Genomic DNA, 72,089 nt, shown 5'->3' with positions numbered 1-72,089 from the left:
CAAGAACCCCCATTCTAGGGTGTCAAACGCCTTCTCCAGATCCAAAACCAGGCATCCAGCATGGGCCCAGTTGTCCCTGGAGTAATGCGCCACCCGGAAGAAGCGTCGCAAATTTAATGACGTGCTATGGGGAGGCACAAATCCATTTTGGTCCTCATGCACCAGCTGCGGCACCAGTGGGGCCAATCTATTCGCCAGTATTTTAGCTAGCACCATATAATCTGGACAGCTGCAACGTCTCCGCCTGCACTACAGTGACTGATGCGGACGGAGGACGGAGGTTGCAGGCACAGGAGGTGCTACCTTGTTTCACCACCCCCAAACACTGCCGCGATCTGAGAGGAGCAGCATAGAGTCCTCACAGGACAGCAGGACAGCAGAAATCAGCAGAAATAACGTCAAGTGATCAGAGGAGATGAGAGGGGCGCAGTGAGAGGTGTAAGCTGTTAGAGTGCTTCTCTAAGTCACATCGACTCCCTCTCAACCCCCCTCCTCGTGGTCCGAGCCAAAAACCCTGAAACTTGAACCAGCAAGCCGACGCCGCAAAAAGAAAAGAAAAGAAACAGAACGACAGGACCACTGATTCATCGGCGGACTGAACCCGGCCAACAGCGGTGCCGAGTGAGCGAGTGAGCTAAGGCGAGGTGAGGCGCGCACACGCACGGGAGGACACGGGTCAGAGGACTGGCAAACCGGCACTGCTGACGCAGCAGGAGACAGTGGGACACAACGGGATGTGGTAAGGAGTAATCTCCTGACGCTGCCTTGCTGTTTGCTGCTTGTCGTGTCCAGTGTTGTCCAGCGTTGTGCCTAGTGTTTAGCGTCCCGCCTTGACCCCCCCTGAGGGGACTGCCAGCGCCTGTCCTCAAGTTACCTCTCCCTCGCCACAGACGACGCCAGGCGTCTACTTGCCTCCCGGAAACAGCAAACAACCCGGACACGGACCTGGGGGTCAGGGGTTTGAGGGTCTGATCGTTTGCACCCCTTCTGCGCATTATCTAACTATCTACACACCCACCCAGCTTTATCCATCTCATTCCAATCTCATTCCAATCTAACTTAACTACTCTAAACTAGGCCTCTGAGATAACAGGCCCTCAAGACAACAAAGATGAGATCTGGTAGAGTCAGGGAACTGCTACCCAACCCCCACCTGAATCCCCCCTCAAAGTCCAAGAAGATAAAGAGAGCACTTGATCTGCACATCAAACCGCTTCAAGAACCACTTCAAGAAGGTCTTCAAGGGTTTGAAGAGGTCACCCAAAACACCTCAGCCAAGACAGATAGGAGCGTTCCAACGGCCTCACCAACCCCAGCCTCATCCACAAATGGAGACGGCAAAAGGACAGAACAGGACAACATATCATCAAAGGCCAGCTTCACCAACCTGAGTTCTGTCACGGCCTACCAACAACAATCGGACCCGGAACTACCAACAGCCGCCGCACTAGGCCCATCACTCTCAACATCGCAACCCCCAATCATCAGGACTAAGTCATTTTTAAAAACTCTTAGCGAATCAAAGGAGCTCATTTCTATAGAGAGACCACTAGAAACACCAGTAACAAAAAGGAAATGTACTAAACAACCCAAGATATACACAAAATTTTCCTTCTTGAAAGATCCAGGTTTAGCAATCTACTCTAAGACCGGATGCATAGAGGGTCTGCAAACTCCTCTCCTACCCGAGGCAGTCACTTATACCTGTTCTGACAGTCACACAAATGACGCCCTACTGCCTACAGAGGGGAGCAGTGGCACCATACTAGACGATCCACCAGTCTCAAAAACATCGCCAGTTCTGAGGAGTCCGGCAACGTCACCGCCAAAGGTAGACCAAGGTGCTATCAGAAGAAACTACCAACGCTTGGCTAACACACGTGACAAGGACACGGACGATCGCACAAGAGAGACCACACCAGAAACGGGCGGACCCGCCGTGACAGCCAACTCCCCAAACACCATCTCAAGGGAGGTACTCCACTCAACTGAAACCAACAAACCGCATCAGGAAAGTTGGGACAGCCAGGAGAACCAGGACAAGAAACTGCAAAGCCCATCTACGACAGTAGACAGCAAGGACGGAAACAGTTGGAACATCCAAGACGCGTTACCCCGACAAACAAACAGAAATTCCTCAACGGAGCAACAAACCAACTTTACAAACCGGGACAGCTTGAGCACCAAGCAAGAAACATTACTAAAAGAACAATACCAACAATTCCAACAGATTAACATAACCACTACACAAACAGAGCCCCCAATAAGAACAAAAATAGACCATGGGGGGCATACAAGCGCCCAGAGCGGGACAATCGAGTCCAATTCAAAAACGCGTCGCTCTCTATCTCATTACAGCGACCTCAACTCCACGACCTGCTCCGCGGAAAATGATATGACATTCATGGCCACGCAGGAATGGGAAGATCTTATCGCCTCTTACAACCTGAGGCCAGAGTACAATACTTTATTCGACGAACCAAACACCTTATTAACCCAGGGGAACAGCAACAGCACGTTAAATCCACTAGCTGAAAGCCCATGGCCTATAATCATAAATACTTTGCAAACAACAGCTAAAGCACTAGAGTTCCAATCGCTAAAAATGGACACCCAGCTAACTGTCTTACAATCAATAGCTACTTCTATACTAGGCATTGAGGGGAAGATAACTGAACTAAACGGTGTCATAAAAAGGGGCCAAGAAGCGACCTACACGATCAAGTCACCCTCCCAACCATGCTCCTGTGAATTGATATTAGACAAACTAGCCACAATGCCATCAATGCTAGGGGACCTGATGCGAGAAATAAAATCATCAATTCCTCTAACGCAAGATTGTAGTGCAGCATCAATTCCAAAACAAAAACCATCAATTCCTCTAACGCAAGATTGTAGTGCAGCATCAATTCCAAAACAAAAACCGCAGGACCCCAAGCCAACACTGGTCCCGGGAGCAGCCACCAATCTAACTGCAGAGAGCAGGGAATCGATTTCTACTACAGCTAAAGGTCCCAGGCGTCGAACCAGTAACCCAAATAGCTACCCCCACTAATCTGACACCAAAGAACAACAAAGCACAGAACAAAATTCGAAGGAAAAAAAGGAAAGGGAGGAAAAAGCTCATATCAAATGTCAACCTTTTCACCAAAAAACAGTCCAACCCACAGCAAGAAGACAGCAAAAGCTCCTCTGAAGCAACGGACACGGAGTCATGCCTACATACACCACAACAAGAGGATCAAGATAAAATACAAGAGCAGTTAATTAACTCTCCTCACGCCACAGCCCAAAAGACAACCAGAAGCCCAGCCAAGAAACTTCATTTGGAAACAAACAACCAATTACTTGACCAAAAAAATTGTGAACCAAGAAAGATCGACGACCCCACAGTCAAGTTTAATTCAACACAAAAAACCACGTCTATAACTAAGCTCATTAATAACACAGAATTCACTCAACCATCAAACAGTACAACTAATAGCAACATAACCGAAACAAGAGTTGAGTACACATTAAGAACCCAAATAAACAGCCCAACTGTGAGCAGCCTAAGCCGGCAACCCCACTCCAGTCACAACAGCTACGCGAGTCTCCAACCAAACTGTAAAAACATCATCGACCAAGCAAATTCCACTGTCATTCTCTTCGCGCCAGAATACACGTCCCTCGGCAGGGACGACATATTAAACAGGGGTAACATTCTTAAACTCCTTCACTCAATAACAACCCTAGAGAACATTTACTCTTCAGACCTGCTCCAAATTGAATTCATCCCCAGTAACGACATCACCCACCAAGAAATGACAAAAACAACGTGGAATACTCCCGAGACAGCGAAAAAGATAATGGAAGAAAAAATAATCTTTAAAAATTGGGGGATCGACTTACGACTTGTAGAACAACCTCGATACCCGGCACCTTTTTTACTTCCGCCCAGATCACCGGCGCGAAAAAAGACCAATTCAGTGCTAAAAGGAGCAAGGAGTTTTTCGCCGACAGCACATTCCAAACCCGGGGCAACAACGGTTAATGGTCAGGAACTCACACAAAATGACCAAAACCTACCAATCTTCACCCAAAAGCTGCCATTGATCCAGCGAACTATTAATACAGCTATTCCAAACTGACAAAGGGGTCTGAACACTGAGAGCACCACAGAAAAAGTCAAACAAATAAAAATTTGTATTTGGAATATCAACGGCCTGGCAAGTAAAAGACACGACCCTGAATTCCTGCAGTACCTAAACCGATTCGACCTCCTGCTCCTCCAAGAAACTTGGGAGGAAGAACCATTCGAAATTCAAGGGTTTACATCATGCTTTCTCCCTGCCAGCAAAAATTCTATCTTTGGACGCAGATCAGGAGGTCTTGCCATCTTGGCATCCATAGCCACAATAGGAACAATAAGACCCACAGAGTTTTATATATCCCCCCCAAGCGGAATCTTGACGGTAAAAACCCAGCTAACACTGCAACAACATACTCAAGAGGTTATAATAATAAATACTTATATTCATCCAACACAAAAACGAAAAGCAGCAAATGAACTGATAAAAGTACTGCAAAAAATCTCCGAAGGAGACCAGTCCGACCAGATCATAGTCGGTGGTGACTTCAATATGTTCCTCATCAACACAGACCACGATAATAACATTCAGCAAGAACTCAGCTCCGCGTGGGGCGTACCAAGACAAAGCATGGCTAAAACAGATAAATCAACAACCAACTCAAAAAAACTATTGAGACAGTTAGAAGACCTCAACCTAAGGGCACTGAACGGGCGATTTGCTGGCGACAATCCACCGGCCTCAACATTTCATTCTAACAATCACACCTCCCATCTCGACTACACCTTTACATCCTTAAACATGTTCCCAATGATAACAACATTCAGGATAGGGGTCAACGACCTTAGTGACCACCTCCCCCAAGAAATCTGTATAAAAGCAAGAGCACTACTAAACGTAGAACCATATACCGGCCCAAAGATAGACACAACATCAAACCTAAGGCGACTCCGATGTAATTCCAACAACATCACTACAATAAGTCTCGACGTAAAATCTTTATACATCCAAATAGTAAAGTGCCTGAACACACCATCAAAAGAATGGCAAAACTTCACCCAAAAAGTTGCAGACAAATTATCTAAGGGTCCAGTAAAGAAGCCCCCAAATGGCAAGGGACACCTAAATAAAACATCACTCTCTCCAGGCATGAAGATCCAAAAACGAATAATAAACCACACGCTGAGAAAGATACGGCAAGACCCGGACAACAAAGATATGCAGGCAACCTTGAGGGAAGCTAAAAAAACACTAAAACAGAAGAAATGGGAGAAACAGAAAAATAAAAACGATCAACTGTGGGCAAAACTATTCCACGAAGCGAAACAAAAAAACAGCTCTAAATTTTGGAGAATGATTAAGGAAATAAAAAATCCTGACCATGGTGGCATAGATTTTAACATCACAGAAGAAGCATGGGTAAACCATCTAGCCAGTCACTTTAATAGCGAGGCTACAACTAAAGAGGAAGTGCTAAAGAGGTTGAGCACGGATGACGTGGAGGTAGTACCAGGATACCACCAAAGAGAAACAAACAACAAACGCAGCACTTTCATCTTGAAAGCGAACGACTCAAAGAATGACGCCGACACCTCAACAGTCTCAGATCCACAGCCACCGACGATTGGGACTGAAGACATCAGAAGACAAATAGCGAAAGGAAGACCAACAGGAGCCCCTGGACCCAATGGCTTACCATCAATGCTTTACAAAAACGACGTAGAGTTCTGGAGCGTCGCATTAACACCTCTATTCAACTACGCAAAAATTAATCAGACTCTACCAGAGTCATGGCATGGTTCAATAATCAGTCCAATCCATAAACATTCGAGCAAAAAAGACCCAAAAAATTACCGTCTGATAGCGCTAATTGACGTAGAAGCTAAATACTTCGCAGGGAACATACTAGAGGAATTAACCTCATGGGCCGCCGCAAACTCGGTAATCCCGAACACCCAAACCGGATTCCGTCAGGGCCAAGGAACAATTACAAACATCACGGCCCTGACTCTACTGATGGAATCAGCAAGAGATAACAATAAATCCTTATATCTCTCCTTCATCGACTATACTGCAGCGTTCGATCATGTAGACCGCAACATGTTATGGCAAAAACTGACCAAATGGGGCATACCTGTTCATCTCTTAAACGTACTGATAGCACTACACTCTGACACCTGGATTAAAGTGAAACTTGGTGCAGGCACACATCTTTCAAAACCAATAAAAACAACAAAGGGCCTCAAACAAGGCTGTGTCCTAGCTCCAATGCTATTCAACCTCTTCCTAGCCGACATGCCCGGCGAACTAGACAAAAAATTCTGCCACGCACCAAAGCTAGGGAAGACCACACTATCCAACCTGCTGTATGCAGACGACCTGGTGCTCATCAGCCAGACACCCATTGGTCTCCAGCACCTACTAAACACCACCTACGATTTTTCAAATAAAAATGCACTACAGATAAATTTCAATAAATCTAAGGTTATGGCAGTAAACTACAAAAAGAAAAGGGAATATAATTGGCACATAAACGGAGAACGATTGGAAAACGTAACAACTTACAAATACTTGGGCATAATACTGGACTCGAAGATTACTTTCAAACCCCAGCTGGACTCCCTGCGAGGCAAGGGAATGGCAACCTCCCTTGCCCTAAAATCCTTAAAAACTAAACTCCCAGATCTGACCTTCTATCCACTTCTCCAAGTACTTCGCGCAAAACTGCAACCAACACTCACCTATGGGAGCGAACCCCTTCAAGGAAAAGACGCTACTCTTCTGGACACAATCATATCAAACTCTTACAGGCTCATCTTTAACTTGCCAAAACAAGTCTCCTCAGCACAAATACGACTGGAATTTGGCATCGCGAAACAAACTTTAGAAAGACGGTGCGCATACGTCACTGCCTGGCACAAGATACGTAACGCCAACAATGATTCCCTAAATTCCAACATCTGGGATGAGACTCTTCAGCATCAAAAATCATCAGCGAGGAAGTATTTAATTGACTCTCTTGAAGTGCTGGGCTTATCCAACTTATGGGACATTCCAACAGACCACGTGACGTTTAAAAAAACAGCCAAAAAAGTAGTTAGACTTATCTCTACAACTGAAGACAAGGAGGCCCTGACAAAAAAAGCACACGGTTGGGTAATCCTTAATGATTATGGTCCAATGCAACCACAGGCTTACCTCAACGTGGGCATGAACTTAAGAATGAAAGAGAAATTTTAAAAAATGCGTCTGGGTGTAATCCCGGTATATCCTCACTTACCGCCCTGGATAAGGAAAAATCTTGACCCACAATGCCGTCTGTGTAAAGCAGGAAAGGAAGACCTTGTCCACGCAGTGTGCATCTGCCCCAAACTGAAAGATCTGAGATGCAAATTCCTGCGAGACTCATTCAAATCTTATGGTATACGGACATGCAGACAGGCAGTCAAACTTTGCTTCAATCCCAGCAAAACAAAACTAAACTGTCAGGCCGTAAAATTCTTTGAACTGGCCGGAGACAGATACATGAGAGCTTGAGGACTGTTGATTTTGACAATGCAACACTTTAATCTGAATCAACTTGTCAAACTCACAGGACAGAGAGAACTTTTAAATACCCTTTGGTTAATTCTCTTTGCAACTTTTAATTGTCCTTTTAATGTTTTTTATTCGACTTGTAAAGATTTTAATTAATCATGTACAAATAAATATTTACTTACTTACTTACATATAATCTGGGTTAAGTAGCGCTAGCGGACGAAATAAGCCTATCAATTCCACATTCCTGTTAGGTTTGGGCATGGACACCAACAGGGATTCACGAAGTGTATCTGGAAGTATGCCTGTTTCCTACGCACTCTGGTACATTGGGAGGAGACGCTGCGCCAAGGCCTGCTAGTAAGCTTCGTAGTATTCGGCCCGGTAACCATCTGGGCACGGTGCTTTAACCTTGGCTAACGAGCGTATAGCATCTTCTACTTCCGATGGCATGAGCGGCTCCCTCAGCTCATCTCTTTGCTCTGCTGTAACTTGGTGTAGGGTTAAGAAAGTGAGAAAGGAGTCTATTCCCCTTGGTGCTATGCGATTTGATGATTTGGTATACTCTGGTGTAATGCGTTGTGAATTCACCGTGGATATTGCGCTGCGTAGTGTGCACTGGCCCTGCTGCAGATCGCAGCCTGCGTGTATTCTTGTTGGATCATACGCGCCAGCAATCTACCTGCTCTATCCACCGCCACATGCATGCGTGCGACGTGTGACACATAATTCGAACAGCGCAGCCGTTCTAGTACTTCAGCATGTTCTTGACGCTGCGTGTCTATGTCTTGCTGTACAACATTACCCTGCGCTAACTCAGCATCAAGTCGGGTCAGATCGTCTTCAATGCGTTTTACTTTTCCGTGTAGTTGTTTCCTGATGTTCCAGCTTAACCCCATGCAACACCCTCTGACCACTGCCTTGCCTGCATCCCATAGGATGCCTGTGTCAGCAACTGACCCTGCTTTGCTTTCAAAATATGTTTCTATCGCTGTGCCTACTGCTTCTCTGAATGGGAGGTCCTCTAATGCAAGAGGCTGGAGCCTCCATAGGCGGATAGTGGGTCTCCTCTCCCTGCAGTGTCATGATATGTGGGTTATGGTCTGGGTGTGTTTTGTCAATGTAATCTGCACTGAGGCACTTCACTAATATCGGCATGCTTACAACAAAACAATCAATACGAGCATGTAGCCGGTGCAGGTGTGAGTAATGTGAGAACAGTCGTACCTGTGGGTTATTGGCCCTCCATACATCTGACAGATCCCAACGGCGCAGCCACTCCCCTAGGTTCCTAGCGTTGGATGTTGCTGCTGTTTGCGGCAGTGGTGGAAATGACCTATCAAGTGTTGTGTCCAATACTGAGTTGAAGTCACCCCCCAACAACCATGGGACTTCACACCAGCGTGAGAGAAGGTCTGTCAGTGTGTGCCAGAATGTGCCCTGGTCTGTGTTTGGGGCGTATATGGATCCCAACACTATGTGCATCTCATTGAGGCTGCCTTTTGCGAGTACGCATCTGTCGTGTGTGTCTATTTAAATCTCTTCCAACACGAATTGGGTGCCCGGTTGAACTCAAATTAGGGCCCACCTGGCGTACGCCGAGTAGCCTGTGGCCAGTATTTGACCTTCCATCTCTGTTGCAATCTGCAACTTTCTGGCTGTGAGATGTGCGTTTCTTGTAGGAGTGCAACGTGAGTTGCGTGCCTTAAGGTACGCATATATTTCATACCTGCGGTCTGGCGTGTGGATCCCCCTAACATTCCAGGTGATTACGTTTATAGGCCAGTGCGCCCCGTGGGTGGCTTGTTGTATTAGGGGTGAGGTGACGATATGTTGAATATCTTGTGGTCGCGAGATGTAACTGTGATATCCATAGTTGCATGGGTGTACTGACCCGAACAAGGATTGTGGGAGAAAACCTTATGAGGTTCAACTGGGGTAGAGCAAAGGAACAACGTGTATCTACCTAAACTATTAACAGCGCCATACGGGAACTCGCGCTTTGTTTGCAGTTTTGATCCTACTAGGAGGTGGGGTGGGTTAAAGCTTGCAGTGAACCGGAAATGTGAACTTGGGTCCGGCTTGTGCGCATAAATGTGTGCGCTGTACTATATCTTATGCCATTCGCCAGTGGTCTGCAGCTTGGGGTATGCCCATGTCAGCACTGGCCCACCCATGCATTGTACTCTAAACAGTGCATTAGAATGCTACATGTGTGGGGCGTGTGAGGAATGTATGTATCCCACATGTGAGTATTTCTACAATCACATACTTGCGTGTCCACGGGCTATATTTATCTGCTACATTAAGTCATCCACAGTCTGAGGTGTTACAACTGGGAGTGACTGTGAGTCTTTGTGGACTGGCCACACAGCCTGCGAGCTGTCCTCGCTCAGCGACTGTTCAGAGGAGGCATCTGCATCTCTGCTATTCTGCTGTATTCTCAAGTCCGCCACTGCTTGCAGTGCGTCTCTTCTCTCTTGCAATACCTCCTCTAGGTTGGGGGCAGCTTTTGAGTGCATTGGTAGTTCCGCTGTTCGCATCCTGCGCCTAGTGAGGCAACTCCTTTAAGTGCCTGCATGCGATTCCACGTTGCTGTGCCTCTAGCTCGGCGAGTTGTGATGTCCTTTGGTTTCGGGCCAGTCCCATGCGTCTTCCGCTTTGCTGAAGAAATGTGTGGAACCATCCGCGACCACCCGCAGCCGGGTCGGCAATATGAGGGAGTATTTCAGGTTCAGATCCCGCATTCGTCTTTTGACAGTGCGGAAGGCACTCCACTTTTGCTGCACACCAAGGGTGTAGTCTGGGAAGAAGAGAACCTGTGAGTTGTCCACTTTTATCGTTTCCATTTTTCTGGCCTCCCGGGACTACTGTCTCTGTCCTTAAAATTCATGAGATGGAACAGGAAAGGTCACGTACCAGCAACTGGCGGCGTGCGGTTTGATGGCACCCTATGCGCTCTCTTCACTGCGAAGGAAGCAGAGAGCGTGCCCAATGGCCTCAAGTACTGTAACCAGGCTTCGGTGTATGCCACAGCATCTCCGCCCTCTGTGCCTTCCGGCAGATCCACCACACGCACATTTTTCCTGCGAGACCGGCCTTCTGCATGGTCCATTCTGTGCTCCGGGGAGTGGGGTCTGGATGTTAGGTTGCGTACTTCCGTGGTCATTTCCTTGGCCACTGGGGCGATCTCCTTTACTTCCGTCTCTAGCTCACTGACCCTCCCTGTCAGTTTTCTGTGATCAGCATGTAGGAGAGTAAAGTCCGACGTAACCTTGTCTATTCAGTCTTCGAGAGATGTATGGGTCTGTGTCAGTACTTTGCTGGCTTGTGTCACTGTCTGGAGTACAGAGTACATTTTTGATTCCAAACTGGAAGTTCTGGAGGTGCCTGACGCTTCAGATTCTTGGTCAGACTGAGTTGGGCCCAACGTCGGTTACGTAGACACCGCGCCCTTGCCTGTGCACTGTCTGCCCATCCTGTTAGGGTGCTACGACTGTTGTATTTGGAGACGGGATAGTTCACTGTGTTCCCCAGTACTTGTCAGTGCCTCAGGGAGGCTCCACACATGTGACTCAACAGGCAGTCGTGCATCATGCCTGGAACTGCTGCTTGTGCGCTGAGTCAAACTCAACTTGCTCGCTGGGTATGGGCACCCACTGCGCTGGTCTGGTCTGACTTGGCTTCTTGTGGCTCCTTGACTACACCACAGACGCTGCTCCCTCACTTTTGCATTCCAACCCTTTCACTTGCACTGCTAGTGCGGTCTCTGTACGAGCTCGCCCATGTCCGGTCGCACTTCTCCAGATGTTTGCAAGCATGCCTCGAGTTGTTTACATTTTTGGGTCAAGGTTGTGTCCTACTTTCGTGGTTAGGTTTTGTGCGGGTCAGGCACAGGAGCTTTGACCTGCCAGACTTTTCATACTAAATGGCAGTGCCGTTGATCCCAATGCGATTTCCTGGGCGCTGTATACTCCCACCACGCTCAACTATGCAGGCATGCTTTATGTCTCTTCTGGCCTCATTCTGCTGTGTACTTGCTTCCCTTCTGCTACCCTGGGCCCCAGCACAATGCGGTCCTGCAGCTAGGTCGCGGATCTTCCCACTATCTCAACTCACGTCTTCCAAGCACCAAGGTCAGGTGAGGGGCCCCTAAGTTGCCTCTATGGGCAGCGAGCAGTCGGCCACTATATACCTCCGTGCTCAGGTAGAGACGATGTACCCTCAGCCCACACACCATCGCAGGTGCCTGCACCCCACACCTCAATCCACTGCGAGTGTTCTCTCTTGTGCGGTGTGCAGCGGGGCCCAGGCCTATTTCACCATCCGGAGCCACGCCCGCACCGCAGGTTTACCATTTCTTGGGCTATGGCTGCTCTGTGTGCTCTGTCAGTGGTGGCCTTTGTGCTCGCAGCTCACTCGGCTTCAGCTCGTCCTGTTTCTATTTGGCCACGACTTTTGATGTAGGGCAGTCTTCTGAGCAGTTTCACTGCCCTCCGCACCGCCTCAGCACCTGATCTGAGCCAGGCAGGGTGTCCCGCCATATGTCTTGCTGCCTGCCACCATGGGCGGCAATGGGCCACAATGCACCTCTAGGTCTGGGGGGGGGGGTGGGGGGGGGGAGGTGGCACCGCTCCGCTGCTTACATCGCCTGCCACAGGACTCCAGCCAGTTATTTTCCCTCAGTAGCCTCCGTGGCAGAGTGGGGTCCCACCCGGGCTCTCGCCACTGCCCGGGACGCTCCGCTCCATCTTGGTCGCATGTATCAACGCACGACTGGGCAGATGGTGTTTCTCCCCCCACAGCGTCCAGGGCCGGTCCTGGCTCACCTCACAGTGCCCTCAAGCCATTCCATGCATCGACAGGCTGCCGTACCTCTGTTTTGGGCGGCACTGTTTAGCTGCAGCCCCGGCAATCGCACGTCTCACAGCATCACTCGGCCTCCAGCCCGGCCCTATGGCGCCATCACTGCGCGGATGGCCATTTCTCAGCCGAGACGGCTCTCAGCGCCTTCAAACTTGTTACGTCCACATACACTGGTGTTCCAATTCCAGCGGGTTGGTTTTGGCGTCTCAATAGCACTGCTGTGCGCAGGATAATTTACAGATTTTCGGGCCGTGAGATGGATCCTCATTAGAGTGCGTCCACCATCTTGGCTGGCTAGCCACCCCCCCCTTAACACACCCTCCTGATAAGCTTAACTGCTTGACCACACTACGACAAGGAGAGCTGTTTGTGATTATGTAATTTCCTCTCTGCTATACCTCTGAGGATCCCCTGGGCTCTATGCACACTATACCTTACTTTGGTATAGTATATACTGAGCCAGGTTCCTACAGCAATATACCAAAGTAGTTAGTGACTGGTGTTGTGATAAATAGTACTTATTTTTACAACACTGGTGTGGTTTGTTTCGATGTGACTCTTACTGACTTACTTGTGAGGTAAATACACCCTGTTTACACCCTCCTGGATAAGCCTTAGCTGCTCTCCACAGCTACCTCTTGAGAGATTTGGGTATCAGGGACCTCTTACACTATCACTAAAAGTTGCCTGGTCTCAGTGCAGAGTATATCACCAATATGCATACATCATATACTGAACCAGCCTCCGACATCATTCTGCTAACCACCAAGGCACTGACGCAGCAGCCACCCAGGAGGAGGTCACCATGCTCCAAGAGGTCAGATCCGACTCTCCACCAAGTGAGAAGACGCCAGGACCAACCTGAGCCACCCTGCACCAATACCCGGTGTACCAGAACCCTTGCAGCAACCAAAGCTTATTTGAGTGCAATGTGGACTTCAATGCCTCAAAGACTGAGTAGCTGACGAAGGACGTCGGCATCGCCGATGCCAGCACAGAGAGCGGCCCAGCTGTCCAGTTTTTGTCTCCCTTTGCAGGTCTAACCGAGAACTGTGAGTGCCTTTGACACATTGGGCACCAGCGCACCAACACCCTCTACACCGAGTTCCTTGGCCCTGGTCCATGACAGCCAATGGTGCTCCCCTGCACCCAGGGCCCCCACGAACCTAGCCCCCCATTGGAAGCTCCTAGACTTGTCCCTTTTGCAGCCTGCTCCTAGGTTACCCCCTTTTTTTTTGCTACGTTGTGATGCACAAGGCTACCAACTCGTCCAGCACTTCTGCACCCAGACACTCCAGGGCACGTAAACTCAAACTTCTGGTGATGCTTTGGATCTTGGCCCCTAACACCTTAAGTCCTTAAAGGGGACCCCTGATATTTGTTTTCAAATACCTATATGCAGTATACGTTTCAATCTCCACAGGAAAGCATTGCCAGGTAAAAGCACATTTGGGTTACATTTTTACTTACGTGCAAAAAGTGATAAACAGCAAAGTACTTATCAATAACAAAGTTCTTAGTGTTTAAATAAATACAAAAATACCTGTTATTTTTCTAAATTGGTCTTGAGTTTTTTCTAGAGTATACCCCTCATTTATTGACTATGTGTTCAACAAATGAATGAAGTCTATCCTCTGATAAACCTAACCTGCTTACCCACACTACCACAAAACAGAGCATTTAGGATTGTTCAATTAAACCCTGTAAACCATGCTGTCTGGATTTTCTACATAGTGTACCCCGTTTTGGTATGCTACTTAAAGATCCAGCTTCCTACAGTAACTTTTTTTACTGTGCATACATCAATGCACTAAAGAGACACAGCAGTGTAATAGACAAGTATATTGGGAACATAAACCAGGCACCTCAAACTGTATGCTTTGTCAATGTGCTTGATCAGTGTATCAGCAGCTTCACCTACGCATTACACAGTATACACATTACTCAATCCAGCTTTCAAGTATATCAACCAGTGTAGTGCATGTAAACCAAGGCATGTGTGAACCAGTGCAGTGCTCAGAAAAGCACATCCAATATTTTTCATACATAAATCAATCTATTTGTCATGTGAACCATTGAAAAGGATATAAGCCATTATGTGTCACATATGAGGTCGCTGAATTTTGGGCTGTTTGACACCTCATATTTGCAGTGCTACTGAGGTCCATTTTCCCTTATTGTTCTCTGCATTGTAATGCAACACTGTGTAGCTGTGGTGCCCTGTTGTGTAATATTCAGGTTCATATAAACCATGTGTGGTGCTTTTTGTCTAAAACAGTGCTCTATGTCATCATGCAGTAGACAGTATATCAGAGCAGTGCAATATTTTTACATGTTCAACTATGCCTCAGATTCTGCTTACTGACAACAGTCACCTAAGCAGTTAAGTCTTTTCTTTCCTGTTCGGTGATGTACATAGATTGTATAATGTTCCCTTTTTTGTCAGATTTGAACCAACAGCAAACCCGTCTTCCCCCTATTTGCCAAGGTAAGAAATATGATGGCAACCTTATATGTTTTATGTCCTTTAGAAGGTAAATGAATGATGCCCTTTTACATTTAAAAATATATGTGTTTTTTTTAATTATGTTTTTTTAATGTTTCATAAAACAAGAAACATAATGCCATATTAGGGCAGCAGAAAAATGAGGTTTACAGACCGAGCTGGCATAAAAACAGGGATCTAAGATACTTAGCTGACTACGACTTAAGGCATAGTGCCGTCAAAGTCTTGCAAGCCATAGTACATTGTGTCAGTCACTAACATATATAAAAACAATACAAACCTATGTTAAACTCGTAAAAGTATTGCTTGATGTTCAAATGTAAAAAATAGAGGATTAGGAAGAGGTCATGACACATTTCTGTTAGTTGTCAGCTCTATCACAGATATAATATCTCAGGGATACCCAAATGGCCCGAGTTTAAGCCAAGGCTGACAGTAATGTAGTGTAAGTCTCAGCAACTTAATTGTACAAGACACTATCATGTCATCCGTCTTTCCCTCCAAGGTGAACTCTCCTCCACAGAATGGTTATGCATCAGATACCTTCAGTCGTAAAAGGGCAGTAGTTCTTTGAACCATTTTAGATACTTCCGCTACGTACGCTAAGAGTTCCATCAACGGGGTAATAGAGAGATTACAATCAATAATTACATGAGATCGCAATTATAGTGAACCCTTCCCTGCTTCTCTCAGTGAGACCAAACAAATATGATGATTTAAACTTTTCAAAAAAAAGATGATGGACAGAATGCTGAACATTGTCAAATATTCATTCCATCACAGATCTGGGTTAAAACCATTGCATTTTTGCTTACCATGCCCCCCAGTTTGGACCTAGCAATGCCCAAATCAGTTTTAGCCCTGCTCCCTATGGGAACAATCTAGCCCAAACTGCCAGGTCAGGTCCTCCCTGGACTGGAAACAAGCATCTTGGGGCCAGTTTCAGTGTATCCCCCATCATGAGCACGGGGTCCATGTCTGGGACTGCCCTTCCCACTTAGGGTGATTATAGCAACACAAAAAGATGATGGACGGAATGCTGAACATTGTCAAACATTTACCCCCAGTCAAGAGATCTGGGTTAAATTCATTGTTCTTTTGCTCACCATGCCATTCCAGTCTGGACCCAGCCATATGGAAATCAGTCTTGACCCAGCTCCCTATGGGCACAGTCCAGCCCAAACTGCCAGGCCAGGTCTTGGACTGGAAACAAGCATTCAGATCTGTGACTGGGGGGTGAATGTTGGACAGTGTTCAGCATTCCGTCCATAATTTGTTTGTCTTGCTAGAGTCGCCCTAAGTGGGAAGGGTATGCCCAGACGTGGGTCCCATGCTTGCTATGCCACTGGCTTCAAGCTAGCCTGGCTGATGAGGGGCGGTACCCCAAAACTGGTCCCAGGATGCTTGTTTTCCGGTCCAGGGAGGACTTGCCTTTACAGTTCAGACTGGACTGCTCCCATGGAGAACAGGGTCAAGACTGATTTAAATATGGTTAGTCCAAACTGGGATGGCATGGTGAGCAACAAATCAATAGATTTAACCCAGATCTGCGACTGGGGGTGAATTTTTAACAATGTTCAGCATTCCGTCCATCTTTTTGTATGACTTAAATTTTGCAGCCTGGGCCAGCTGCTTCTGAGACCTTCCCCCTTTTAATGAGGCCCTCACTGATACCTTGATGACCACTTGTCAAATCCCTGTTACTGTCCACCGTTATTAGGAAGGTGGCCAGGTGGCACAGGCCAGCTCCTAGTGATCATGATTTTCTTACCAAACATCCTACTCCAGAGAGCCTTGTGGTTCAGGCCTCAACCACTAAAGTAAATTTCAATTCATTCACCACAACTCCTCTTGTTAAGGAATCCAAGAAGATTCCAGCTTTTGGCAAGCATATATTTTCCTACTCCAGTCAGGCATTACTGTCATGTTAATGCTGTTTGCTTACTGGATCATTATGCAAATTGCCTGTGGGATATGGCCAACAGTGATCTTGCCAGCTGTCCTGGAAGACCTTACACCATTTTGACTCAAATGATTAATGATGGACAAGATACGGCCGAATATGGTAGCCCACTGATCTAGATACTGCTGATTGCCTGGGGAGGGCAGGTGACACCAGTGTTATACTTCGTCAACATCCGTGAATGCTCTCTGTTGGATTTTCAAGTCATCTACAGGCCTCCATCAATGATATGACCTTTGATGGGATCTGTTGACCCCTGCCCTGCAGTTTTCATTTCAATTGAAAAGGTTCAGAGACTGTTCGTATAGGCAGAGACAGCCCCCTCAACCTGTACAGCAGTCACCTCAACCCTTTCAAATCCGTGAACGTAGGTCTGGCAGGCAGCACACAGGCTAGCAGGGTGATCAGGCCTCACATTCAATAAATCCATCAAGTAACTTGCATAGTGCAAATACTCACCCGTAAGGGTCTCAAGGCACTGGGGGAGCGGGGGGAGACTGTTGATCTGTCCAAGGCACTGTTGTGCAGTCAAAGAGCCAGGTCTTGAGGTCCTCCCTGAATTGGGGCAGTGACGGTGATTGCCTGAGGTGGAGAAGCAGGGTGTTCCAAGTCTTTGCTGTGAAGTAAGAGAAGGATCTTCCTCCAGCCGTGGTCTTGCGGATACGTAGGAAGGTGGCCTGGGCCAGTTAGGCAGAATGGAGGTCTCTGGTGGGTGCGTGGAATGCGAGGCGGTGGTTGAGGTATGCAGGTCCCGAGTCATGTAGGGCTTTGTAAGTGTGTGTGAGGAGCTTGAATGTGATTCTTTTGTTGACTGGGAGTCAGTGGAGGTCTCTCAGGTGGCTGGTGATGAGGCTGCGGCAGACGATAGTGAGGTTAAGTCCAGCAGAGATGTTCTGCAGTTTCTTGAAGAGTTTCTGGGTGATGCAGGCGTAGAGTACGTGGCGTAGAGTGCGTTGCCGTAATTGAGTCACCTGCTGATGAGTGCATGGGTGACTGTCTTTCTGGACTCCATGGAGATCCACTTGAAGATCTTTTGAAGCAGGCGTAGCTTGTGGAAGCAGGATGATGGGACGACGTTGATCTGGTGGTTCATGGTGAGTGAAGAGTCCAAGATGATGCTGAGATATCGTGCGTGGTCTGTGGGTGTGGGTGGACCCAAGATCTGCGGGCCACCAGGAATTGGCCCAGGCAGAGGGGGTGGAGCCCATGATGAGGACTTCGGTCTTCTCTGAGTTTAGTTTAAGGCAGCTGTCCTTCATCCAGGTGGCAACAGCCTTCATCCCGTCATGGAAGTTGTTCTTGGTGACTGTGGGTTCGTCGGTGAGGGAGAGGATCAGCTGAGTGTCGTCGGCATAGCAGCCGATGTTGAGTCTGTGGTTCCTGATAATGGCTGCGAGTGGGCCATGTAGATGTTGAAGAGTATGGGGCTCAGGTAGGAGCCCTGAGGCCCTCCGCAGCTGACCTCTGTGGGTCCAGAGTGGAACGGTGGTAGTCTAACTCTGTATTTTGCCAGTGAGGAAGGAGTGGATCTATTCCAGGGCCTTGTTGCAGATGCTGGCATTGTGTAGTCTTGTACATAGGGTGCAGTGGGCGACTGTGCTGAAGGCGGCCGAAAGGTACAGGAGGATGAGGACTGAAGTTTCACCTCAGTTGAAGAAGGTGCGGATGTCGTCTGAGGTGGCAAGGACGGCGGTCTCGGTACTGTGGTTGCTTCAGAAGCCGGATTAGGAGAGGTCCAGCATGTGGTTCACTTCGATGAACTTGGAGCATTGGGCATTGATGGCCTCTCGATGACCTTGGGAATGGGAGCAGAGAGATGGGTCTGAAGTTCTTCAGGTCCTTTGGGTCTGCAGAGGGTTTCTTCACCAAGGTGTTGATCACTGTGTGTTTCCAGTCTTCTTGGAATGTGGAGTTGATGGAGAAGTTGATGAGACGTCAGAGTTCGGGGCAATAGAGGTGCTGGCTCTTTTGAAGATGTGGTGCGGGTAGGGGTCCGAGTGGGGGCCGAAGTGGGAGGTGATCTACCGGAGGTGTAGATAAGAGGACTCTGGTCTCCAACAGAAGCCTGGCTCCACATCAGTCTGTTGGAGTTGCAGGCCATTTGTTTGGCTCTGGTGACCTTGCTGCCATCCATCGAAGGAAGACTGGTGCAGGTTTTCACTGACAACACCACCGCCATGTGGTATTGCAGGAGGCAGGACAGAGTAGAGTCCTGTGCCAAGAGTCTCTGCACCTCTGGAGTTGGTTGGAGCACAAGGACATTCTGTCAATGTCAGGGAGGAGTTGAGCAGATAGGGTCTGGCAAATCATGAGTGGTGTCTGCATCCTTAGGTGACATAGGACATCTTCCAATAGTTGGAAGAAACCTAGCTAGATCTTTTTTCCACTGTCGAGAATGAGCAGTGTTCAAAATTTTGAACTTTGGAATTCCCACAAGAGCACTTTCTTGGGGATGCATTCTGGTTGGAATGAAACACTGGACTCATGTATGCCTTCCTGCGCCAGCTTCTCCTGTCTTGAGTTTTGAAAAGAATCGAGAACGACCAGGACCAAGTCATAATAGCAGCTCTGAATTCAGCCAGGAGAGTGTGTTACCTGGAACTTCTAGCCATGAGCATCTATCCTCTGAATCAGCTGCCTCTTTGAGGGAACCTTCTTTCACAGTAGTAGGGCAGGGTCCTTCACCTGCATCTAGACAACTTACAACCATGCTTGGAGTTTGAGCAGCAACAGTTGACAGCCTTCCATCAACGCCCAAAGTATTTAATGTCATTTTGGCATCCAGGCGCCCCTCTACTAAACCACCCATGCAGGATGCTGGGCGAAATTTGTTGTTTAGTGTTCTTCCAAACATATTTAGCCTTTACAAACCCAATTATCTAATGTGCTACTTTTATTTGCTATCTCTAGCCCAGCAGGGCCTTGCTTTGGCAACAGTCAAAGGTTATTTGCTAGCCATATTAATTTGTTTACATCTACCCGATCAGCCATCTTTCGCAGATCTCCACTGGTGGCACACTGGAAAGCGTATTCAATGTAATGCCCTTTGTTTTGCCTTTAGATCCCTTTCCAATATGGGACCACTTTTTTTGAAGCACTTAATTAAATCCAATACACCTATAAGTGTCTAAGGTCCTGCAAATTGATTTGGATACCTAGGATTGGTAAAACCAGACAGGGAGGAATTTTCTTGTGCTTTGAGACTCAGATGGTACATTAAAAAATGGTCACAGTGGGAATACATTTTGCATGATACGAAATTGAATTATTCAGACATCACCATGACAAATTCAAATGAATGTGATTTATTCTCCTAATCATCACGGGGCCGATTCACAGAACTAATCTGAGATAAAATCCTAAACTTACTACTTTTGGTATTCACAGAAGGCATTTAGTAGTGGTCAAGTTAGGACTCCTAACTTTACTACTACTAAACTGAGATAATATCCTAAACTTACTACTTTTGGTATTCACAGAAGGCATTTATTAGTAGTAAAGTTAGGACTCCTAACTTTACTACTACTAAACTGAGATAAAATCCTAAACGTACTACTTTTGGTATTCACAGAAGGAATTTAGTAATAGTAAAGTTAGAACTCCTAACTTTACTACTACTAAATGCCTTTTGTGAATACCGAAAGCTGTAAAGTAAATTGTTGTAATGGATTAGTGACTCCATGATTGGCTATTTGATTTACTTGTCATACCGTAGTACAGTGCACCATGTGTGCCCAGGGCCTGTAAATCAAATGCTGCTGGTGGGCTTGCAGCACTGGTTGTGCCACCCATAGAAGTAGCTTGTAAAGTTTGGCTCAAGCCTGCCGTTGCAGAGCCTGTGTGCAGTCTTGGACTGCAGTGTCGACTTGGCAAGTGCACACACTTGCCAGTCCCTAAAACCTTCCCTTTTCTACGTTAGTCACCCCTAAGGTAGACCCAAGGTACACCTGTGGGCAGAGTGCATTGTGAAAGGTATGACATGCCCTGGTGTGTGTGGCATGTCCTAATAGTGCATTACAGCCAATTTCTTTTTTCACTATTGCAAGGCTACCTGTTCCCATAGGCCAGAATGGGCAATTTGATTCTAACATCTTATTATCCTAACTGACCCAGGGAACAAGGTAGAAAAATGAGTTTAGTATGCCTGAACTCAAAATGTTAAAATACATATTTTAGTGTTGGTGATTTTTACATTCTGTGTTTGAAAATTCCACTTTTAGAAAGTAGGTATTTTCTTGCCTAACCATCCAGTATGCCTCTGCTAGGTTTGTGTATTGCATGTCTGGTTTGTGAGTGACAAGGGGCTGGAGAGGGCTTTGGCTCCAGCAGTCTGATGAGTCAGGGCTGGGATGAATAGGACCTGGGTTGAATCGAGAGTAGGGGGAGGAGATTTCCATTCACTTGCCTGAGACTACATTGAATAGAGAGTAAGGGGAGGAGATTTCTTTACAGCTACTTGGGCTAGGTCTGCTTTCAACAATGCTGTCTCCACCTCCTGCCAGGAAGCTGCACCAGGGAGGACAGAACTGGTTTTCACTAGGTACAGACACTCTCTGCCTTCAGAGAACAAAGGATTTAGTAGTATAAATATTGGGGCCCAGACCCCAGAACTTTAGATTACTTCTGGGAATAAAGATGAACCTTTGCCAAGGAGAGAAACCAAGGAAGCTGAAGGAGGAGACTTCCCCTGCGCTGGTTACTGTTTGGGGTTGGCGTGCAGTGGTAACTTATTGCCAAGGAAAGGAGAAAAATAACTTTGTGTGTACTTTATCATCTTGAGGAATATCTCCAAGGGCTTAAAGCTGAGCTTGCCTCCTGTTCTGAAGTCTCAGGGACACAAAGACTTCCCCACCAGCTCCCCTGAATTTCCTTGCTGAGAATTCTACCTGCCAAGAGGTGCCTGCTGTTGTTTTAGGACCTCTAGAGACTGCGTGTTGCTGGGAGCTGGAAACGCGACGCAACGAGGAAGAAGCGCGTCGCCGCTGCAGCTGTTGTAGTCGCATCAAGAGTGCCACAGCTGTTTGCCATCGCATCGCCGAGGAAGCATGTTGCATTGCCTAAGAAGCGTGTCGCTGCCGCCGAGGTTGCCGTCGCATCACTGGAGAAGCGCGTCACAGGGCCTGTTGTGCTCAAGAAACCACAGTTTTTGCCGCAGGGCCGTTGGGCGTGCACGCATTGTATCCAAGTTGTTGCATCGCATCAAAGACGCCATCTTGTCGTATCGCACCGGATTGTCTCATGGCATCGAGGCGCCATCTTTTCGCATTGTAACCAGGACGCAGTAAGAAACAGAAGCATCCCCTCCTCTCCGGTAAGGAACAGATGCATCGCGCTGCCCCGGAGCAAGGAACTGATGCATCGCCTTCCCTGCGCCCCTTTTGTTTATACTGCGTTAAGTATCAAAGGTACTTTGAGAGTAAAGTGTCGCATTTACCATCTACATTGAACTTAGCTATTTCTACCATTTGAAAGTCATATTCTTTAATACTGTATTGTGGATTTTTGTCCTTTGGTCTTGTGTTAAATCTAGATAAAGAATACTTATTTTTCTAAACTGGTGTGATGTCCATTTGTAATGTTTTCACTGTATGACTGTATGTGTTCACAAATGCTTTACACACTGCCTCTGAGATAAGCCTGCCTGCTTGTGCCAAGCTACCAAGGGGGTGAGCAGGGGTTATTTTAGGAGTGTATCCCCCTCACCCTGACTAGAAGCACGGGCCCCTACTTGGTCAAAGGTACCTACCTCTGCCAACTAGAGACCCCCATTTCTAACACTCACCCTTAAGTATTGCTGGTTGGGCAAGTGCATTATTACTAGGGCTCCCGGTTTTATGGTATTTATTTTTTCAACATTTCTGTCTGTATTTATTTATTTTGGTTTCTATATAAATGAAGCTGCAATTGGTATTTTTCCACATTTATTTGACTGATAAATGTATACTTGCATTTGAATGTCCAAAATGTTTCAGCAGTATACAGTGCAATAGCGTTATCTGAAAACACTTTCATTGTAGAATAGCTTCAATTAACTATAATCAATTAAATAGCTGCAATAACTGTAGATTTCACTTGATTGGGAAATCTATTGTCATTTTTCATCTCCCCTACCTTTCAATCTGTACGCCTACTGACCTGACTCTCATGATTGACTGTAGAAAAAAATCATCCAAAGAAGACCTACTTTCCGTTTTTTCTGTATTTAATAATAAATACAGACAGGAAAATAAATGTTTTTCTGTCTGTATTTATCTTTAAAAATCAGTAAAAACGGAAAACAGGGAGCCCTAATTATTACTCGCCGCACATACTGGAGAAAAAGGGGATAGACATTCTCTTCCATAAAGCATAAGTAGTTAAAAAACTTGACCCATTATGTGAACAAGCATTGAAACCCGCCCGCTCGGGGAGATTGGACTGCTTACCTTTGAAAATAGGTGTACTTGGATTTCCTTTCACAAGTATAATGATTAAATCTGAAAGAGGAAAGGAGAAGAATGCTATGCATTTAGAAGTCTTTCAACACCTACAAGCTTGCTCAAAAATTCTTTATAGTGTGCTCACGTACCTGCTCCCGCCATCCGACTTTGGAGAATGACAGCTGGGCCCGGTAACGTGACACGCAACGTTCGCGGGTGTATAGTCGCTAGATACTAGCACGTTGTATAACGAAGCCCCCTCCATTTAGTCAAGGATGACAGAACCCGCCTGCCTGGGCAAGAGATCGATTGCCGATGACGGCGAGAATATGTGAGTGTCAAATTGTAGCATGGATCTTTGGTCAAGGTGTCATTAGAGTAGAAATAAAATAATTTGTGAAAGGAATTTTTAAAAGGTCCTGATTGAATATTGGCATCCCGGGGGAGGATTTAGAACCACTGAACGGAGCGCAGTGGTTATGTTATGTTATAGTGGATTTTATAGCGCGCTCAATTACTCAAGAGTGTCCTGGCGCGAGCAGTTATCGGAAAACCTAAGAGAGAGGCATGCTTGGAACAGCTAATTAAAAAGAAAGGTTTTAAGTCGTTTCTTGAAGGGTCCGAGCTCCTGAATACTCCGAATTTCTAAGGGGAGAGAATACTAGGCCAGCGCAGATTTGACTGAGATGGACTGACCTCCCAGCCGGGACCTACGAAAGCGGGGGATGGTCATCAAGTGTTGGGTGGCTGATCGTAATGCTCTATTAGGGACATCAAAGCTGAACTGCTTCCTTATATATAGAGGGCCCAAACAATGCAGCGCTCTGTGAGCCACCATAAGAGCTTTAAATTGTACTCTTTGGGCCACTGGAAGCCAGTGTAGGTCACGCAAATGCTGTCCCACGTTAGATCTTCTAGAGATGTTAAATAGGAGTCTGACTGTGGCGTTTTGGATCGTTTGAAATTTACTCAGCAAATAGCCGGGAATGCCACAGTAGAGGGCGTTGGCGTAGTCCAAGCGGGAGAGAATGAGTGCCCGAGCAACCGTTTCCTTGGCATGGCTGGGAAGAAGGGGAAAAAATCTTCTAAGAGATTTAAGTGTGCCAAAGCAAACACCAGTGAGTTTCTTAACTTGCAGTGCAAAGCGGAGATCGTCGCTGAACCATATTCCTAGGTTCTTAGCAGGCGCACCCACTGACTTAGGACGAGGGAAGTCATGCGGCCACATATTTTCATGGAAGGCAGGTGGAAAAGAGCCATATAGCAGCACCTCTGACTTATCCTCATTGCACTTCAGTTGGGCACGTGCCAGCCACTGAAACACAGAGGAAAGGCAGTTCTGCGCTCGAGAAGTTGACAGGTCACCATCTTTCCAAGTAAATAGGAGCTGGGTGTCATCGGCGTAGGCAATTATTTTTGCCCCCAGCTCCTCAGCCAAGTAAATAAGAGCTGCCAGATAGATGTTAAAGAGTAATGGGCTCAAGGTGGATCCCTGAGGACCCCCCGTAGCCACTTTCCTAGCAGTTGAGGAGAAAGGAGGTGACCAGACCTGCTGGGAACGATCTTCCCAAAAAGATTTCAGCCAATCCAGGGCAGAGCCTGCGATGCCGATGTTAGCCAGGCGAGTGAGTAGAAGATGGTGGGGTACCGTATCGAAGTCAGCAGAGGGATCCAGTAAAACCAGAGCCGCACTGCCGCCCGCGTCCTGGCACTCCCTGATTGATTCAGCCATTTCCACTAGAACCGTCTCAGTGCTATACCATTTCCTGAATCCGGATTGAGCCGGATGAAGGGCACCGGAGTTTTCAACAAAAGTATCCAGCTGACGGAAGACAACTTTTTCGCAGACCTTGGACAGGGCTGGAAGAAGAGAGATGGGACGATAGCTAGCCGCTTGTAGCGGATCCAGTGAGGGCTTCTTTAGGAGTGGCAATAATTTGGCCTGCTTCCAATGCAAAGGAACCAGCGCCGTGCACAGAGACAGATTAATAATTGATGTCACTTCCGGGTAAATAACCTCAGCTACACCCGCCAGTACTCTGGCATGACATGGGTCAGAAGGGGAGCCTGAGTATTAAGAATAGCCAGTATATCTGAGCCAGTGGCAGGAGAAAAACCGGAGCATGTAGACGACACTGAGAGCGGGGGGGAGTAGGGCAGATGGTGGGAAACCTCAAATCCTTGAAGGCTCTTCATCACGCTGTCTTGGATGGCTTGTATTTTCCCTATGAAAAAGGAGGAGAGCTCCTCACACCATTGAAATGAAGTGGGGGAGGCCGATTGTTCGGCGCAAGGTGTCAGAAAGCTTCCAACAATGGAGAAGATCTCTCTGCCATTGTTTTTTGCTTTGGCGATACGATCTGCATAAAAGCTACTCTTAGCCAATTTGATGGCTGTGTAATAGATGTTTTGAGCTTTCCGCAAAGCAGATTTTGCTGATGGAGAATACTCCAAGCGCCAGAGGCGTTCCAGTTTCTTACAGCCTAATTTGAGCTCTCTTAATGCACCGGAATACCAAGGGCAAGAGGGAGAGAGGCGTGACTGCTTTTTACAATTAGGGTGAGAGACAGAGCTGACACCCTGCTTGATCCAGGTGGCAAAGTCATCGACCGCCAAATCCAAGTCACTAGAAAGCACCGGGCGAGAGAGTGAGAGAGCCGTGTAGAGGGCGGGAATTTCAATTTTCGGGGGATGATTACAAAAAGCAGAGGCACTGGGGGGGATCGATGATCCCAGTGGCCAAGAAAAATGGACCAAGAAATGATCAGACCTAGAGACCTGGATAGGACTCTCTATAGATAGTCCAGAGTTGGAACACACCAGGTCAATCGTATGGCCGCCAGAGTGAGAAGGCATGTTCAACCACTGGGTTAGTTGCGCCAAGTCAAGCAAATCATTAAGTTCGTTAGAGCCCTGAGACCCGGGACAGTCCAAATGAATGTTAAAATCACCTTACAAGAGAAAGTGTTTAAAACGTAGAGCACGAGGCACAATGATGTCGTCCAAACTCTTCAGAAAGGCGCTCGATGGGCCGGGGGGACGATACACCAATGTGTCGCCCAATGTGAAGTGCGGAGACAGGACAACGGAGAAATCAAGAGCCTCCCCGTCGACCAGCCCAGCTGTCAGCTCGCTGGTGAAAGCCCAGGTGTCTATTAGCACTACAGCAATCCCTCCCCCTCTGCCGGTCAGACGGTCAGCTCTGGCAATTTTATATCCCGTAGGAATAGCTTCCTCAATGACTGGTGCACAAGAGTCATTGAGCCAGGATTCGGTGACGAACAACAAATCCAGGATGTGATCAGAAAGGAGTTCATATATGTCTGGGGCATGCTTGACTAAGGAGCGGGCATTAATAAGCACAGCCCGCAGCTGGGGGAATCTAACAGAATGAGAGTGAGAAACGGGCTGGAAAATTATCTTGCAAGCAAAACTGGCAAAGAGGACATTTCCTCCCTATGCTATATACGCCGGCAGATTCACTGTCACCACAACAGATAGACGTCTTTAGTGCTAAAAGTTCAGAGCGAGTATATGATTGGCTTTTAATCTCATCTCCCGGCCTCAAACTCTCAGTATGGCTGGCGCTGGGCGCTCCCGAGGCGCAGATGGGCGCAGACGGGCTTGCCTTAGGCGCGCCTTCGGCAGGCCCCCTGCGCGCGTCCACTGCGCGTTCGCGCCAGCGCTCAAATTTATACAGCAGGCAACAGGAATCAGGTGAAGGAGCCTGGGGGACTAGACCGTCAAGCCTGCCTCACCCAAAATGGCGGCACGGGAACACGTAATGGCAAAAAACGAGGAACTGGCTCCCTCGCAATTCAGATAGGCAGAGGAACCTCACCAGAACAAAGTATTATGAGCAGCAACTGTTAAAAATGCGAAGTCACATTTATTAAATCATAATAAAAGAATCTAAGTGCGCAAAGTAAATAGGTTAAAAGGACACAAGGTTACATCAATGGCAGCGCGCTAGACAGGTTAGCAAATCCAAAAGCAAAAACTCCCGGCTCAAGCCTCAGGAGCCGGGAGCTGGGAGTGGTATGGAGTAATCGGACATAGTCTCATACTCGTATAGGAAGACAGGATCTAAATGATAGTAAACGTAACGGATGGTTACACCAATCTAAAGTCCATAGCTCAACTTCTCGGGCAAATAAACATTTCGTACAGTATTATCATAAAAACATTTGCAGCGATAGGCGAAAGATAGTGACTCAAGCGCACACAGATGCAATTTATTAAATTTGCTCAACACCATTTGTATGCCAGCCCACAATCAATATAGATGAAAAACATTTTATGACTGGTTGAATGTAAACAAGTCAGTGTTGCACACCGAGTCAAATGTATCTAGTATGGCAATTCTGTGCAATGTGAGCCACTGCTTCCTAACATAAAATGGGCTCATCCACTGTTTTTTTTGTAAATACACTCACAACGACAGCTGGAAAATAGTGAACATAGTATATAACAAAAAACTTTATAAAAAAGCAGTTGTCATATTGGCTCAGCACCATATTATAAGCAGGTCCAATATAAAGTAACTCTTCAGCTGCAGATTTGTTCCTGTGAAATATCCTTTCCGAAGCAATTGAAGACCTGGCTATTCTAACTGTCTAAGATCTAACTCGCTGCGGTTTGCTGTAGTGCTGGAAAACCTATTTTGCGTAGCCATGCACATTATAAATTAAATTAAATCAAATGAAATCCAAATTCTTTGCTCAAGTCACCTGTTGTTATTTGTTTTGTAAAAGAGTTGACCCATATTGCTGTGCCAAAATCATTTGTGATGCCCCAGTTGGAACTCTGGTTCTCCCATTCCTCTTGTGCATGCCATTTGAGCTGCCCTGTCGGATTGCTTACACTGAAGAAAGTGTTCCCCAAGTGGCAACATAAGCTTGTCGCAAGAGTGAGCTGTAAGGATTATCTCTCCAGCAACATGTACCACCTTCTTTCCAGACAAGCTAGTGCTAAACACCAAAACAGTGTTTCTTCCAAAAGTTGTCATCTTCTTTGCTTCTCCTCCCCTATCCAAAGAGAGAGAGAGAGACTACTTCGCCCCTCCTCAACTACCTATAGAGAAAGATACTTCATTGCCTAGACCAAAAGAGAGCTCTGACGTTTTACATAGATCAGACCAAAGACCATCGCATGGATTATTGTCTGTTTATGGGGGGTGCCGTGGGATGATAAAGGGAAAAGCTGTGCCGAAATGGACCACCTCTAGATGGGTTGCCTTGTGTTAGAATCAGGCTCAAGAAGGCCTACAAGCTCAATCCATTAGACCAAATGCTGCTATCACTGCACTGACATGCAGCATGCCAGTCTTGGTTATCGGCCAGGCTGCTACCTGGGCATAGGTTCACACGTTCACAAAGCACTATTGCCTGGATAACCATGTCTGGCGAAAGGGGCACTGGGCCTGTTTTTCCCAGGTCTGAGCCATTTCACAGACATATCACCTGGGGAAGGACTGCTTTGGTATTTATTAACATGGTTAGGAATCTGTATTTGGAAGTATCTATCAGAATAACAAGTTACTTACCTTCGGTAAAGCTCTTTCTGGTGGATACTCAACTGCGGATTCCTCACCAACTCACCAACTCACCCTCCTCACAGTTCTGTTGAATGGACTCCCCTGATTTATGTTAATAGGATTTTAACATAAAGATCTACACCATGGCACAATCAGAATGCTAAGGGTTTGGATTTGTAGTGTGAACAGATATCAGAAAGAAACTGACGTTAGCATGAAGAGACAGTGACTATGTAGTGGCCCAATGTTGCTTCTTGGGTGGGACAGACCCGATGCAGAACCATTTGTTGCTACTTACAGGCGTGCTAGGGAAATGCTGAGAAAAATCTCCGGATCCACCCTGGCACCTTTGGGTATTCACAGGCTGAGGAATCTGTGGATAGATACATTTTCCTCCAGAAAGAGCATTAATGAAGGGAAGAAACATGTTCGTTTAGCATATCTCTTTGTCTTTTAGAAACGAAAACACATTTTGAAAAGCTTAAAACTTTCCATTACGATCAAAATATATATATTTTTTAATTGTTTGCTAACTAAATAAATGATTTCATAATATGTGTATTTGTTTGATGTTTACTTGTTTCTGTAACTTTGTGTATTGTTTTGAGGTCTAAATTGTAGAAATTGCTGCGGCCAACCTTCAACTGTATGTGACGACGGCTTTGCCACCCGCAGGGCGGTTGAGAATGAATAGCATATTATGTTACATTAGAAAAAACTAGACCTGAATTCACTGAAACAAACAAAGGTTAAAGTGGGGTTATAGTTAGATATAGATGTAAGTTAAAATGTAACATTTTGAACTAAAGAAACACTTAGTTTCAACGGTTATAGTTAAATAAATTAACTAGCCATGTACTGCTTATGGCCTCACATATGGCATCACTGTTGAAATGTTTGATATCATTGATTACATCACTGGTGACATCTATAAAGACATTAATGACATCACTGTGTGTGTGTGTGTGTGTGTGTGTGTGTGTGTGTGTGTGTGTGTGTGCGTGTGCATGTTATATGTAGAGAGAGAGAGCGAGAGAGAGAGACAACTAGTGTGAAATATATCTGATAGAGACTTCTAGCTGCAGATTCCTTACCATTGAATTCCCCAGGAGTCAGTTTGGATCCCGAAACTTTTGTGTGTGCAGTATCCCTTCGCACCCTCGAGTGTCTTCATTCTGCTCTGTGTGATGTCACCAGTGTCATTGGTGTTGGTTGTGATTTTGCAGTCACCTATATAGGTGATACCCAGGCATGTGGACATCAGTTCTTTTCTTTCCATGCCAGTTAAGTGGTGATCCGGAGAAGAGCTACCCCTCTGTATCCTTTTGACAGTCTTTTTTCTATATTTTTTTGAGAGATATTTTTCTTGTGTGTCGAGCGATGACCTCTAGACATACAGGGTTTGAGCCATGTGGCGCCTGTCAAGCGCCATGTTGGTCACTGACCCCCATCTCGTCTGCTTGTCATGTCTCAAGCGTAACCACAACTCAAAGTCATGCCTGGATTGCTGGGCCATAGTGCTGAAGGCCTTGTGAGAGCAATATATGCAGCTCTTTGTAGCCCGGCAGTCGACACCGCTGAGTGAGACTCTTCTGAGATTTCAGTCCCGATTGAGGAAGGGAAGGCCACTGGACCGCTCCAGTAGCCCCAAGTCCTTTTCTTTGCACTTGAGGCCTTGGGACACTCAGGGAAGGCATAAGAAGAAGAAGTTCAAATGGACTTCGACTTCACCTCATCCGTCGACGAGACAGGCAAGGAGCATCTATGTTCTAGACACGGTTTTGTGGAGCCAGGTTAGACTCCGCCACTCCCCCCATTTCCGGGAGCTGGAGCAACCCCCGCTCAAGTCAAAGAATTCTAGGAGGCCATGCGCCACATATTTGAGTTGGCCGACCCTTCCGGTGCCCCTTGGGGCCCCACGGGTTCAGTAGAGGCCCCCACTTGGTTCCACACCAATGGCACCGGTGGCGTCTCATGGATCCGATTCTAGATCCGGGTCAGCACAAACGTGGCCTTCCCCAGCGCCAAGCCTGAAGTTGATACCTCTGTCGGCACCAGCCCCATTCTGATACCCGACAACTCGGAGTCTGATCGACATTGGTCGACGTTGACTCTGGTGCCAACGGAGCCCAGAGGTTCTACATTGTTGCCTGCCCATTTTGAAATAGTTTCAGGCATGGGTGAGGATTGGGAGTGGTCCCTAGACCCTTTGGAGCACTAGCTGGCCCCTTGTGAACAATTGGACTGGTATGAGGACATTGGAGAAGCCAGTTGACTGGACATATCTCCAAATACTGGCATGCTTTCTCCACCTAGTGTGGCTACATAGGAGGGGGCATCTTATGCCATAGAGGGCAGCAGAGGTGCTTGACTTGGAGCTACCCTCAGTGCAGATCAAGACTAATCTCTTGAATGAAGTGCTTCAGCCTGGGGATTGCTCATCAGAACCTCTTTTGCCCTTTAATGAAGCACTGACAGATATCCTTCTAGGCATGTGGTCCAAGCCTAGCAAAGGGGCTCATGTGAACAGGACAATAGCGCACAGCCATTGTCCTGCACCGAATGATCCAAGTTTCCTTAGCCAACACCTCACCCCTGAGAGCTTGGTGGTTTAGGCTTCAATGTTCCATTGCGAGTTCCCTTCCGCTCCTCGGGATAAGCAATCCACGAGGCTGGATACACTTGGGAAGAAGATAGTTTCTTCCACCAGCCTGGCATAGCAGTTGGTGAACACCACATGGTTATTGTGCTGTTTCTTGGCCACCCTTTCGGGAACAGTTGTGCAAGTTCTGCCACAGGTCCTGAAGAAGGCCCAGGCTGTGCTCTCCATGGCAGTGAAAGACGGGAGAGATGCAGCAATGCTCACTTTTGATGTGGCATAGATACAACTGACTCGCTTGGTAGAATATTTTAGTTGATAGAGGCCCTACAGTGCTATGCCTGACTGAGAACATCTGACTTCTCAGGTCATGTCCAGGCTAACCTTTTTGGACATGCGCTTTGATGGGACTCATCTTTTTGGTGAGAAACTGGACTCAACTTTGGAGCATTCCAAAGAATTTCATGCTACCGCCAGATCCTCAACTACACCTCTTAGCCAGTCTAGCTTTTGTCCCTTTCGAGGAAATAGAAGGGGTTATCAACTGCGTCACCCATATCCCTGCCACAGTCCGGCGCAGACTCCCCAAGTTGTGCATGGACGTGGTTCATTCAGACCTCGTGGGAAGGGTAGCCAGAAGTCATCTGCCACCTAGCCCCGGCAGATGCAGCCTCCAAGCATTCATAGTTTGGTTCTGCAAGACCACGATGTAGGATGCTGGCTCAGTATATGGGGCCCGATTCACAAAGGTAAACAGCAACGAAAGTCTAACTTTATGACTTTCAACATTCACAAAGGGCATTTACAGTTTGCAAAGTTAGACTTTTGTCACTGTTAAACTTAAGTTTTGTTATGAAATTTAACCGAGACCAAAAGTCCTGGTCTCAGTTAAAATTAAGACAAAAATGTAATTTTAACTGAGATAAAAATCTAACTGATGACTTATAAATGTCCTTTGTGAATACCAAAACTTGTAAAGTTAGACCTTCGACTCAGTTTACCTTTCTGAATTGGGTCCATCGTGTCCACCTATGGTGAGGCACTGTGCAACCCTTACTGATAGTGTTTAGGTCCCTGAAAACTAAAGCTCTCAAGGGGTTGGGGAATGTTCCCCTTTTTGGGGCTCATGGCCTGCGTTGCAGAGTGTAGCACTGCTCACGCAGGCGGGAGCCCTTTTGTCCGGGGTTTGAAAACGGACCCTGGAATCGCACACGCTTGTGCGTGTGCTTTTCCTTTTGGGTTCCGCTATTGGGCTTTGAGTGCGTGTTTTTTTTAAACAGAGCATGCAATAGGACAAAGGCGGGCGCATTGCTCTGCCCATGGCCTATTGGTGTCTGTTACGGGCACCAAAGCCCATGTGGTTTTAATTATCGTGCCCAGACACTTATAGATAATTGAAAACATATGGCTTGCTGTGGCGTGAGTGCGCGCGCACCACTAGCGGGCGTGTTTTTTTATAAGTAGAGGTAGCCCTGCCGATTAATACACAAGTGAGATTAAAATAAAACCCGAGTGCCATATGATTATTTGTTATAAAGAACATACATTATATGGTACTCCTTAGAGCTACCATTCTATTCAAAACATAATATTTTTACGAATTCGTTAATATGTTAGAACCACTATTGTCGCAATTGGAGGAATAAATCTGTTATTATTGATATTCAAAATGGAACATGGCCTTTTCTGATGTGACTTCTCTGTTAGAATTAAAATATAAATATTACATTCTAAGATGGCCGCCGCATATACACATAGCAAACAGCAACATACTGATGGATACATCTGCCAGTGGATTCCTCACCTTGTGAATATCCCCTGCGCCAGCATTCCACTGATTTTTTTTTTCTTCCCCAGCTCTCCACGCCGACGTGGACGTCATAATACCTCGGCTCCGCTCGCGACTCCGTATGACGTCACCGGAGCCATAAGAGAGACAAGTCGGCGTGATGATGTCAGTTACCTTTTTTTCCGCGCCGTCGACGTGTAACGGTTTTCCAGCACTCTCCTGTTACTTTGTAGTCTCCTTGTGAGTTACTGTTTCTGGATTTATCATGTCTTCGTCGAGGAAGTCAGGATTCAAGCTGTGTAGGGAATGTGGGGGTCACATGTCCATCACTGACCCCCATGATGACTGTTTATGGTGTCTTTCGTCGGACCACGACGTGGAGGACTGTTCCTGCTGTAGGAAAATGAATCGTAAGGCAGTGAAAGAGAGAGAAGCAAAGCTTTTCATGGCTAAGGCGAAGAAGGAGGGCAGCAGTAGGAAAAGAGACAAATCGAAGCCGGAGTCGTCGATTTCGCACTCCTCGAAGTCGAGAAGACACAAGAAGAAGAGGAAGCATAGCTCTTGGCGCCGATCGTCGAAGAGTAAGGCTTCGAGGTTGCCGTCACCTCAACATCGAATTAAGGACTTCGGCTCTCCTTCCCCTTCCCCTTCTCCTCGTGTTTCTCCAGAGAAGTCACCTTCGCCCAAGTTAACTCCGGTGCAGTCTCTAGCGCCGGTGGATTCTCCAGCTTCCGACACCAAGCCGGAGCAGGTTATTGAACTTTCGCCAGTGCCAGAAGGTGAACCTGCGGCTCCAGTAGAGGATACTTTGGCTCCGGCTCTAGCTACTCCACGGCCGGATTCAGGTTCAAACCCATACCCGCATTTCCCGACTCCGGGTGCGGATCCGACGCATTTCCTTAATGCAATGTATGGTGTTTTCCAAAGGGCAGCCTTCCCATCCGGTGCACCTTCAGGTCCCATGGGTCCAATGGCGTTCAGTTTGGGCGTGCCGCAACACTATGCTCAGGCACCTTTTATGCCCTTCTTGCCAATGGCTCCATCATGGCAGTTCCCGGCGCCGTCTGGAGAGCCTTACTCCCGGCCTCGGCTGGATCGCTTGCCTTCATCAGAGCCTCCCTCGACCCCGGCGCTGACTCCAGCTGCACCGTGTCTGACGCCGCCGACTCCTCCGGCGCCGCCGACTCCACGTTCGGTGCCTCCGACTCTGCGTACGGCGCCGCCGGCGCCGTGTCCTCGGCTCCGCTCTCGAAGAGAAGCACAGAGGATTGTAGAGGAAGAGCAATATCGGGCAGAGGAAGTTGAGGAAGGTGAAGTGGGTGACTCCACTGATGAATTTGAGGGCATTCAGGAGGCAAGTGGATTGGACACTACTCCTGAATGGGAGCATTATTATTTCAGGTCTTCTCCTCCTCAAGAGTTGGCTCCTTACCGTTTGGTCATCAGGAAGGCTGCGGAGTTATTGGACATACAGTTGCCTTCTGCGGAATACAAGCCAAACCTTTTGACTGAAGTCCTTCATTCACCTTCTTTCATTGTTGAGCCTTTGTTGCCCTTTAATGAGGCTATCTTAGAGCCTGTTATGGACGTTTGGCGCAAGGGGTCGGCGTGGTTCTGGTCCCAATCCCTCTTCCTCTTCAGCCTCCTCTGCTCCCAATGAAGCTACAGGGAAGCAGCCCTAGATCCCCCATCCTGGATCATGTGAGGCCTGTTGGGGGTCGGGAGTCTCACTTTCTGAGAGGTTGGAAATCCGTCACAACGTGGAGAATAGGTACGCCCTTCCCTTTCGGGAATTTCCTCCCCCTTACCCTCCTTGCCAAGGTTTTTGCTCAGAGGACCATCTGCTTCTTCTGCAGAAGGAGGTTCTTGCATTGCTACAAAAAGATGCGATAGAGGTGGTTCCAGAGCAGGAAAGGGGTCAGGGATGCTACTCCCGGTATTTCCTGAATCCCAAAAAGGACGGCAGATTGCGTCCAATCCTGGACCTCAGAGTCTTGAATTTTTACCTGAAACAGGAGAAATTCAAGATGCTAACCCTTGCACAGGTTCTTCAAGCGTTGCAGAAAGAGGACGGGATGCTGTCGATCGACTTGCAGGATGCGTATTTCCACATCCCAATCCTGAAGTCGCACAGGAAGTATCTCCGTTTTACGGTTGGGTCGCAACACTACCAGTTTGCGGTTCTCCCGTTTGGTCTTACTACTGCACCTCGAGTCTTTACCAAGGTGATGGCGGTGGTGGCTGCCTATCTCAGGAGGTCGGGGATTCCGGTTTTCCCCTACCTGGACGACTGACTTCTGAAAGCAGAGTCCCCAGGGATGGCGCAACATCATCTGCAGGTAACATCTAAGCTGCTATTCAACTTGGGTTTTTCGATCAATGTGCCCAAATCTCACCTGGTGCCCTCTCAGCGCAACCTGTTCATAGGGGCGGTTCTGGACATTACTGTGTGTTGAGCATTTCCTCCTCCTTAAAGAATTCTCGACATTCAGGAGATGATCCCTTTATTCCACAATGGAGCGGTTGTTCCAGTTCTGAAGGTCCTTCGCCTGCTCGGTCTGTTCGCCTCCTGCATTCTGTTGGTCAGCCATGCATGCTGGCACATGAGGGCACTCCAGTGGTGTCTCCGCAGGCAGTGGAATCAGCACAACGGAGATCTCAAGGAGTCAGTCAGGATCTCCAGAGAAGCTGCAGCGGATCTGTCTTGGTGGAGCGTGGAGGGCAACCTGTCTCAAGGAAAGCCCTTTCATCTTCCTCCAATGATGACCACAGTGATAAAGGATGCCTCCACCCTGGGGTGGGGTGCTCATCTGGGGGATCTGGAGGTCAAAAGTCTTTGGTCTCCAGAGGATAGATTGTCTCATATCAATCTTCTAGAATTGCGGGCGATACATTTGGCGCTCAAGGCCTTCCTCCCTTCCCTTCGCGGTCAGTCGGTACAAGTCCTGACGGACAACACTCCCGCGATGTGGTATGTCAACAAGCAGGGAGGAGTAGGATTGTACCGTCTCTGCAGAGAGGCGTTGCAACTCTGGTCCTGGGCTCAGGACCATCGGATTTGCTTGATGGTGAATCATCTGGCCGGGGTGCTGAACGTACGTGTGGACAGTCTCAGTCGACAGTTTTCCGCCGACCACGAGTGGAGGCTTCATCCAGAGGTAGTTCAGCATGTCTTCCGGATGTTCGGGACTCCTCGGGTGGACCTGTTTGCCACTTTCGAGAATGCGCATTGCTCGTTATTCTGCAGTCTCCAGTTTCCGATGCAGGGGGTGTTGGGGGACGCGTTTCAGTTGAATTGGGGCTCACAACTCCTTTACGCGTTTCCTCCCATACCCTTGATTCCTCTGAGGAAGATTCGCCAAGACCGGGTCGAAGTTATATTGATCGCCCCGGATTGGCCAAGAAGGGTGTGGTACACAGATCTACTTCACCTTTCATCGCACCCTCCGCTCCGTCTCCCTCTCAGGGCAGACCTCCTCTCGTAGTCAGAGGGGCAGGTTCTACACCCCCACCTCCAGAGCCTGCACCTTCATGCCTGGAGATTGAACGGGGCAACCTGAGTTCTTTCTCTCTCCCGCCTGATGTGGTGGATGTTATTTTATCAGCCAGGCGACACTCCACCAAGCCTATATACTCCTACAGGTGGTCTAAGTTTGTAAAATGGTGTGGAGAGAGATCCTTTGACCCTTTAAAAGCCCATCTTTCTAATGTGCTTCAGTTTGCTCTTTCCTTGGCCCAGCAAGGTTGTGCTGTGGCCACGGTTAAGGGTTATTTGTCAGCCTTGTCAGCTTTTCTGTGTCTTCCGGATCAGCCGTCGTTGTTTAAATCTCCTATTGTTTTACGATTTATCAAAGGTCTTACTAACAGGTTTCCACCTACTCCCTTTGTAATGCCACAGTGGGACCCTAATCTTATTTGAACTTTTTTGATGGGGTCCCCTTTTGAGCCCCTTCATAGCTGTCCTTTGAGGCTGTTGTCCTTTAAAACGGTCTTTCTTGTAGCCATAACCTTGGCAAGGAGGGTGAGTGAGCTTCTAGCTCTTAGTTCAAAACCCCCGTTTTTATCCTTACATGCTGAAAGGATGGTCCTCAGGACCAGGGCTGCTTTCCTACCTAAGGTAGTTACTCCATTTCATGTGGGGCAGTTCATTACTCTCCCTGTGTTTTATCCTCCCCCTTACCCTTCCAAGGAGGAGGAGAGACTTCACCGATTGGACCCTAAAAGAGCTGTGAGCTTTTGTTTGGATAGAACAAATGATTTTCGTTTGAATGATCAGCTCTTCGTGGGCTATATTGGACACTCTGAAGGCAAAGCTGTGCACAAGCGCACTCTGTCCAGAGGGATCATCCTAACCATCAAGATCTGCTACGCCCTTGCTGGTAAGGTTCCTCCTGAGGGTATTAGAGCTCATTCAACTAGTCTTCTACCTCTGCTTTGGCCAGGGGTGTTCCAGTTGCAGATATTTGTAAGGCCGCGACTTGGGCCTCCCTCCATACTTTCACAAAGCATTATTGCTTAGACTCTGAGATGAGGAGGGAGGGCCATTTTGCGCGCTATGTCTTGCAGGATTTTTTGGTATAGGAAGGTGGATACCCTCCTCCGGGAGTGGGACTGCTGTGGGAATCTATTCACAGGAATCCACTGGCAGATGTATCCATCAGAAGAACAAGTTACTTACCTTCAGTAACGCTTTTTCTGGTGGATACAGTATCTGCCTGTGGATTCCTCACTGACCCACCCGCCTCCCCCTTGTCCACCTTTGTATACCTTAAAGGATGCCTTGCTTGACATGTTGTTAACATTGTATCTTTTTTCTATCTTGTACACTTATAGGAAATGCTTATGTTCTTTAGCTTTCCTTTTGTATATGTACTATGTATATGTGTTCGAATGTTGTATACTGTGTATACTTTGAATCTGTTGTCGGTCCACCTGTTCGCCTCGGAGGCACGGAAAAAATGGGTGGAACTGACGTCATCACGCCGATGTGGCTCTCTTATGGCTCCGGTGACGTCATACGGAGTCGCGAGCGGAGGCGAGGTATTATGACGTCCACGTCGATGTGGAGAGCTGGGGAAAAAAAAAAATCTGTGGAATGCTGGCGCAGGGGATATTCACATGGTGAGGAATCCACAGGCAGATACTGTATCCACCAGAAAAAGCGTTACCGAAGGTAAGTAACTTGTTCGTTTGTTTCAGTATCAGACTCAGCAGCGAAGATTTTGCCGTCAAGGGTGATCTCGGCAGCACAGGCTTTGATTGGCTAAGAGCCTGCCTGCGCCCACCAATTGTCTACAGGTGTAAATGCGTGCCCCCTTTCTAACACATCCGTAGAAGTTCGTCTGTGCCCCCTCGTTAAGGCCGTTATGTGGTCTGGTTGCTAATACGACCACACTAGGACTATAATGTATCCATTCTCACCTCGAGGTCGGGCTACCCCAACCCTTGACGTGACGTTGTGGCGGGTGGCTCCCTACAACACCTATCACTATCTTCATTGCGCCCCGGGTTAAGCCACGTGATTTGCTGAATGAACGCGTCTGTGATATGATGGAAAGCTGCTTAAAAACTTTGGTTCATTGTGGTTTCCTGAGGTTTTCTTTTCGTAGCTAGCTTTCCGCTTCTCTCATATTTCTAGGGCTGTGATTAGGATGTGTGTTGGGCGTAAGGATTCAATAACAGCCAGGTGTGGATAAGAGCCAGAGCACGGGACACAGTGGGTCTCAGTGTCTGGCTGCATTGGGAGCAGTCAGTGAGAGCTGACTAGTGCCAGGCTTATCTGGAAAGGGATCCACTTCACCTGGGAAAGCCATCGCTTTTTCCGCTAAACTCGAGTGGGAGCCATATATCACCAGCACTGGCATCCCATGTTTAAAAAGTTGCACATGCTGCCTGAGCTCTTAAGAAGAGGTCGTGCTGCTTGTAGCGGGCAATGTCAAACAGTATTCATGGAATTCATGGTAAATAGGTGCTGATTTTAAAAACATAACATCTATGTTCGTGGAGGCATGCCTGTGAATTCAGCAATCCTTTCAATGTGAACTCTACATGCTTTCGAATTTCAGGCGCATGCACACGTGTGTTTGTACAATTAGTGGTTTACCAAACGTGCTCATAAGTGTTGGCGTAACGTTGAGAAGTGCGATGATGTTACATTGAAGGAAATTGGATGTTTCCTTAACACGCTGGTTTAACCGATTAGGCACATCTTTTTTGACTGGTCAGCAATCTCTACTTTGAACCTGTGTTGTTGGGGCTTGTTAGAGAACCTGAAACATAGAGTAAATTGTTAACTGTCTGCTAAGGGTTTTAAAGAGAGGTAAAATAAGACACGTGTGTGTGTTTTTTAATGAAATGGTCTAATGTTTTGCGAACCTGCTTTGTGTAAACTTTGATTCGTCTTTTGATTGTATCTAAAACAGGCATTTTTGTGTACTAGTGGCACAACCAGTAATCCACTCCCAATTCAGCCTGTATATCTTCTTCACTGCATTCTAAGAGTGGCACACGCATTGTTGAAATTATATTTTAGTCCACACAGAACGCACACAAATCTACAACACTATGACAACAGTTAGAGTAAGTAAACTTCTTCCTACTCACTTGGCAGTTTTTGTTAGTGCTCCGCGTCTGTTTGTCCCATGTGGATACTGTCATCTCTCCCTCACATACCCACTTCCCCTCTCATCTCTCTCATGCTCCCACTACCCACTCTAATCTTGCAGTACCACTGCCCTTTCTCACACCTCCCTTACACTACCTGTCTCCTCTTATACTGCCTACTCACACATGCTACTTTCCTCTACCTCCTAACGCTGTGCACTAGTCCACCCCTCTTCTCCCCCAGTTGTCCCTTCCACTTGTCCCTCTCTCTCTCCCTCATACCCTTTCTCACCCATCTCTTCCGCAGTCTCATGCACTATTCCCACCTCTCTCATGTGGTTAACTTCAGGTCTTCAAGCACAATTTCTATCTCGTAACTTTTCAAAGTTTTTGTCCCTTAAAGCCACGTTTTCCTCCTCTTCTTAGGGTGTCTTCTGCGTACACAAAGCCTCTCTCTTCATGTGTCTATGGTCTGCTCTCCCCTTTTTTCTATCTTTCTCATACAGTATTTCTGCTCCTCTATCTCAAGTTCAATAAACTCTTCCTACAGAAACTACCTATCCCTCTCATTCTTCCTTTCTTTCTATTCTCTGCAGCTCTCACCACTATCTGTTCACCATACCACATAATTCCTCTCCACAAATACACTAACAATTCTAATACAACTCACAGGACTCCCCCCCACACCACATACATACACTCCGCTCCAAAACAAAACACGTAGGTAAAAAACATTGTCATTCACAACACCAATAGCTCTAACTCTCACAAATGCGAGACCTATTGCATTGCAAATGCTTGTTTGCATGGTTACCCCTCACTTTTTGCCTGACACTTGATGCACTTTGACATGATGTGCCCTGGGTCCCTGCCAATTATGTGCCCTGGGTCCCTGCCAATTATGTTCAAAACAGTACCTTTTTACCCACAATTGGCAAATCTCTGGCCACAGGTAAGCCCCTTGTAAAAGGTACCATGGGTCCCAAGGTCACTGTGACTGTGGCTGCAGCACCTATTTTGCCACCCTTAGGGACCCTTCACCTTGACACCCACACCCTGCCATTGCAGGCTGCGTGTTTTGGTGCAGAGAAAAGTGAAGAGTCGACATGGCACACACCTCTGTGTGCCATGCCTACAACCCACAGCGTGTGTCCTCGGTAAGTCACCCCTCTAGCAGGGTGCACTAGACCACAGGTGAGGGCACAGTTGCCTGATCACTGTACCCCTACAGTGTCTATGTCCATTCTTAGACATTGAAATTGCAGTAAATCCATAAAGAGTATATGGTCTGGGAGTTGGTACTTACGAACTCCACATCTCCATAGTGGCACTACTGAAACCTTGGAAGTTTGGTAGAAAACTTCTCAGCAATTAAACCCACACTGATGCCTGTGTGGGATTTAATGTAAAATGCACTCATAGGGCATCTTAGAGATGATCCCCAAAAAATGACCAGCCCTGGTGTGGTTCCTGAATGGCTACCCGCCATTTGCCACCACCAGACATGTTTCTGGACCCCTGAGTAGAGGGCCTCCACTCTCTAGGTCCAGAAACAAAGTGGGAAGGGTCCATGAAGGGGAATCTTCAAAGGCGGTAGGCCTTTGTTAGTTGACCCTGCCTTTTGTGCCCTCAGCAGCTTGCTCTCCCCGGTTCTGACCCCCACTTTGAGTGGGAGAATTGGCGAGAAAACCAACCAAGGAAGAGAGGTGTGCCCACCTTTGCCAACCACACCCACTCAGGTGGGGGAGGTGAGGTGAAGCACACATCTCAGTCCCCTCCATCTTGGAGAGGGAGGGATCCAGCCAATCCAGAGAGAGGCTCCTGCCCCCTCCCACATGAGGGTCACATGCCTTTGGGTGTACTCACCCCAAGGAAGGGCCCATTTGGTCCCAACCTGCACACCCCTGTAACATTGCTCAATTTAGTATTCTGATGGATACATCTGCCTGTGGATTCCTCACCTTTTGAATTATGTCTTGCGCAGCATTCCACAGAAACTTTTTTCATAGCTCTCCCACGTCGATGAAGACGTCACAATAGAACGGCTCCACACGTGACTCCGCGTGACATCATCGGAGTCATGAGAATACCTTGTCGGCGTGCTTACGTCGGTTCCCTTTTTCTGCTACGTCGATGCGTAACGTTTTTTCTACGACTCGCCATTTCTTTCTGGTTTACATTGTTTCAGTACATCTGAAAACTGTATCTGTATGATGGCTGCTCGGAAAAAGCCTGGATTTAAACCCTATATGGTATGTGAGGGGCCATATGTCCGTCACGGACCCCCACTAAGATTGCCTTTGGTGCCTGTCGTCTGACCACGACGTCGAGGGATGCTCTTCGTGTCATGGGATGAACCCGAAGGCCCTCAAAGTGAGAGAAGCGAAGTAGTTAATGGCTTGGGTGAAGAAAGAAAAGAGAGGTCGGAAGAGTACTAAGTTGAAGTCGCAGACTCCATGCACCTCGAGGTCGTCAGGGAAGCATAAGAAGAAGCGGCATCATGAGTCCAGGCATCACTCTTCTAAAGGTAGTTGCAGAAGTCGGCTTCCCGGTCATACTGCGTCACAGGAAGCAGGTGATGCCATTGCATTCTCTAGCTCCGAGGGACTCTCCGTCATCCAAGAAAGCGACTCCTTTGCCTCCGGCCTCTCTGTCCCCAGCACCGGTTTCTGCGGCGCAGCAACCAGAGCCAGCCGTAAGACCTCAACATGTTCCAGATCAGACTGTTCAGGTTCCATACCCACCTTTCCCGGCTCAAGGTACGGACCCTTCTCATTTTTTAAATGCAATTATGGCATGTTTTCCAGGGCGGTTAACCCATCTGGTGCACCTGGTGCCCCCGAGGGACTGCTTTCCTTTAATATGGGCGTTCTCCATCATTATGCCTAGCCACAATTTATGCCCTTCATGCCAATGACTCCATCAGGGCCTCTGCCAGCGTCAAAGTTCTCAACGCTGATCCTGTTTAAGGAAGGAAGGTGGGCTTTTTCTCTGCGCCATCCCTACTTTGCGCCGCACCGCCTGCGCTCCTGAAGGACCTCCATCGACGCCGGCTCCGAGGTCACCGCCGACAACGATACCTAAGATGTGTTCAGGAAGGGAGGCTCAGAGGCTTCTGAAAGAGGAAGAATTCCAGGAGCAACAGGAAGAAGCAGAGGAGGGAGATACACTGGATCCCATGCAGGATTTTGAAGGGCTCCAAGAAGCCAGTGGCCTGTATCCATCACCAAAGTGGGAACTATCTTCTCCCAAAGTTCTTCCCTCTCAGAATGTTTCTTCCTACTATGCTGTAATAAGGAAAGCTGCTGACCTACCGAAGTTACAGTTGCCCTCGGCAGAGGTCAAGTCAAACATTTTGAAGGAGGTTCTTCACTTCCCCTCATCAGTGATAGACCCTTTACTTCCATTCAATGAAGCCTTGACAGAACCCATTCTGGAAGTGTGGCAAAAGCCTGTGTCTGCCCCAGCTGTTTCCAGATCAGTAGCCAGACAACGAAAAGTTGTTCCTGGGGATCCTGCTTTTTTGTCAACACACCCTTTGTCTGAAAGTTTGGTGGTTCAGGCTTCCTGCTCGTCTTCACGTTTCTTTCCGTCTACTCCTGAGGATAGGGTCTCAAAGAAGCTGGAACAATCGGCAAGGAAGGTATTCTCATCGGCTAGTATGGCCTGAAAGTTGACTAATGCTACATGCCTGCTGGGATGCTACATCCATGCATTGATTGACTCAGCCAAGGAAGTGATTCCTAAACTTCCAGAGGACATCCAGGGCCACTTTGCTGAGGTGCTGACGGACACTCAAGCGGCGGCCCGAGAGGCGATTCAGTCTGGGCTTGACATGGCTGGCTGTGTTGGGTTCTGTGGTGGCTACTAGGAGGCATGCCTGGTTCACTCCTGATGTTCAGGCCACACTGTTGGACCTTTCTTTTGATGGTTCCAGACGTTTTGGGACCAAGGCGGACATAGCGCTACTGCGTGTTAAAGACGGCAGAGCTACTGCTAGGTCTCTAGGTTTGCAATACCATTCTAGGGGCTTTGGGTACTGAAGATTTCAGGGCTTTGGAAAGGTGTCTCCTTTTCATACCTGGCAGCAGCAACAGCTGACAAACCCTCTGTACAGAACATACAAATGGAAGGGTAGAGGTCGTCTGTGGGGAGCTGCTCGTGAACAAGTTTCCACCTCCCCCTCTACCTCTCCTGTCCCCCAACTGGCTCTGCAGGGAAGCAGCCCTAGATCCCCTATCTTAGAGCATGTTGCTTCCCATGGGAGGGCTGGTATCCCATTTTCTACAAAGTTAGAAATCTGTTACATCAGATCTTTGGGTTTCAAATCTTGTAGAAACTGGGGACACCCTTCCTTTCCGGGAGTTTCCCCATCCTTACCTTCCTCTCCAGGGCTGGTGTTCAGAGGACCAGCTGTTGCTTCTGCAACAAGAGGTACTGTCCTTGTTACTCAAAGGTGTGATAGAGGTTGTTCCGGAGCAGGAAAGGGGTCAGGGATGCTACTCCCGGTATTTCCTGATCCCCAAAAAGGACCGGCGATTGAGGCCGATCCTAGACCTCAGGACCTTGAATTTTTACCTCAAGCAGGAGAAATTCAAGATGTTGACCTTAGCTCAGGTTCTCCTGGTGCTGCAGCTGGAAGACTGGATAGTATTGATCGATTTACAGCATTCATATTTTCACATTACCATCCTGAAGGCACTTCAGAAATATCTTCGTTTTACGGTGGGGTCTCATTGAGGTTTTGATTTTGTTTTTTCTTCTTTCTTTGAAGTGTATTCAGGAATGCGTTGCATCTCTCTGGACCTTGTACGCTCGTCTTGTCTGTGTTCTGACCATCCTGCCCTCTCTGAGTTTTTTGATGAACCCTGAAAGGAACTAGAGGAATGTGTATCAGTGTTCTGCTATCTGTCAGGTTTTCTAATGTTATCTCTATTCCTAAGGTTATACCTCCTTTCAGAGGGCTCCTGTTGAGGAGACCTACCTCTGGATTGAGATCTATTCTCTCTATTCTTTTGTTGTTTGTTATTATCCCATTTCTTCTTTGAAGAAGCAGGTTTTTTCTTGGTGTTATCCTTTTCGGGACCACCCATCAGTTGAGGTATCTGAAAGAGGCATGTTAGCGATAGATTCCTTACCTTATAATATCCCCAGGCGTCAGACTGGATCTGGAAAGTTTTGCTAGCAGTACCCCTGCGCGTCAGTAGGTGGCGTTGTGTGGCTCCGTGTCCGTCGCTGGCATCGTAAGTGCGAGATGACGTCACGGAGACTACTTAGGTGCCACCCATGCACGCTGATGCTAGTTCTTTCTTTTTCCGCTCCAGCAAGCGCAGATCCGGTTAGAGCACATACCTTAGTCACTTTTTGACTCCCTTTTTCTCCTTGGTGCACGTAGGGATGCCTGGATTTAAGTCTTGTGGGGCCTGCCGTCGTAATATGTCTGTGGCGGACCTCCACAATGTTTGCCTCTACTGCCTGAAGACCGACCACGACTCTCGGTCCTGCCGGGTCTGTCGGGCCATGGCCCCGAAAGCCTTAAGGGAGCGGCACCGGAAGCTGCTGGAGGTCTGGCACTCGTCCCAACTCTGTTCCAGGTCCAGGGACCGTTCCCGGGGTCACAGTCGTCGCTCCTCGGGCTTCAAGTCTTCGCCCTCGGATTCCGGTAAGTGACGACTTAAAAAGAAGTAGAAGAAGTGTGTTCGCTCTCCGACGTCCCTCCGTCGGTCCTCGGATGCGGACAAGGGGGGCAGGGGTTCTGCCCCTGCGGCTCCTTTGGAGCCTGGAAGTCCCCCGGCCTACCTACCTTCCCCGAGTCCGTAGGCGACTCCTGAACAGGCGCAAGAATTTCTTGCCACCATGGACCGTCTTTTTAGGCCTCGGGCTCCTGCCGGCGCGCCTTCGGGCCCTGCGGCCCTGTGTCCAGATCCTGTTGGGCCATTGGCGCCACCGGCGGATCCAGCTTCGGCGCCACAGGATTCTGCGCCGTTGGCTCCTGCCCTAGCGCCACCCTCGGCTTAGCCTCTGGCGTCGCAGTGGGTGCCGTTTGTCCCGCCCTTGCCCCGGTTTCAGGACCATTTTGTTCCTACCTGGGAAACGCATTGGGAGGCGTTTCCAACGCCGTATGTTCCTTCTCCGGCTCCAGCTCTGCCGCCGCGGTCTTTTCCCCCTGCAACAGAGGTGGAGGATGACTGGGAGGGGTCCGTGGACCCTCTTGCCCATCAGTGTGACTCCGAGCAGGACTGGGTGGACAACTTGGAGGACGCCGGCGACCTCGATGTCTCTTCTCCCCCACCTACCATGGAGGAGGGGGAGCTGAGGTCCTCAACCTCGATCTTCCTACGGTGGCCCTGAAGACTAATCTCCTCACTGAGGTGCTCCAGACGGCATCCATGTCGTCGGAGCCCCTGCTTCCCTTCAACGATGCCCGCACTGACATCTTGTTGGGCACATGGTCGAGGCCGGCCACAGGGGCCCCTGTGGATAAGAATGTCACCAGGCGTCACCGCCCGGCTCCTGGTGACCCCGTGTTTCTGACCGCTCATCCTACGCCTGAGAGTCTGGTCATCCAAGCCTCGACGTCGCAGAGTGCCTTTCCCATGGCTCTGCCGGATAAGGACTCTAAGAAGCTGGAACAGTTCGTAAAGCGGTTGTTCTCTTCGGCCAGCTTGGGGCTGCAGTCCATTTACACCGCCTGCTTTTTGGGCCGCTATTCCCACGCGGTGTGGGATACAGTTGCTCAGGTGTTGCCTCAGTGTCCTGAGGAGGTCCACGCTGTGCTGTCCCAAGCAGTTGCTGAGGGTAAGGATGCAGCTAAGTTTGCCATGTGGTTTGGACACCGCTGACTCACTGGGCAGGGCGATTTCTACGACGGTGGCCGCTTCGTCACAACGCCTGGCTGAGATCCACCGGGTTCTCGCCTGATGTTCAGAGCTCGCTCATGGACATGCCCTTTGATGGCACTCATCTGTTTGGCGATAAGGCCGACAGAGCACTGGAGCGTTTTAAGGACTCGCGGGCCAAGGCCAAGTCCTTGGGTCTTTTCACAAAAAGCCCGGCCACTCCTGGGTTTCGTTCCTTTTGTGGCCATGGCAGAGGCGCCCAGGCACGTTCCTTCAGCAAGCCTGTGCAGAACCAGCCTCAGCGCGGACGCGGGGGTTATGTAGGAAGGTGGAATCTGACTATATGGTTGCCCCCACTTTTTTCCTGGGGTTTTGCTGGTTTATGACTTAGTTGGACTGGGACCCTGCTATTCAGGGCCCCAGTCTATCTGCTTTCTCTCTAAAATGGTTTCCATGTACATTAGGTACATAGCTAATTGAATTCTGGAGTGCCTTGTAAGCCCCTAGTATATGGTATACTGTGTACCTAGGGCATAGGTATCTCAGAGGCCTACCAGGGGCTGCAGCATGTATTATGCCACCTCTGGGAAGCACTCCAAAATGACACCACAGGTCTGCTACTGCAGCCTGGGTAAGGGTGGGCTGTGGTATAGGCTACCTATATCACTACCTTATACAGACACATATAAACCTATAAGCCAATCCTATGGCTGGCCTTGACAATCCTGAAGGCAGAGTGCTTGGTTTTATGTGAGAGGGTGTCCAGGCATGAGCTGCGCCCCTCTGCAGCATTCAGAAATACTTCCTTATGGCTGTTCTGTGATACAGCCATACAATATACTCTTAAGTGCATTATAACCTTGCGGTAAATGCTAACTTTGGAATGGCTGCATCAAAACATGTTGTGTTTGGTGTCAAACGCTTTGGAATACTACCTGCCCACCAGTCCTGGTGGCGGGGGTAGCATTCCACCCTTCTAGAGGGAGAGACATGTTCACACTGGCTAAACCCGGTTAAAACTTTCCAAAGCCCTGGCATCACAAAATGGATGCCACTGCCACAGACACGGGTCTGACCTCCTGCTGCTGAGGGAAACTCCAGCAGGGGAGGCCTGGACAATAGGTTTCCTGTCACAGGGAGGTGTAACCACCTCCCTAGACAGGCAGATGTGTATTGGGGCAGGGTGGGTGCATTCAAAGAATGCTTTTGAGACACTACCTGGGGCACACAAGGTGTCCCTGTGCATAGCCCAGTTCAAACCGGTTGCAGGGGCACTCAGCCCCTGCTCTGGCGCGAAACTGGACAAAGGGGAAGGGGTGTAACCACCCCCACCCCAGGTCCACCCATAGGTGGGGCCTTAGAGTTAGTCTATCCCCTAAACTTAGTATAAGTATAGGAATCCAGTCCCTAGGACTTAAGATTACCCTGGACGAACCTCTGCAACATATATCCTGGACCTTCGGCTTTCTATCACGACTAGAAGATGAAAGAAATCTAGGCACCAAAGAAGCAACTGACCGGTCTGCAATTCTAAAGCTCCCGCCGGGTGCCAAAGTCTCTGCATCCCCAGAGGTGGATTTCCAGACTTCCCAAGGCTACCCTGAGTCCACAGCAAAGCTGAGGCCCGTGGCTATCGTGGATGACGTGGAACCGTGACCCCTGGACACCGTGAACTTTTGCAGCAACACTATCTTCCTGGTCATCCTCGAAGTTGTGCTTTGGGCTCCGAGTAGCCCCAGCCTTGAGCACCTCCTGCACCAAAGATTGTTGGCCTCCACTCCACGAGTGACCCGTGGGCCAGCTCCAAGTGCGACCGCTCGAGGCTCCTTCGCGATCACTAGCCTGTTGGCTAGCAGGTCCCCACAATGGCAACTCCTTTTCTAATTGGGCGTTCCTGATTGCTCCAGACGTGCCCTGACTTACCCTCGCTGGGTGAGTCCCTCAGACCTTGCTGGTCTGCACCGCAGTCCTTTTTCTGCATTCCTGTGACTTGCCGTTGCCAAGGCTTGTTGGGTCTAATCTGGTCGCCGACACCACAGCACTCGACAGACTTTGTGGGACAGCTCGAATCCGGCTCGTGGACTTCGTCGACGCCTCCTGGACGTCGTGGCTGAAAGTCAAGACACCCATCAACTCACCTGAAGCACCCAACATCTGTCGGCATTGGTCCATTCTGCCCTAGGTCACTGGCAAGTGACCCAGACTCTGTCCCCTCTGCTTTCAGGTTCCTTACATCCTAGATCCAGGCTTGGATCTCTCCGGACACTTCACCTCCTCACGGCAGCAGCAGTTCTTTGCAGGCTTCCATTGGAATCGACGACGCGACCCGACACCAAAAGACACCTATGCACCCGGCTTCCCTGGGTGAGGTAACTCGAGTACTCCGGTACTCTCGTGGGTGCTAGCCCTAGAACTACCTAAGTCCAAAAGGGTTTGGTCCTGACTCGATTAGAAGTGTCCCTAATCTTTAAAATTCCAACCGCGACATTCCCCATAGAAGATTACAGGAACCCGCGGTTGTGTTTTCACACTGCTTACGGCTCCCGTGGGTCCCCTGTGTCACTACCTTGGGTGGTTTCTTGGGGTCCCAGCGATTCTAGAGACAATAGGCCTACTGCCTATTCCAGTCGTGGGTCTTATACCACTTTCTTAGTATATGGTTTGGTACGCCCCTAGAGCTCAAACGTGTATTTGTGCTTTTACTGATGCCTTATCACTTGTAACTTAAGTACTTCGAACTCCAGTTTCATAAAGAGACTAGAGGGGTGTGTTTAACCTTAAATACATATATTTTGAATATATACCTGGTGTGGTTGTCTTTTCATTTGATCATTCAAGAGATTATAGACTGGTAAAACAAGCTGCTTTACATTCCTTCAAGACTTAGCCTGAAGGCTGCTCTCCATAGCTACCACTAGGATAGCTTTCACATAAGGTTGTCTTTAACCATTAACCATAAGGGGTTGTTTGGACTGATACAAGGTGCCCACTAGAACTAGTGGACAGTGTCATGATTCTGCTGGTCTCTTCTAAATTCGCCATGTTATGTTTGCTGCACAGCTCTCCTCTAAATTCGCCATGTTATGTTTGCTGCACAGCGCCATGTTATGTTTATTGCAAGACTAGATCATAGCGCTTGTGCACTTTCATTGTGCATCATTTATTTTTTCATTGTACATCATTTATTTTGTAGGTTATTTTTGTGCTGAAAGTCATGGTCAAAGCGTTTTCATTATTGACAAAATCAGGATGATCATGGTTAATTTTCATGATGTTTGGGTCTGCTGAAATATCGCATTGTCTAATGTTGCTTGTCAATGTGTTGCTTGCCAAAACTAAACCACTGTAAAGCGCACTATTTTTGCATTCACATATAATCTTTTGTCCTGATTTTGTTTACGTACAACGTGCTATGCTATAAATAGCGGCCCCACCCTTACGCACTTGCGGGTAATTAAGAATTCCTTGCTCGCGTCTGGAGCTTTCCCGTTCAGGGAGCTTTTCCTCTGCCTAAGCCTTGCTTTCGCTTTGCTGAATTCATTCGACCTTCGAGTGTGACAGTCTCTGGGTTCTGTAGGTCATTTCTAATGTCAACAAATTACGGTAGGAAGTATTTTCTCCAATTTAATATTCACAGTTCAAGTCTTCCTGCCCAAGAGATACGCGCGCCAGCAACTACCTAATTTAGCATCACAGTTAGTGTTTATTTAGCGCGCGCTTCCGATTTTACCAAATTAACATTTGTGAGTCTCAAGTTCCTTTTCAAAGAGTATTTTGGTGCAGTTCTCTGGCAAATGTTAAATTGTTATTTACGAATGAATGTCATGCAATTTACGGTTTATTATGCTTAGAGACTTTAATTATTTGCAAAGATGATGGCAAAGATGACGATACATTTTCCTGAATTCTAGTAACAGCTTCTAAATCTTTATATTGAAAATATGCATAAGTGGTTACAGGAACTTTAATTCAGATCAGCATTAGTTATTTGAAGAAGCTTATTTCTTATTGGAACTATACAAACCAAGGTGATTCACATTGGATTGGTTTCGCATAATTTGATATTGTGTTGTGCAACGTTAATTTGCTTTCCTTTACAGATCTCCTTCTAAGCAGTACCCTCCCTAATTTCCCTTCCCCTCGTCTGACCATCTTGATCCTCTGCTACTAACAGTGCAGAGTCGAGGCTGCCGGAAGGTGGGCTACTTGAGGGTACTGCTCCCGGGGAACCTGGATCTGACAGAATTACCCGCCCACGGATTTTTCGCTCCTCCCGAGCAGTACCGTTAAGATGGCTACCTTGGATGATATTTGTAAAATGCTGGGTACCATGCAGAAAGACTTATCTGCAGCGCTTTTAGAAATGGCAACTTTGGCAAATAAAGTTGCTCACATACAAACTCAACTTCAGTCCGCTCCAAGTCCTTCAGTAAGTAGTGGTGGAGCGTCGTCAGAGTCGATCACACCTACCATCTCTGTTACAGTTCTTTCTACTGTACCATTGGCTTCTCCAGAGAGGTTTTCAGGAGATTCAACTAAGTTTCAAACTTTTTAACTCAGATTCAATTACATTTCATGGTAAAACCAGCTTCGTTTCCTAACGCCCAATCAAGAATCGCATTTTTAATTTCATATTTGAGTGGCGATGCTGCAATGTGGGCAGTGCCTTTGGTGAATGCAGATAATCCCATTTTATATAACTGGCGAAACTTTAAGGACGAATTTGAAAAGGTTTTTGATAGACGATCAATCACGGGCTCAGCAGATAGAGAACTTCTGGAACTGAAACAGGGAAATAAAGATCTTATCCATTATTTAACGCAATTTAATAGACTGATTTCTGAAACAAATTGGCCCGAAGAAAAAAGGTTGGCGCTTTTCTATCAAGGCCTTAAAGACGACTTAAAAGATTTACTTGCCTCCATAGATCCCCAACCCCAAGATTGTTCTGAATTAATAGCACTAACACTTCGGCTAGATCATCGTCTAAATGAAAGAAAGGGAGATAAAAAAAAGATGGAATTCAGATCTACAGTATGTGTCCGAGAAAGAACCTATCCAGCTCAAAATGATTCAAGCAAGCCCATGGAAATTGGTGGTATTCGGAAACCTCTCTCTCAAGAGGAAAAAGACACTCGTCGAAGATTAGGAATGTGCGTGCTTATATTGTGGAAAAAAAGGACATTTTGTTCGGGAATATCCCACTCGACCAAAGGGATTTAAAAGTCAGAAAGGACTGGAAACAACTCCATCCAAACAGGAAAACGAATTTACTCGAGGAACAAAGAGGGGACTTCCCCGAGTGATCTTTTGGATTCCTCTGATCAATATTTAGCTAATACGCTTCAAGTTTCTGTTCCACATTTAACTTTAAATGCGCAATTTATCAAAGTTGGTCTCTTCAAGCAAGAAGTAGTTGTTATGGTAGATTCCGGCGCTACCGGAAATTTTATTGATTCCAATTATTGTACAACCACAGATTCCAACAGTAAAAAAGACATGGTGTGAATCAGTCTATGCGGTAGATGGGTCAGTCCTTTCTTCTGGGCCTATCACGCACTCTACCATCATCTTTACTATGATTTGTCAAGCAGAAAAACTGAAACATTCTGAGGAAATACAATTTGACATAATTGATGCACCACAATTTGGGGTTATTTTGGGTATGCCTTGGCTCACTGAGCATAATCCCACTATTGATTGGGCCAAAAGATGTCTGCCATTTACTTCTACTTGGTGTCACCAAGAGTGTCTCGTCCCAAAAAAGACTCAAGAAGATGAGAATTCTGTTGTTCCGTCACCAGTAACAGGACCTCATCTTATTGCCACAGCCGCTGACAAGATATTGCATTACCTCAACAATATGCAGCCTTTCAGGATGTCTTCAGTGAAGCTAGTGCTGAAATCCTACCTCCACATCGTCCTTACGATTGTGAAATCGACTTACAACCAGGGGCAAAGATTCCATGTGGCAGAATATATGCACTCACTGAAACTGAAAGTGATTATCTACGTGCTTATCTTGATAAATATCTTAAAAACTGTTTTATCAGACCCTCTAAGTCACCTGCAGCATCTCCTCTTTGTTTGTGCCGAAAGGTAACGGAGATCTGCGCGCGTGTATCGACTATAGAGCGTTAAATTCTATCACAGTAAAAAATCGATACCCATTAGCACTTATACCAGTCCTCCTTGATCAGGTTAGATCTGCCAAGATATATACTAAATTAGATTTACGAGGCGCTTACCATTTGGTTCGCGTTCGTTCAGGAGACGAGTGGAAAACAGCCTTTCGAACTTGATACGGTCTCTTTGAGTACTGTGTAATGCCGTTCGGGCTTTGTAATGCCCCGGCGGCTTTTCAATTTTTTCGAAACGATGTTTTACGGGAATTCCTGGACCAATTTGTTATCGTCTATATAGACGACATCCTAATATACTCCAACTCAGAAAAAGATCATGAACAACATGTCATAAATATCTTAACTACCTTGAGAAAACATGGTCTTTATTGCAAATTGTCAAAATGTGAATTCCATGTGAATCAAGTAGAGTTTTTGGGGTTTATCCTCTCACCACAAGGAATCACCATGGCAGACCGAAAGGTACAGGCAATACAAACTTGGCCCCAACCACAATCTGTGAAAGATATACAAAGATTTTTAGGTTTTTCCAATTTTTATCGGCGATTTATCCATGAGTTCTCAGCCCGAGCAACGCCTTTACCACTTGCCAACCACAGCCTCTCTGGTGGATATGCTTTTAGTTCACGTGGTTCGATTACATGGTTTACCACGATCCATAACCACCGATAGAGGTTCTCAATTCACTTCCAGATTGTGGAAAACTTGGTGTTCAGCATTACAAATTCAAAGTAACTTATCCACCAGCTTTCATCCTGAGTCAGATGGACAAACTGAACGTGTGAATCAGGTTCTAAAACAATACCTTCGATGCTATTTGCATCAAACTTATTCCTCTTGGGTGGATATGTGGCCACGAAACTAAAAAAGATGGAAGTTATCTTGAAAACTTTACAGCAAAATGTAGCCAAAGCTAAGGTGGCTTATAAAAAATTTGCGGACAAGAAAAGGACTCCAGGCCCAACGTACCAACCTGGAGACAAAGTATGGCTCTCCACGAGGAATTTGCATTTTAAGAAGTGAAGTCCTTTTCATCCACGGTTCATTGGACCGTATACTATTACTGAATGTGTAAATCCAGAAGCCTTTAAACTTCAATTACCATCCTCCATGAAAGTGCACCCGGTGTTTCATACATCGTTACTTAAACCCGCAAGAGTATCAAGATTCACCAAACAGCCTGCAAGACCACCTCCCGTATTAGTGGGGGATCACTTAGAATACGAAGTTCAACGCATCAAAGATAGCACATATAAGAATGGGCAAGTGTGGTATTTGGTGTCTTGGAAGGGTTATGGTCCTGAAGAGGATTCTTGGGAACCTCGTAATGCTATTCATGCTCCACGCCTACTGCGGCAATTTCATGCCTCTCACCCTCATTCTCCAGCATGATGTTTGGGGGAGGGTGGCTCTAATCTTGATGGGGAGGACTGTCATGATTCTGCTGGTCTCTTCTAAATTCGCCATGTTATGTTTGCTGCACAGCTCTCATCTAAATTCGCCATGTTATGTTTGCTGCACAGCGCCATGTTATGTTTATTGCAAGACTAGATCATAGCGCTTGTGCACTTTCATTGTGTATCATTTATTTTTTCATTGTGCATCATTTATTTTGTAGGTTATTTTTGTGCTGAAAGTCATGGTCAAAGCGTTTTCATTATTGACAAAATCAGGATGATCATGGTTAAATTTCATGATGTTTGGGTCTGCTGAAATATCGCATTGTCTAATGTTGCTTGTCAATGTGTTGCTTGCCAAAACTAAACCACTGTAAAGCGCACTATTTTTGCATTCACATATAATCTTTTGTCCTGATTTTGTTTACGTACAACGTGCTATGCTATAAATAGCAGCCCCACCCTTTCGCACTTGCGGGTAATTAAGGATTTCTTGCTCGCGTCTGGAGCTTTCCGGTTCACGGAGCTTTTCCTCTGCCTAAGCCTTGCTTTCGCTTTGCTGAATTCATTCGACCTTCGAGTGTGACAGTCTCTGGGTTCTGTAGGTCATTTCTAATGTCAACAAATTACGGTAGGAAGTATTTTCTCCAATTTAATATTCACAGTTCAAGTCTTCCTGCCCAAGAGATACGCGCGCCAGCAACTACCTAATTTAGCATCACAGTTAGTGTTTATTTAGCGCATGCTTCAGATTTTACCAAATTAACATTTGTGAGTCTCAAGTTCCTTTTCAAAGAGTATTTTGGTGCAGTTCTCTGGCAAATGTTAAATTGTTATTTACAAATGAATGTCATGCAATTTACGGTTTATTATGCTTAGAGACTTTAATTATTTGCAAAGATGATGGCAAAGATGACGATACATTTTCCTGAATTCTAGTTACAGCTTCTAAATCTTTAAATTGAAAATATGCATAAGTGGTTACAGGATCTTTAATTCAGATCAGCATTAGTTATTTGAAGAAGCTTATTTCTTATTGGAACTATACAAACCAAGGTGATTTACATTGGATTGGTTTCGCATAATTTGATATTGTGTTGTGCAACGTTAATTTGCTTTCCTTTACAGATCTCCTTCCAAGCAGTACCCTCCCTAATTTCCCTTCCCATCATCTGGCCATCTTGATCCTCTGCTACTAACAGTGCAGAGTCGAGGCTGCCGGAAGGTGGGCTACTTGAGGGTACTGCTCCCAAGGAACCTGGATCTGACAACAGCATATATCAGGCCACCTTCTCACATTGGTATGCAGCGTGTGGGTTTCCAGCTTGCTATTGTTTTACCAGATAATCTCAATTGAATTGATCAACTGAAAACTACTAAAGGTACCTAAGGTACATATAATATCAAGTTTAGCTACAGTAAGTTCTACTGAACTTAGAGTTGTGTGTTAAGGGATAGCACACCCTTTCTACAACTCAAGAGAGTTTAGTAGGCCACACTAGTGTAGGTAGTGCAATACACCACACCACATTAGTAATGTTTAACTAGCCAGGAACCAATGCGTCCCTTCCTGGGACCAGTGAGCTCCTTCCCTATAAATATGAGGATCTCTCCTTTGCTCAGCTAAGGGCTTTATGTACCATTAGGAAGCTGAAGACAGGCAAAAGTCCATCCACCCAGCATCTCATAAAGATACTGAAACTGGATGATATCACAAGTCCTAGTGGGCCTGTAGATGGAGACAGTGTGGGTGGAGCAGCACCTTAGGGTGGGTCCAGGGGTGGAAACTCCCCTGACTCTAACTCTAATGCTGACCAGACTGGTGACAATGACCAGACTCTGGTGAACACAGACCATCAGGATGAGGATGAGGATGATGACAATAATGCCACTTTCTTCATTTTTTCCTGGTAGGCCTGAACACAGGGCTAGAAGGGATAGATCTCTGTCAAGGGGATCTATTCAGTCTAACTCCTCTATTGGAACCTCTGTTTCAAACACAGAGGGAGGGAAACCTCCCAGGAGAGGAGAGAGAGACTGCTGAAGTATGAGCAAGACAAGTTCAACCTCAGAAAGCAGCAGATGGCCTTAGATAGGAAAGCCCTGGAGCTCTACAGAGCTAGTAAAAAGGAGGGACTAGAGTCCCTTGGTGGCAGCAATTTCCCTAGAGATAGGGAGAGATCTTATGACCATAGAAACCTAAGTAAGATTGTCCCTCCCTACCAGAGTGGGGATGACATCCACAAATGGATAACTGCCTTGGAGAGGGCTTGTAAAGTACAGAAGGTCCCTCAAGTTCAGTGGGCAGCAATCTTTTGGCTCTCCTTTGCAGACAAAGGTAGAGACAAGCTCCTCATTGTAAGAGAAGAGGATGCTGATGATTACAATGTCTTGAAGAGTGTTCTGATTGATGGGTTTGGCCTAACCACTGAACAGTATAGGTTGAAGTTTAGAGACACCCAAAAAGCTCAGACTCAAGGCTGGGTAGACTTTGTTGATTGTGCTACTAAGGCTCTGGAAGGTTGGATACATGGCAGCAAAGTGCATGACTTTTCAGGATTGTACAATTTGATTATGAGGGAGCAGATCCTTAGTAATTGTCAAAACCAGCTTTTACACCAGTACCTGGTGTACTCTGATCTGACCTCTCCCCAAGAATTGGGAAAGAAGGCAGACAAATGGGTCAGAACCAGAGTAAGGCCTAAGAATCAGGGAGGTGACCAGAATAAAGATTCTACCAAGCCCCAAGAGAAAGGTGGGGATAAATCTAAAGATAAGCCCACTACAGGGCCCCAAAAGTCCTCTTCTGGGGGTGGGTCCCAAACTCCTTCTTCTCATGAAAAGAAACCATATTCCCATGTCTGTAAAAAGCCTGGTCACTGGAAGACTGATCCCAGTTGCCCTAGGAATGGCAATAAATAAAATGTTCCTCTAGCAAATACAACCATTCCTCCTGGTACTACTAGTAGTTATCCCCCAGGTGGTAGTATTGCACCCAAGAAGTTAGGTGCATTCTCATGGGGAACAGAGGTGGGTCCTAGTTTAGACAGGTCCCCCTCACAATGATGGTGGCATGGGATTTGCCACCTTTACCCTAGGCCCCAATACTTTGGGCAGGTACAGACTGGATCCCATAATCAATGGTCAGAAAGCTGTGGCCTATAGGGACACTGGGGCTAGTGTCACCATGGTGTCAGGGAAACTTGATCCCCCTCAGCAGCTTTTACCTGACTTTAGTTATCAGGTGACCAACATAGATGGTGTCAGCACAGATCACCCCATGGCCATAGTCAATCTTAGCTAGGAAGGGGTCACAGGCCCAAAGAGAATGGCAGTGTCCCCAAACTTACCTGTAGATTGCCTGATGGGTAATGATCTGGAAATTTTAGCCTGGGCTGAAATTGAACACCAAGCCCATTTGAGAATGCTGGGCATACCGTAGAAGGTTAGTGGGGATGTGATGGCCACAGCCGAAGCCCAGAAACATTTTGGAGTGATGGAGCCTGAAATAATGGCCCACTCTCCTCCACAAGAGAGCACAAGGGTTGAGGAAAAGCCTTCTTCCCCCCAGACTATAGGTAAGGGTCAGCTTCCTCAGGGAACTGATCCTACCCCTTGTGAAGGAACTGCCCCAGAGGTAGACAGGCCTGGCCTGGCAGCACCACTGATGGCAGTGGAACCTTCCAAGGTGGTACCCAGTCTGGAGCAGGTAACCTGCCCTCTCTACCCTGCCTCAGTCAGCCCAGGGCTGTAGAGGTTAGGGAGGCCAGTGGACCCCCAAAGGGCCCCTGTCAAGAGGAACTCCTCCATCAGCAGATTAGGGGCTCCCAGGCTAGGAGCCCTAGGCAGGTGAGAATTCCTCAACATACTGAGGGATCCTCATTACCAATGTGTAGGGACCTCCCCCAGCAGGACTCTGTTGGGCAAGGGCAAACATGGGACCCAAAGGTTCGAAACCTGCCCAGCCCCTCCAGTGTTCCACCCAAAGGGATCCAACCCCCAGCTGTAGGCAGCCAAAGGTTGACCCTTAGAGCAAAGTTCAACTCAGTCATGGAAAGAGAGGCATATATGGTGACAAGTGACCTGAGGAAGCTGGGGCCAACTTTATTAGGGCCTCACTTCTCTATTCAGACACCTCATCAGCCTTCTACTTTGCCAAAACACACCACAGGTAGTCACTCCCCATGGTGGAGATCATCTAATGCCCTTAGGGTGAGGAATAGCTTAGTGGACCATAAGACAGGGGCAACCATGCTAGTGCAGGTGCTTCCTTATATGGCCACTTAGTCAATAAAGGCTCAACTGGCCAAGGTTAGCCTTATCTCCTTTCGTTTGGGGGGGGTTATGTAGGAAGGTGGAATCTGACTATATGGTTGCCCCCACTTTTTTCCTGGTGTTTTGCTGGTTTGTGACTTAGTTGGACTGGGATCCTGCTATTCAGGGCCCCAGTCTATCTGCTTTCTCTCTAAAATGGTTTCCATGTACATTAGGTTCATATCTAATTGGATTCTGGAGTGCCTTATAAGCCCCTAGTATATGGTATACTATGTACCTAGGGCATTGGTACCTCAGAGGCCTACCAGGGGCTGCAGCATGTATTTTGCCACCCCTGGGAAGCACTCCAAAATGACACCACAGGTCTGCTACTGCAGCCTGGGTAAGGGTGTGCTTGCACCCCTTACTGTGGTATAGGCTACCTATATCACTACCTTATACAGACACATATAAACCTATAAGCCACTCCTATGGCAGGCCTTGACAATCCTGAATGCAGAGTGCTTGGTTTTATGTGAGAGGGTGCCCAGGCATAAGCTGCGCCCCTCTGCAGCATTCAGAAATACTTCATTATGGCTGTTCTGTGATACAGCCATACCATATACTCTTAAGTGCATCAAAACATGTCGTGTTTGGTGTCAAATGCTATGGAATACTAAACCCCCCCCCCCCCCGCCAGTCCTGGCGGCGGGGGTAGCATTCCACCCTTCTAGAGGGAGAGACATGTTCACACTGGCTAAACCCGGTTAAAACTTTCCAAAGCCCTGGCATCACAAAATGGATGCCACTGCCTCAGACACAGGTCTAGCCTCCTTCTGCTGAGGGAAACTCTGGCAGGGGAGGCCTGGACAATAGGTTTCCTGTCACAGGGAGGTGTAACCACCTCCCCAGACAGGCAGATGTGTATTGGGGCAGGGTGGGTGCATTCAGAGAATGCTTTTGAGACACTGCCTGGGGCAAACAAGGTGCCCCCGTGCATAGCCCAGTTCAAACCGGTTGCAGGGGCACTCAGCCCCTGCTCTGGCGTGAAACTGGACAAAGGGGAAGGGGTGTAACCACCCCCACCCCAGGTCCACCCATAGGTGGGGCCTTAGAGTTAGTCCATCCCCTAAACTTAGTATAAAGTATAGGAATCCAGTCCCTAGGACTTTAGATTACCCTGGACGAACCTCTGTAACATATATCCTGGACCTTCGGCTTTCTATCACGACTAGAAGACGGAGGAAATCTCCCTTGGGGTCAAGGAGTGACTCCCCTGCTTGGCAGGCACCAAAGAAGCAACTGACCGGTCTGCAATTCTGAAGCTCCCGCCGGACTCCGAAGTCTCTGCATCCCCAGAGGTGGATTTTCAGACGTCACCGAGGCTACCCTGAGTCCACAAGAAAGCTGAGGCCTGTGGCTATCGTGGGTGACGTGGAACCGTGACCCCTGGACACCGTGAACTTTTGCAGCAACACTATCTTCCTGGTCATCCTCGAAGTTGTGCTTTGGGCTCCGAGTAGCCCCAGCCTTGAGAACCTCCTGCACCGAAAATTGTTGGCCTCCACTCCACGAGTGACCCGTGGGCCAGCTCCAAATGCGACCGCTCGAGGCTCCTTCGCGATCACTAGCCCGTGTGCTAGCAGGTCCCCACAAAGGCAACTCCTTTTCTAATTAGGCGTTCCTGGTTGCTCCAGACATGCCCTGACTTACCCTCGCTGGGTGAGTCCCTCAGACCTTGCTGGTCTGCACCGCAGTCCTTTCTCTGCATTCCTGTGACTTGCCGTTGCCAAGGCTTGTTGGGTCTAATCTGGTCGCCGACACCGCAGCACTCGACAGACTTCGTGGGACAGCTCGAATCCGGCTTATGGACTTCGTCGACACCTCCTGGACCTCGTGGCTGAAGAGTCAAGACACCCATCAACTCACCTAAAGCACCCGACATCTGTGGGCATTGGTCCATCCTGCCCTAGGTCACTGGCAAGTGACCCAGACTCTGTCCCCTCTGCTTTCAGGTTCCTTACATCCTAGATCCAGGCTTGGATCTCTCCGGACCCTTCACCTCTTCACGGCAGCAGCAGTTCTTTGCAGGCTTCCATTGGAATCGACGACACGACCCGACACCAAAAGACACCTATGCACCCGGCTTCTCTGGGTGAGGTAACTCGAGTACTCCGGTACTCTCGTGGATGCTAGCTCTAGAACTACCTAAGTCCAAAAGGGTTTGGTCCTGACTCGATTAGAAGTGTCCCTAATCTTTAAAATTCCAACCGCGACATTCCCCATAGAAGATAATAGGAACCCGCAGTTGTGTTTTCACACTGCATACGGCTCCCGTGGTTCCCCTGTGTCACTACCTTGGGTGGTTCCTTGGGGTCCTAGAGGCAATAGGCCTAGTGCCTATTCCAGTCATGGTTCTTATACCACTTTCTTAGTATATGGTTTGGTACGCCCCTAGGGCTCAAACGTGTATTTGTGCTTTTACTGATGCTTTATCACTTGTAACTTAAGTACTTCGAACTCCAGTCTCATAAAGAGACTAGAGGGGTGTGTTTAACCTTAAATACATATATTTTGAATATATACCTGGTGTGTTTGTCTTTTCATTTGATCATTCAAGGGATTATAGACTGGTAAAACGAGCTGCTTTACATTCCGTCAAGACTTAGCCTGAAGGCTGCTCTCCATAGCTACCACTAGGCTAGCTTTCACATAAGGTTGTCTTTAACCATTCACCATAAGGGGTTGTTTGGACTGATACAAGGTGCCCACTAGAACTAATGGACAGCATATATCAGGCCTCCTTCTCACACCGGCCCACCGGCGTTACCTGCGGTTCACGGTAGGCCAGGAGCATTTTCAGTTTGCCGTGCTCCCCTTCGGCCTTACCAGCGCCCCTCGGGTGTTCACGAAGGTGATGGCGGTGATCGCAGCTCACCTGCGCAGGTCGGGGGTGTCAGTCTTCCCTTACCTCGACGACTGGTTGTTAAAGGCGGGCTCGCCCCAGGCAATCGTCAACCACCTTCAGACTATGGCTGACCTCCTGCATTTGCTGGGGTTCTCCATCAGCTTGCCGAAGTCGCATCTGAGTCCCTCTCAGAGGGTCCCCTTCATCGGAGCGGTTCTGGATTCAATGCTGTTTCTGGAGCGAGTCCGGCATATTCAGGCTATGATTCCGATCTTTCAGCCTCTGTCCCGGGTTTCAGTCAGGGTGACCCTCCGGCTCCTGGGCCTGATGGCCTCCTGCATCCTGCTAGTGCAACATGCCAGATGGTATATGCAGGCTCTGCAGTGGGACCTGATGCTCCAGTGGGCGCAGCATCAGGGCAACCTGTCCGATCATGTCCAGATCTCGGAGGGCACTGCACGACAATTGCAGTGGTGGCTCACGAATCGCGATTGGGTCAATGGCAGATCCCTCTCCCTTCCCCAACCGGAGCACACGGTGGTGACGGATGCGTCCCTCCTGGAATGGGGAGGCGGAGATCGGAGGCCTCTGGTTTCCGGCTGAGTTTCGACTCCATATTTCATTTTCATTTCATTTATTCCATTTGTAACGCGCTCGGCTACTCAAGAGTGTCCCGGCGCGAACCAAAGGGGGGGAAAGAGACAATCATACAAAAAGGAATGTTTTAAGCTTTTTCTTAAAAGATGCGAGCTCCTGAGTGAGGCGAAGATCAAGAGGAAGGGCATTCCAGGCCCTACTAGCTCTGACCACCAAAGAGCTACCTCCCATCTTCTGAAGCTTGAATCGCGGGACGACAGCCAGGCGGAGGGCCGACGAGCGCAGGGCCCTTGCAGGAGCATAAAAGGCAAAGCGTCTTTGAAGATAGAGTGGGCCCTGTCCATGAAGAGCACGATGTGCCAGGACCAAAGATTTAAATTTGATCCTGGCCGCGATCGGCAGCCAATGTAGAGATTTTAAGTGCGTGGTGGCGCTCGACCTAGATGAAAAACCTAAGACTAGCCTAGCCGCCGTGTTCTGGACCACCTGCAACTTCATGACCAAATAACCAGGTGACCCAGTAAACAAGGAGTTGGCATAGTCTAGCCGGGAGAGAATCAGAGCGCAGGTCACGGTTACTCTGGCTGCCTGCGGGATCAGTGGGAAGAAGCTCCTGAGTGTTTTAATAAGGCCAAAGCAACATCCGGCCGTTTTCTTAATGTGTGTAGAGAAGGACAGGTTCTCCTCAAACCAAATGCCCAAGTTCTTAGTGGGCTGTCCTTCCGAAAAGGGAGGAGGGAGCTCTTTAGGCCACAACTGTTGACGGAAGTCCGTAGGAAACGTGCCGAAGAGCAAGATCTCGGATTTCTGCTCATTACACTTGAGCTGAGCATTAGCCAGCCAGGAGAAGATGGATCGAAGGCACTGTTGGGTGGCCAGAACAAAGCTGGAGGTCTTATCCCACGTAAAAAGTAGCTGGGTGTCGTCAGCGTACGCCAGTACCTTAGCCCCCAGATCCTCAGCAAGATGAATCAACGGTGCGACGTAAACATTGAAGAGCAGAGGGCTAAGTGCAGAGCCCTGCGGGACTCCCGTAGTGACCAAATGAGGGGAGGAACTAAACGGGGGGATCCAGATCTGTTCGGCCCTTTCCTCAAGAAAAGACCTGAGCCAGCCCCACACGGCCCCAGAGACTCCAATCTCAGTGAGACGGGTCATCAAAAGGCCGTGTGGGACCGTATCGAAGGCCGCCGAGAGGTCCAATAGGATCAGGGCTGCTCTGCCCCCATCATCCAGGCATGTTCGAACCGCCTCGACCACCTCAACAAGAACCGTCTCGGTGCAATGGCCAGTCTGGAACCCCGATTGTGCTTGATGTAAAATACCCTCCGTCTCCACAAAATCCGACAACTGTTTGTGCACCACCTTCTCACAAACCTTAGCAATGGCTGGCAGGAGGGAGATGGGCCACTAGCTGACCGGATTGAGCGGGTCCAAAGACGGTTTCTTAAGCAGAGGAAGAATCTTGGCCTGCTTCCAGACCTGAGGCACCACCATAGACCGAAGGGAAAGGTTGATAATCAAATTGACCTCCAGATAGATACAATCAGCAGCCTCTGCTAAGAGTCTGGCCGGGCATGCATCAGCAGGGGATCCCGACTTGAGCCCTTTAAGAATCTTCAAAGTTTCCAAGGGAGGGACCGGAGAAAAAGCAGACAGTAAGGTAGAGGGGGTGGGCAGAACAATCCTTACGCCATCCCGTACATCACTGTCAGGAGAAAAAGATGCCTGAATGGCCAGAATCTTATCTCTAAAAAACTCAGACAGAGTATTACACCAATCAAAAGAAGAGGGTGTGGCACTTTTCTGAGCTGATGGAGAGATGAAGCTCTGAACTATAGCAAAGATTTCTTTGGAATTGTTCCTGGCCGCCTCAATGCGGACCGCATAAAACTGCCTTTTAGCCGCAGATATGGCGTCATAATAGGATCTTTGCATAGTACGTAGTTTTGATTTCGCCACAGGGCAGTAATTACTCTTCCGCCATGCCCGCTCCAAGATTTTACAGTCGTGTTTAAGAGCTTTGAGAGCCGGGGTAAACCATGGTTTAGAAGGGGATGCTCTGGCCGGTTTTATGGGCTGACGAGAGGTAACAGAGATCACAGCTTTGGACAACCAATCCGTGAATCCCGTCATACACTCTTCTAAGCTCCCGGACAGTACCGGCCTGGTGGAGTCCAAAGCGTGCACAAACTCCTGGGTGTCAATTTTCCCCAAGACAGGTTTCGAAAAGCCAGGCAACCAAGCCTCTGTCCTGGAGACTGTCCAGGAGAAATACGATATATAGTGGTCAGACCACGTCAGAGAGAGAGGGTCATTAACCGCGATGGAAAAGTTGGAGCAAATAGGATCCAATAGGTGACCAGCCTGATGAGTAGGCAGGCGGACAAGCTGGACAAGTTGGGCCATGGCTAGATGATCCAATATGTCCATCACCTCCCTCTCATGAGGCATATCCAAGTGGAAATTCAGGTCTCCCAACACCAAATAATGAGAGAACCTGACCGCCCTAGCAGTAAGGGAATCTCCCCAAGTTTGGAGAAAGGAGCCAGGAGGGCCCGGAGGCCGATAGATCAGGGAGGCCACAAGAGTGAAGTGAGCTGAAAGTCGGACACTAAAGTCCAGTACCTCACAGCCTGCCCAATCCTGAGAGTCACCCAAAGAAAGATCCCAGCATTCTTTGTAGATAACAGCAACACCTCCCCCTCTTGACCCTTTACGATCAGCTCTCAGGATCTTATAGCCCAAAGGGGTAGCCAAGGCGACTATGGGGGCCGCAGAGGAGTCAAGCCAGGTCTCCGTAAGAAACAGCATATCCAAGGCCCCATCCTCTAGCAGCCCATGAACTTCCGCATGATGTCTTTTTAATGAGCGAACATTGATGAGTGCAGCTGAAAGCTGCACCGGGTTAGTACCCCTTTTAAAACCCGGGGTTAGATTAGGGGGAAGCGCACAGTCCAGCCCCAACTGGAAACCACAAGAACTACATATCAACCTTTTGGAGCTTCGGGCGATCCGACTTGCACTGAAGGCATTCCTTCCCTCTGTCCGGGGAAGTGTGGTGCAGGTGTTCATGGACAACACCACCACCATGTGGTATTGCAACAAACAGGGCGGGGTGAGGTCCTGGACCCTATGTCAGGAGGCTCTGCGCCTCTGGACATGGCTGGAACATCAAGGCATTACCTTGGTGGTTCAACACCTGGCAGGTTCTCTGAACGCCAGGGCGGACAAACTCAGCTGCCGGTGCTTAATGGATCACGAATGGGATCTGAACTCGGATGTGGTGCAAGGTCTCTTTCAGCAGTTGGGAGAGCCTTGGTTAGATGTATTCGTCACTGAAGAGAACGCGCAATGTCATCAGTTCTGCGCGTTGGAATTTCCAAGGCGGCACTTGCTAGGCGACGCTTTTCGTCACGAGTGGAGTTGCCGTCTGTTGTACGCCTTTCCGCCTATACCACTTCTGCCCAGAGTGCTGAAGAAAATTCGGCGTGACCGGGCCCAAGTCATCCTTGTGGCTCCGGTTTGGGCACGAAGATACTGGTATCCCGAGCTACTCAGCATGGCGATCGATCCCCTGATCCGACTGCCTCTTCGGGAGGATCTTCTGTCGCAGCAGCAGGGGGCAGCCCTCCATCCGAACCTGTCCAGCCTCCACCTCCATGCGTGGAGATTGAGCGGTGGCAGTTGACAGCTTTTGATCTTTCTCCCAAAGTCTGTGATGTCATTCTGGCAGCCAGGCGTCCCTCCACTAAAACGGTATACTCCTGCAGATGGAACAAGTTTGTGGCATGGTGCACAGCTAAGGCTGTGGATCCCCTTTCTTCCCCTCTTTCTGAAGTCCTTCTGTTCCTTCTCTCTTTGGCCCAGCAGGGCTCTGCTCTGGGCACTATCAAAGGTTATCTTTCGGCCATCTCCGCCTTTTTACTGCTTCCAGATCAGCCTTCTCTCTTTAAGTCCCTGGTTGTTAACCGTTTCCTAAAAGGTATTACGCACACGTTTCCTCCCGTGCCGTTCATAATGCCTCAATGGGAATTAAACCTTGTCTTGACATATCTGATGTGCGCTCCCTTCGAGCCCCTTCATACCTGTCCTTTGCGTCTTCTCACTCTCAAGACGGCTTTCATGGTAGCTATCACCTCTGCCAGAAGAGTGAGTGAGCTCCTGGCTCTTTCTTCTAAACCTCCTTTCCTTTCTGTTCATCCGGACAAGGTGGTTTTAAGGACCTGTCTTTCTTTCTTGCCAAAGGTTGTCACGCCCTTCCACATCGGGCAGACCATCACTTTGCCTACCTTCTTTCCGCCTCCGCATCCTTCCAAAGAGGAAGAGAGGCTCCACCGTCTGGACCCAAAACGTGCGCTCTGGTTCTACCTGAAGCGCACACAACAGTTCCGGGTGAATGACCAGCTCTTTGTTGGCTACGTGGGCGCCAAAAGAGGTCGGACTGTGCACAAACGGACCATCTCTCGGTGGGTTGTTCTCTGCATCAAGGCCTGTTACTGGTTGGCTAAGAAGGAGCCTCCTGTGGGGCTGCGTGCCCATTCTACTAGGGCGACGGCAGCCACTACTGCCTTGGGATGTGGCATCCCCTTGCAGGACATTTGTCAGGCAGCTACGTGGGCCCCGCTTCACATGTTTACCAAGCATTACTGCCTTGACAGTCAGGTCCAGAGAGACGGCTTCTTTGGCCGTTCTGTTCTCCGTGACTTTCTGGTGTAATCTATTCGCAGACCCACCACCGGGGTTGGTATTGCTGGGGTATCTATTCTAAGGTAAGGAATCTATCACTAACGTGTCTCTTTCAGATGCACAAGTTACTACTTGTGTAACGATATATCTGCAAGAGACATTAGTTAGTGATTGATTCCTTACCATCCCACACATCCTCCCCGTTCTGCGAACTGATTTCTAGGGTTAAGGTCATCCTTTTCAGGGCCCTAGTTTCATGTCACCAGTAGTCAGTCTCTTGCATGGCTCTGCGTTCCTGGCACGGAAAGTCGTGTATAGAACTGACATCAGCACGCATGGGTGGCGCCTAAGTAGTCTCCGTGACATCATCTCGGCGCTTACGACGCCAGCGACGGATGCGGAGCCGCACGACGCCACCTACTGACGCGCAGGGTACTGCTAGCAAAACGTTCCGGATCCCGTCTGACGCCTGGGGATATTGTAAGGTAAGGAATCTATCTATAACTAATGTCTCCTACAGATATATCGTTACACAAGTAGTAACTTGTGCTTTACTGCTCTAGCTACCAAGATATCTCTACCGAATTCTGCATATGCGGTTTCAATAGTTTTGGGTAATTCACGTTCCTGCTGTAAAGGAGTGAAATTCCTCAGGCATTGGCGTATTGCCACTGCTGCTGCCTCCCCTTTAATGTTTGCTAATAATATAGCTGATACCTGGGCAAAATTATCCAGTAATTTCATCCCTAGGTTCAGAGCAGGTTCTGCTCCATACTTGTTCTGTATTTGTCTTATACATCTGGTTTTACCGCTAATGACGGGATACCATGAGTCCTGGTGTATATAGGAGTGAAGACTGTTCCCCAAGTGGTGCAATCCTCTATCTGGAAAGTTATACCCATGGGCAAGCAGATTGGTAACATTCTGTGTTTTTCTTGTGGGCTGGTGTGTGGAAATACTGCATCTAGGTGTGTTATTTGTTGAGCTACCCAGAATGGCATTTGTTTACATTTAGTGGGCATCTTACCCATGACTGCATGTAATGTTTGTGGCATTATTTTAATTGTTGATGTTTGAGTTGGTCCTGTTGATATAGCCGTGGCTGGCTGTAGTGTGAGTGTTCTTATCACAAACTGTGTCATGTTTCTGTAAAGTCTTATTAGTTCTTTATGATGTGTACATAAGTCTTCTACTGGCATTGTGTCAATGTCAGGATGTGGTGTATAGGCTGCTAGTACTGGCCATGTTGCTCCGTCTCTTCTGAGCAGCCCGAGTCTTACTTTATCTCTTGGTTTAAAGGGCGCCTTTAAACCAGTTTATATGCTCCTGGTAGGTGAGCGGAATTCAATGTCCTCGTATGGACAATATTCTGTCATCTTCCATATAATAATGAAATGTGTTTGTTCGTGCACAGTTTATATGCTTCTTTTAGGTGAGCGGAACTTCAATGTTCTCGTACGGACAATATTCGTTTTGTATGTCATCTTCCATATAATAGTGAATGTGTTTGTTCGTGCATCTGCTTGTGGGAATTTAACCCATGAATAGAATACCAGTGTTCTATATGATTCGTGTTCATCAATCACGAAGGTTACTGGTCCACCCCTAGCTGTTAAACCATATCCTGCTAGTTTAAGGGTGATGGCATTTCTAAACTTTTCAGACATTTGTATTGCATCAGCATCTTCTTCTTCGGCTGAGAGATTTAGTGCACGTATAGTGTCATCATGCTGGTCAGTCATTGTTTTTAGTAAGAAGAGTTTTCCAAGGGAACTGAAATAAGGTTTTATGCACAATAGGAACAATATGTCCTTAAAGCTTGATTAACCAACAACCAATACATGGGATTTGTCTAGTCAGCTGTGGCACATTTTTGTTCCCTCCCACTCAAGACGTCTCTGGGGAAATGTGAGTAGGGGTCTCTGAGAATAGCACGACTGAACTACTCAGATTTGACAGTTAAATAAGTTCTTAAACTATGTTGGCAGCGCCATTTCGTGTAGTTCCTATAGAAACCTGTATAGGATCTGTGTGTTTAGACAACATACACTGTAGGACTGGTGCAAGACTGATTCTAGACACCCCTACCGGGTATGTTAGCCTGTATACCAGCTAGCTCACAGTGCCACTAGAAACCTCTCTTACCAAGGAGAGAATAGTTCTTTGCAACGATCGAACATGACAACCCTGATCTCTCAGGATCCTGGAAACAGTGTAATACTTTTCGATCAGTCACTCGTGCTCACTTTGTCTCAGAGAGATACACAGAATAAATGGTATGGACGTTTTTCAATGAGCATTTATTGAACAGTCGTCATTCTACTTTAAAATAGGTGTGCTGAAACAACTACTAGACAGAAACAGATCTAAATGATTAGAAGCACTAGGAAAGTAAAAGGATGGTAGATATCTACCATTTTTTTGTTTGATCTGTTTATTAAAGATTTTTTTCATTTCGTGAACATGAATACAGAGCAGTACATCATCAGTAAAAACATTATACAAAGCCAGTAGGTATTCATAAAAACCAAATACTAAATCAATATTGTAGCAGCAAGTTTACATCAATGAGCATGGACAAAATTGGCAATAACTTTTAGCATATCCTGTCAGCTATAACAGCTCCTCCCTCCGTCAAAAAGGGGGGCTGTACGATCGCATTATGGTGCATCGTTACTACAACTATGTTACATGCAACAATTTACATAATCACATTTCATGTGGCTTCACTCCATATCACATGAATCCTCCTATAGAGTCAAACAAAGGAAAAAACTATCTGGGAAGAGACGCTAGAGCCTCAGTAAGGGAGGGAGGGAAACCAAGGTCCCCGGTGTCATAAAACAGAGTCCTATCAATTACCCATGAGTGCACAAACAAACTGCTGGGAAAAATGATCGTCCAGTAAATGGGACAGAGGTCCTAATCCAAATGTCAATGCGCAATTCAGTAATCAATGTTTATGAGAGGAAGGAGGAGCACACCTAATCTAACAGATATAAGCCTAAATCTGTGTAATCTCTAAATAATGGTGCTACAGTGTGACGCTTGCTGTCTGTACATGCGTGTGAGTCAAGAAAGGTCAATACCAACCAACGCGGTAGTATCCACTGTGCACTGTACACTGGGTTACTAGCGCACCCTAAACAATGTTCAAAATCTCAACCATACAGTAAATGAAATAAACCAATTTTGCTATACAGAACTTATATTGAATAGTATTTTCTTATACATAATTGTACATCAAATGATGATCAGGAAAATATAATAGTTTCACAACTTTGAATCTTATTACAAACAAATCATAACATGAGATCCTTTACAACATGAACAACATATGCAATAGTGCATAAATGTTTATAAAAACGCCCGATGCATTTCGGGACTGTGGCGTCCCTTCGTCAGGGCACTATTGCATATGTTGTTCATGTTGTAAATGATCTCATGTTATGATTTGTTTGTAATAAGATACAAAGTTGTGAAACTATTATATTTTCCTGATCATCATTAGATGTACAATTATGTATAAGAAAATACTATTCAATATAAGTTCTGTATAGCAAAATTGGTTTATTTAATTTACTGTATGGTTGAGATTTTGAACATTGTTTAGGGTTCGCTAGTAACCCAGTGTACAGTGCACAGTGGCTACTACCGCGTTGGTTAGTATTGACCTTTCTTAATGAGCAATTCAGGACATAAGTCTACTCTGGCCAACCTCGCTAGTTATCAGGAAGGGAAACATCTAATGGAACATCCAGCACCAACAACCTCTGTAATGCACACAGCATGGCATTCCATTCAGTGGAGATGGGGAATTTACCCAAACCCAGTGTGTCCTCCCGTATCAGGGAGACCGCTTCAGCCTTCACCCAATTCAGCATGGAGAGAAGCCAAGCTTTCATTGAAGGGGACTCAGCCGATTTCCAACTATGGGTAATTAATTGCTTGGCCACAATAAAGCCCAGATCAAGAAGCCTGGTGGATGCTTTGTATTTTTTATTTCTAGGAAATACGCCAGTGATACACGTTTCCCATGTCCTCGGCACTTCCCTATCTGTGCAGGTGACAAACGCTTCCAGTACCCCCTCCCAATAATATGTAAAATAAGACAGGACCAGAGCATGTGTAAAATATCTGCATTCACCATCTTATAGCGTGGGCAGCACTCATCCTGTCTATGAAAATATCGATTAATTTTGGGGGGCGCTAGAGGGCGCCGCGCACGATGGACACACTTGCGTGAGTCTCTTGCTGTTCAGGTTCACCAACCATCAATATCCTGCCCGTATGCGGAAATAATTGAATTACAGCAGCAGATACAGGAGTCGGAACATCTGGGGCATCATAAGAGCCCACGGGAGCAGTGAAAAACAGCCGAGATTCGAAGAAACCAGACCTGCAGCCTGGAGCTCCGGAGCGAATTCAAGATGGCGGCGGCAGACCACGTCTTATCGCCGGAGGAATGAAGAACGGCAGCGGAGACTGGCCGCGATAAACAGCAAGGGCAGGGAGGTGTAGGCAGTGATCCTGGAACAACGAAAAATCCCGGCAGACAGCTGAGGAAGAGTGCGGGGAAGACCAGAAGGGTTGAGAACTGCCAAACTGTAAGTAGCGGACCTCCCTCCTCCCCACGGTCAATAACAGGGAGGCTCTGGGGAAACCTACATGCGGAGGCCGGCGAGGGAAGTGCGCAGTGCATATGGACCCCAGCAAGCATGGAGTCCGGAGGACGCCAAACCCCCCTACTGAAGCAAGCACGGCCCAAGCGGGCAGTGAGGAAGGGAGGGACGGCTGGAAAAGGGCCCTGACTCACTCACACGGCGCACCCAGGGGCAACATTTATGTAGTGCATTGAATAAAAGCCCCAGAGCAGCTGAGCATTAAGTAATAAGTATAAGCAAACATAAGCAGAAGAGATGGAGCGAACGCCGCGCGGACTGCAGGCACGAAATGGAACATTGCTCTGGCGTGGAGAGAGGAACTATGGAGAAACGCGTACTCTGCAGACCTGCTAGGTGAAAGGCAACTGATGTGACACGCTGTGGGAGACTGCAGGTTCAAGATAGATGCCTGAATCCCATAGGGGAACAATCGGCCATCTCGGCTGCAGAACAGTGTAATTGAAGCTTGGCCAACTAATATGAGCAGAGCAGCTATCAGCCACTTGAACTGGTGAAATGGCCATATAAACGCCACCCCAACTTGTGACAACCTAACTGAGAAGCTAACGGAATAGCAGGCACTGACAGATAATAGACTATGCAACACGAAACTCCCAAAAATCCGGGAAAAGTAGAGTCAGAGGAGGGATCAACACAAGACCTACAGTAGTAACTAAGCGAGACAACGCAAAGCCACGGGAATCTCCCGT

The sequence above is a fragment of the Triturus cristatus genome, chromosome 7 (genome assembly GCF_964204655.1).
Source record: "Triturus cristatus chromosome 7, aTriCri1.1, whole genome shotgun sequence".
In the NCBI taxonomy this organism is placed as follows: Eukaryota; Metazoa; Chordata; class Amphibia; order Caudata; family Salamandridae; genus Triturus; species Triturus cristatus.
The sequence above is the reverse complement of the archived record's forward strand: the minus strand, read 5'-3'. Positions refer to the sequence as shown.